The following is a 72,089-nucleotide window of genomic DNA, read 5'->3' as shown; positions in this document are numbered from 1 at the left end:
ATTGTTCAGTGTGATTTGTTTGTGCAAAGTGCAGGTTGAAGTGTTATTGTTGTTAAAGCGATGTTATTGTTTGAATTAGTGGCAATTGGAAGTAAAGAGTTCGGTCCTTTTGGTTTATTTTTGATGTTTTAATGCTTGATGTCCATGACCTTTTGGCACGTTTTGGAAGCAGCTAATTTTGTCGTAGGTGGTAAGGTGATTCAATCTAAGGATATAGTCATTCAGCTGGTCCAGCCATCGAATAATCTATCAAATCAAGTTGTAATTTTTGGTGCTATGTGGTCTTTCGTTTGAGTAATTTCTAGTGTAGTTTGGGTTTAATTGCCACGTACAATGGGGGAATTTTTGGTGCGATGACCAGATTTGCTTGAAGCGGTAGCAGCCAACTTAAGTGTCATTCGGTGCAGCCAACTAAAAATATTGAAGGAGCAGTGTGCGTGCTGAAAATTCAGTGCAGCAACTGCATTAAGTAGCAAGTGAAAATTGTGGTGCCACTTGAACTAAATTTTTGGCACGTTCCAGCTTATGTGTATGAAAGCAGTTTGGTGCAGGCGTGGGCCATTGACTGAATTTGATGAATTAGAAGTTGGAGACCTTGTATTTGTTTCAATGGCTGTTTGGGTCATGCGGTGCCAACCACAAGACCAGTTTTGAAGGGTGCACATAATTACAAATGCAATATTCCTTGATGCAGGAGTGGTGCACACCAACTTGCAATTTGAAGTTGATTCATTTGGTGGGTGATGAAATTGAAATTTTTTCTAACGTTAATACAGCAGGCACGTGATCCACATTGTTTGCTAAAATCATCCAAAGTTGCATGAAGTATTGCCATTGGTATGGGCAGTAGTAATCTTTTGTTTGGCGTCGTTTAATTTGAAGTGGTGCAGTAGTTTGGTGCATTCTTGGTTCCCTTTCGGTACGATTTTCTTGAGCAGCTGCTGGCTTGCATGAATTTGGTGCCTGTCTAAGTTTCAATGCTGCAACCGTGAAGAGGACTTGGCAATTGGAAGAGTTGAAATTTCATTGTAGGGTGTGGACTGTGGTATAGTAGGATGTGTCCAAATTTTGGTCTCGTTTGGATTGGATAGAATTTGCAAGTAGTAGCCACCTATATTTTGGAGTCACTCTTTTGGCACAATCTAGAAGAAGTTGATGGTGATTCCTCTTGTGTCTTAATTGGAGATTTTGATGCAGTTGCTACGTGAATCATTGTTTGGCAGCAACCTGTTCAAATCCCATTTGGTGCCAACCATTAAAAGAAGCAAGTGCGTGTTGTGAATTAAGTGCAAAATATGTTTGAAACGGTGAAAGCAGAGGTATTGGTGTGCAACATGGTGGAGAATTGGTGCTGAATTGCTGCCACGTTCATCCACTCAATCCTAGTGAAACATTCAATTGCCAAGTGGAGCTTGCGTTAGGGTGGGGATTCTTGGACAACAATTTTAGCACGTTGCAGTATCAAATATCAAATATCAAATTCTTTTGGTGGTACTATATTGGCACAATTTGAGAACGGTACATCTAGTGCAACATGTGGAACGTGAGAATAGGGCAACTTGAAGTGTTATTGTTTTCGTGGTGCACTCAACTTCTCTTTCCCTTCTAGTTTAGCGCTGTTTTCTTTGTTCACGAGAACCAAATAAGAGCTTGAGGTGTTGTTAATGTTAGTGGTTTTGAGTGGTTGTCCTAATTACTTTGGGGAGGTCTTGTTGACTAAAACGTGCATAGTTGGAGGACTGGACAACATAATTGTTGAGGGCTATTTGGAGTGGATTTTACTGATTGGACAACAGTCTTGAGTGTTTTTTGCTGCTGCCTCCCTCTGTTTTGGGCGTGAATTGAGTTGATTTTGGGTTGTTTTGGATGTTGTTATGATGGATATACATAGTGCCTATTGTGCTTATTTCTGGGTCAATATTCTTGTGAGTATAAGTCTCTTTTCTTGAATTTCTAACTTGCTTGAGTCCATTGTCTATCGCTTTTCTTTTTGAGTTTGATTTTCCTGGTATTCTTGTGTTGTGGGACAATGTACCTTGGACTAAATTGTTGGAAGTACTGCTTGTGGGAGTTTGAATTATTCATCATAGTTTAGCTTGAGTAATTTGTTTCACATTTCCACGAGTAATTCTAAATACACCGTTTAGATTACTAGGGTCTTTTAAAGTGTTTTTCTCGTTGTCAGGGTCTTAGTTTGTCACATATTCACTTTCTTTGATTTAACCCTTTCTTTCTTTTGGTGCTTTTTAGTTTGTCTTTAAATTTCCTTGATTTTGTCTTAGAGTTTTCCTTTCCTTGGCCTCTTGAGTTGAGCTTAGATCGTTACATCTTTCACTTTGATGTTGAATTTTGGATGGGTTGATTGGAGGTTCTTTGAAGAACTGAACAGGAACTTGAGAGCGAGTGAATATACTTTGAGAGTGAAACACGAGTGGAATTGAGTGTAAACAAGTAAGGAGTGGTGAAGTCCATTTGATAATTTTATCCACATTACTTGTGCTAACCATTTACTGTGTTTTGTGTTAGTTCTTGTTTCCTCTCTTTCATTGCAAGAATTAGCAATTTTGAGCACTCTACAATGTTTCATACACGTTCGACCTTGATAGAGGATATTAACTTCATTGTGTCCAGAATCATCATGCTGGATAGCAAACTTGGGAAACTTAGAAGGGAGCACAAACATGATATAAGATCATTTTCAAGTGACAAAACAAGTGCCATTAGGTGCACCAAGTGTGAAGGACATGGACATGAAAATTATCAATGTCCTAACTGTAACGTCCCATTTAAGTAATAAAATAATTAAATGAAAACATTACACAGAATAATATAAAAGGCCGAGTCAAGGAGTACAACATCACTCCTTATAAATATCCAAGGTACAAGAAATGAGGTACTGAGGCACACCACGATGTCAACCAACACAGAGTAAGAAGTTGAACAGTACGTAAAATAAATGGCCAAAGAACATGGCAGTACAGGGATACAACCCTTAATAAACTCAGAGAAGTAGGATTTGGTCCCAGATGAACTAGGCAGTGGAATCTCCATTACCATGTTTACCAAGATGAACTAGGCAGTGGAATGATCATCGCAAAAAGAGAAAACCACACACATAGAACATACAACAAGCAGAAAAGGTAAGCTAGAGTAGAAAATGATTTTATCATACAATCGCATACATTTTCATAGTCCAAGATACATACATCAACCACTCATGTGATGACTTACAACCAATACACTAAGACTCAAGACACGACTTATCCGGATACATATAATTAGTCGGATTCACTGGATGCTTGCACTCGTGGTGGCCTCTACTGCTCTACCGAGCTAATTGTCAATGGGTCTCATCCTACTACGCACAAGGTTAGCCTTAAAGTGTCACAGGTCTCCTACTACTCTCACCACTTGAGTCAGTATGCTCTACATGAGACTAATTGACTCTTTAGAGTGTCAGGATGCAATCCTTACCTTGAATCCTTACTAAATTATATAATGAAGCACCACCACGAAACTCCCACTAATAGAGCTCATGGAATTACGTCCTGACCAATGAGGCACCACCACGCAACCAACGTGGAATTATGTCCTGACCAATGAGGCACCACCATGAGATCTCACCTAGAGTTCCATGGAATTGCGCCCTGACTAATGAGGCACCACCATGCAACCAACGTGGAATTATGTCCTGACCAAACCAACATCATGTTCCATCAATTAATATAATATTATTGCTCATACCAAATCCATGTCACTTTTATAACCAACCTTCCCATACATATTACACGCCAAAATCATGCCAAACTAATTATTCACAACCCATAAGCCATTTTACTCATGCATATTCACTCATCTCATGCTTTAGCATAGCAATCCAACCAGGTTATGGCTCATTACATAACAACACATCCATTCCAGTCACATCCAAGCATACATAACAAACATGATCACATATATTGAGGAAGGAACAATAGAGAAACAACCATGGAACAAACAGTAGCCAACACAACACTTCTCGCCCGAGTCTCGCCCAAGCAAAAAAAGGGCTTTTCGCTTAAGCGAGCCCTTCTCGCCTAGGCGAGAGCTCGACAATGGTACTGCAAGGTTCTAGCGAGTTCTCGTTCAGGCGAAAGCGTCTCGCCTAAGCGAGACCCTTGGTTGCTCAAAATGCACTTAGTCGCCTAGGCGATAACTCGTGCTGGAACTAAGGGTGAGTTCCTGCTACTCTTGCTTAGGCAAAAGTCACCCGCATGGGCAAGACCAACAGGTTCTCACCTGTTAGCATGCAAATCCTCGTTCAACCAAACATACCCACGCACCAAACAATTTCATACGACCAACAACATCATTCAAACACCAAAGACACAAGAACAATCTAGAAATAAACGAAATACTTAAGAAAACGTAAACCCTAGCTTCCCTTACCTGGAAAAGCTACTGAGAGGGTTTTTGACCATGGTTCCTAGGGTAGTTTAGTGAGCTGAAATCAAGGACAGTTGAACAAGGACAGAGCACTACGGTTAGCCCTAGTTGGAACCACGAAACTCAACTCGAAAACAAAGAGTATGGGTTGGAATAACTTACGTGGAGTGGAAGAAGCTTGAGCTTGCTTGAAGACGAAGGAGGATTCAAAACCCTAGCAGAGCTCAGTTGAGAGAAATGAGAGAGGAGGGAGCTAGTTCGTTTCTGGAAAAATAGAAGAATGAGTGAGTTAGGCTGCTCTAGGGGTTTTGGACACCCTATGGGTTAGTCCTGGGCCCAACTGATTTGGGGTAGCCTTTACATTAGGGAAAAAATATAAGTGGGCCTTACACTAACTAGAACGCAAAGTACATGACTCTTCAGAAACTCCAAGATTACATTGTATACTTGAAAGAGGTGAAAAGGAGTGTTAGGAAAAAGCTTGAAGTCAAACAAGGACAACAAGAACAAAGGGAGAGAGAAAATGTGAAAAGAGTACTAAAGGAAATGTGGGAAAAGGCCAGACAAGAGAAAGAGCTAAAGAAGCGAGAAGAGAAAGAGCGAAGAGAAACAGAAGAAGACGAACAAAGAGATAAACACGAGAAGGATTCTCTTCTCACACCCCAAACATGCATGGTTGAGATGAAATCCTTAAAGGGAGATGATAATGCGTTAAATTATTGTTCCCATTCACATCATGATTTTGCTTTTTCATTGGGAACACTTGCTAACCCCTCTCTTTTTGTCTTAATGCCTAGGGAAGACTTATACATCAAGGAGCAATGGCATAAGCAATGGGGTGAAGAAAAGATGATAGAAAAGGAAGCAACAACATGGGTAAAAGATGAACCTGACTTTAATCATCTGCTTGTGTGTTTGTCCTATCATGAAAATCCTAAGGGATTTCAAGGGCACTCCTCTTCTGTTCCTATTACTATGGGTTGTTTTCCCTTTTGTTTCACTGTGGATAATATAGTTGTGTTGAAACTCTTTGATGTGTTCTGCAGGTTTATCTTTGATCTTGGAGGACAATCTCTAAGCACCTTGATAATAAGAGATTGACCTCTTCCATGATTCTAATCTCATTTTTTGATAGCATTTTATTTCTGTCTTTAGACTGCTTTGGTTTTGTGCTTTCAACACTTATGTTTGTGTGTTTGGTTGTAGGTAATAAAGCGCTTAAATTCGAGGTCGAATTTTTTCCAACCCGGAGGATATGATGGAGGCATGGTTTCGGATCGTCATAAGGATTTCAGAGCAGTTGATGGAATCATGCCCCAAGACCTTCAAAGAGATTTTGGATTAGCTTCAGATCGTATAATAGGAACTCTTTCATAATTTTGGCTTAATACCAAATTTGATCTTGTAATTTTATTCGAATTTTTAAAAATACCCCTAATTTTTCATTTGTTCAATTTAGTCCTCCAACTTCTTAAAAATTTTCAACTTAGTCCTTTCCGTTAAATTGATGTTAACGCCGTGTCTATACAATGCCACGTGTCATGTTATTGTCACATGACAATGTTTGTTTTCAATTTAGTCCCCTTATTTATAATTTTGATCCAATTTGGTCCTTTTTTTGAAAATGAAGCAATTTGGTCATTCTCCAATTTGAGACTAAATTAATAATTAAACTTAATTACAACTTATATATACATGTTAAAATATTTTTTAAACACTTATATATCAAATTTTCCACCTAAATATTCAAAATATGTTTTTTTACATTTTTACATAAAAAAATCGCTATTTAAACTTATAATTTTTTTAAAATATTAAAAATGTAGATGTAAAGTGACACTTGTAATATTTAAATATTCAATGTGACAAATATTTTTAACGTTACAAGTGTCACTTTATATTTACATTTTTAAATAGGGATTCTTTTTATGTAAAAATGTAAAAAGAAAATAATTTGAATATTTAGATAGAGTGATTAGATATATAAATTTAAAAAAAAAATTAACATGTATATATAAATGTATATATAAGTTGTAATTGTAAGACCCTAGAAAATGGCGTTTTAAAAGTGATAGTGGTTTAAAAATAGTGAGACTCGATTATTTTAATATTAAAAGGTTTTAGTATAAATATAATTGTTATAAACGAGTTTCATTATTTTAAAACACACCATCTCTTATTTGATTGAAGAACCGAGACCGTAGAATTGATCCTCTCAGCGAGCTCTTCAAATTGAACCGATCAGTTTCTCCGTTCGCGTAAGTTGAGTTTCCGCTCTCCTTTTTAGTCTTTTTCATTTTCTGTTGTATGCAAGCCCTTTTCTGCTTGCATGCGACGTTTTAATCATCAGTATGAGTCTCTGCTGATCAGTGATCATAATGGTATGTCCTGATCGTTCTTGTGATGTTTCTATGTGTAGATAGAGCATCCTGTGGAGTTAGATGTGTTGATGTTTTTAAGGCATTGACGTTTATAAAGCTGTCTAAACAAGATAACAGGTAAGGGAAGCTAATTGTTTTGCTTGAATTTCGTATAGAAATCATTTTGATGACTTTGAATTGCATGATTGGATTGTGCTAGATTTCTGGACTGTTGCATGTGAGAACATATTGCGAATCTGGTATTTTCGCCTAAGCGAGCAACTCTCGCCTGAGCGAAAACACCAGATACTCATCCCCTATCTCTGCGTGAGATCTCGCCTAGGCGAGCCAGTCTCGCTTGAGCGAGAGTCACTCTCGTCTAAGCGAGACAACTTAGCCTAAGCGAGAATTCGCCCAGAGTTTGGGTTGTTCTCTATTTAGAGCCTCGCTCAGGCGAGAATGACTCGCCTAAGCGAGAGAGCCCTTTCGCCTAGGCGAGACCTTCCAGCTTGGGTGAGAACCCCTGCAGCTGAGTGTTATTCCCTTGTTTCTAATGGATGAAGCTATGGTTAAATGTTAAAATGTGAACTTAGTTATGATATGCATGAATTGTTATGACTTGTAATATGTGTGGTGAAATTGCATGAAGTTGGAATATGAGAAGATGTGGTTGAATTAGGATTTCAAGGGAAATTCTAAGAGGAATGTTTTAGTGTATGTAAGGACATAAGGACTCGGTTTTGGTTGGTATCCTGACGCTCCAATAACCATTAAGGCTCATGTAGAGCATAATGGATTATGTTGGGAGGAGTAGTAGGAGGTCCTAGTTTGTGGACCCGATTCAGTCACAAACGCGAAGGGGACTTACCTTGGGAGTGGTTGGGTGATAACCCCTTGTGTCCAAACTCTGCAGAGTTTGGGAACCTTCACAGGTGCACGCCACCAAGAGATCCGATGTCGCTTACATAATCCGGATATTGAGTCTAGAGTAATATATCTGTACTATGTTTATGGTGGCCTATGTGATTCTGGTAAAAATGAGAAAGACTGCATGGTTTGTTTATAATTGAATTGCATGATTTTTCTTATCAGATTAGCTTACCCTTGCTTTCTATGTGTCTGTCTCGTGTTGTATGTTTTTCTTTTGCGATGATCACCTATTCGGTGGGAGCAAATGTGGTTGCAGTGTCAAAGGCACTTCTGGAGGATGAAGAACTATCGTTTTAGTGTTGAGGAGGAGGTTTCCAGTGGGAGCTTTAGCAGTGGTCAGTTTAAGTATAGAGTTTATTAGTTTAGTTTAAGTGTATAAGTGATATATTTTTATAGTCATATCTTTTGTAAGACTGTATTAATATATTGTGTACACTGGATTATCTATTTTGGAACTATGATGAAACTCCCTATTTTTATTAGTTTTAAGCTGCTGAAATTGGGATGTTACAGTAATTAAGTTTAATTAATAATTTGGTCTCAAATTTTAGAGGGACCAAATTGCTTTATTTTAAGAAAAAAGAGGACCAAATTGGATAAAATTTTAAATAAGGGGACAAAATTGAAAACAAGCACTGTCAAGTGACAATAACATGATACATGACACTGTACGGACACGACGTTAATGTCAATTTAACGGAAATTACTAAATTGAACATTTTTTAAAAATTGGAGGACTAAATTGAACAAATGAAAAATTAGGGGTCATTTTAAAAATTCGAATAAAATTAGAGGACCAAATTAGGTATTAAGCCTATAATTTTTTGTAATGTTTTTGTTTGGGCTCTATCAGACCTTTAGTTGTGTAAGGCCTTTTGGTGTTTCCGCCCGTAGTATATAAGCCTTTGTGAGACACATTTGTATTCAGATTTGAGTTATATGATAATTTGAGTTTTATCTCAAGTCTCGAGGTTCTCCTCAGAACCACCGATCCTTATCTTTGAATCTCCGATTCAAAGTGGCAGATCTTCCTCACTTATCTTGGAACCTCCTCCAAGTGGCGTGATTTCCTCCCGTTCCGCAAAAATCCCCAATCAACGTCCTCCATTTTCCCCCTTTTCGTTTTAGGGTTCATACCCAAATTCGTTCGAGATGTTTTTCACCCTAAATCCGAGACGATCCTTCATCACTATATGTATGACAATTTCTTCATAAATAAAGGGAGAAATATTCAACACTATTTTCTTTTGTTTGTTTTCTGTAGGAGGAAGCCTAACTTGTAAAATAGGCATTGCATTTTGTAACATCCCGACATGATATTACGAATTTAAATAAATAAAAGAAAATATTAATTACAAGTCAATTAATGAAAGCTCATTTGCCAAAAAAATGCGGGAAATTTTAAACTTTTACTACATCCACAATAATCCAAAATCCATAATTATAAACACTCTTATAATTATCAAAAGTTGAGTAACATAAATAATTACAAATTATTTAACTTTATAAAACATAAAAGATCTGATAAAACTCTTTATCCCAGTCTAGCCCTGCTCCGACTCTATGTCTCACCAGATCCACCTGCAAGATCATCTGCTCCCGTATACCACGTACACAATCATCGCCAAACACAAGCAGATAGGGTGAGCTAACAATAAATAATTATACATATATAAGCATACACATACATCACAATCACACCAAATGAAAGCCATCCTTTGATTCCATAACACATGGCCATTACCAGTCAACCGTGTTCTACGTCTTCTAGTGAGTATCTCAAGATGTCTTGTTGCCACCCCTATCCGCCACAACTGATAGAGCACATGCGGGAAACCATGCTACGGATCATACACCGTAACGCCAGGTGGAGTTCCTAAATACGAATAACATTCCTAAAGTCGCAAGACTTCCAAACTCGTCAACTTAATACCGAGGAGGGCAATCTACTAGACCCAATCCATACACACCACAACGTGCACACTCGCACCGTCAACACTTGCCAACCCGAGCCACAACTCAAGAGTTTCTCGTGTTCGTCCGCCATCCCGAGCCACAACTCAAGAAATACTATTCTGACCCACAACTTAAGGAATACCACGTGCGTAATCCCTAACCTGAGCCACAACTCAAGGGATATGTTCTGAGCCACGACTTAAGGAACACCAACAAGCTGACCTTTGAGATATCATAGAAGCCTTGTAGATCACGCACCACAAACAAGCAAAACACAATTCTGTTGCAGAAATATTACTTGGCGCTGCTCACGAGGCACCAGGCGTTGCCCGCTTCCAAATCGTCTGGCAGGGGACGCGTACTATCAAACGTGTAGCGCCTCTGAAAACACCTACGCTGTAGCCATCGCCTAGCGGGACTACCTTCACCACTCGGTGCACGGGTTCCACGAGCCCACTATTTTGGCAGCTATCGCCTGGCGGATCTCGTTCTGCCGCCAGGCGCTACACCAATACAACGATAAGTACTAGTTTAGGCACTCCAGGTTTGATGGCACACTCTTAATAGGTACCAACACCCACTGTGAACTTTACCAACTTCACCAAATCAACTTCTAGGTGATTAAATCTTAATACCAATCTTTTTTGCTATCACTTAGATTCATAACCCAAGATTCCCAATAAGGAAACTAACTCAAGTTCAACCTTGCCATGCCACAACATACCACTGTTAAGTTTATACCTCATACAATATATTATTTACTCCAATTGTGGTCTAAGTCTCTACCAACTTTCATATAGCATAACCATCATACCTCAACCATATTTGCACTACAATTCCCACCAAAGCAACTCCCCTTACTCTTAGAACTCTAACATTTCAGTTTACCTTCTTACTAAGCCAACCCCTGGTTTTATTAACCTGAATTTCTACTATTATAGTATCCAAACCTAGTTAAGACAAATCTTAGCTTAGTGATCATACATAACCTCATCTCACTCATTTCCTATACACTTGGTCCTCAGCCCGTATATCCAAAATTCTCATTTTGATACTTACATGCTCAAGTTTAACCCCTACCCTTCGCGGCACACTAAAACACATGAAACCCACAACTCTGCTATGGTGCTTGGCAGCAACCAACATACCGCCAGGTGGTTCCTACTGTTCTAGGAATCCCAACATTTTTCCTGCACCTGCGAACCTTACCCCCTTCATAACAACTCTAATTTCCATCAATTTATGACTCCATAGGATACGATCCTAGTTGTTAGGATTATGGTTCATCCCTACACTTCCCATTCATGAATTCATTCACATTTTCCCCTTAGATTACTGCCACTATAGAAATTCCAAATTCATCAATCGTAAGATAATATTCCTACTGTTCCATCCAATTTAGCCATCAATTTAAATGAATTTCAATGATGTTTGACATCCAATCAACCCTTAACCATTAAAATTGGCTTTCCCTCCGTTTAGAGTCATCCCAAAACACTCAGAACCTTAAAATCGAACCAAAATTGGTTCGCGTCGCCTGGCGGGTGTTCATCGCCGCCAGGCAGTTCAACAAAACCTAGAAAACTGGGTAACCCAGCATGCGTCGCCTGGCAGCCAGGGTTATGCCGCTAGGCGATTCTTTTGCGGGAACCCAAATTTGCACATAAATGGGATAGTTTTTGGAATTTTCCAGAAACCCAAGATATCAACATATATGCAAAACATTCAGACATTACATGCTATACATCACGCAATTCATGCTAAAACATCAAAATTTACTTGTAAAGCTCCCCTAACCTGGAATTCCTTGCTTAACTTGATTAAATCTTTCATTCTTTCTTGTCTCCAAAGGTTTGCCTTAGTTCTCTCTCCCAATTAGCTTCTATGCTCTTTCACAACACCAATTCACTCTGAATTCACTCTCTCTAATGTGCAGAACTATACCAGACTTCAAACTCTCCCCTTCTTTCTCAAATGGTCACTTAATTGTGTTAATTGAGCTTAATTACTCTAAAACGAAAATGCATTAAAAAGAGGTGTAATTGCCATTCAAGGTCCATAATTAGTTGTTTTTCTAGCCCCTTTGGTTGCTTTTGCGTGGCTGGTAGGGTTCCTAACCATTCTCATTTTTGCTAAAAATAAGTTTAACAAAAAAAACTTTAATTTATGTCTACAAAGATTCGAACCCTTAACCATGCCAATGTCAAACAAATGCATAACTGTTTAACCAGCTCATGTTTCATGATAATTCATATAATTCTATGATTATATTATCACTCAACATGATCACGCATATATTTAAAAATAAGAATAATTAAATAACACACAATTGGCATACATGGGATTTGAACCCAAGTCCTCTCATACAATAAAGTACTCTCAAGCACTTAAGCTAGTACTTTTCTACATCACATTAATCAATTATAAATGCCATAAAGGCTCCCATTACCCGCATTTATTAATTATTTATTTATTTAATTAATTAATTAATTTTCACGAGTCTTACACATTTGGTACTTTCATTGAGAGCTCATAGCATCATTAACGAGCGATGAAAATATGGACGACATTCTTCAACTGCTTGAGAGTAAAAAAATGTTCTAAAAAGCAATGAGTATTCATATGGCCAATCTGGAAGCACAAGTGGTGATTCATAATGCATCTGGAGGTCTCGTAACAAATGACTCTACTCTTTAACCCTTTACTCGAACCTCTCTGAAATTAAATATGCCCCGATTTGATGATTCTGAACCATTAGCTTGGGTCTTCAAAATCAAACAGTTTTTTACTATCATAGGACTCTAGAAGATCAAATGCTTCAAATGGTTACTTTTTCTATGGAAGGAAAACCCTTACATGGTTCCAATGGATGCATGATAATAAACTCATCTCAACTTGCAAAATTTTCTTCATGCTTTAGAAGTTCGATTTGCACTGTCACATTATGAAGACCTAAGAGGAGCCTTGTTCAAGCTTTGCCAAACTTCCACGGTTTGTGAATATCAAATTTAGTTTGAATCTCTAGCAAATTGTGGGGTTGCCTCTTCCATTTTTCCTCAGTTGCTTTGTTTTTGGACTAACACCTGAAATTGGACGAGAGGTGCAAGCTTTCCAACTGATTTCACTATGTCAAGCCATAAGTTTGGAAAAATTGCAAGTGGAAAAGTTCGTCGAAGCGTCAACCATAAAATGTTATTCCTGACCTTCCTCCTCCACCACGAAAACCAATTATCAACCCATTTTCTTACACCACCCAAAATGTGAGCTCTTCCCCTATCAAACCCAAACCAAACCCTAATTCAATTACCGTCAAACGACTCTCTCCTACGAAGCTCCAAAGCCGTCGTGAGAAGAACCTATGTTATTATTGCGATGAGTGGTATCGGCCTGGTCACAAATGTAAATGGGAGTTTATGTTATTGATTGTTGAAACAAACGACCCGGTAACTGATGAACTTTACTTGAGTCTCCTCCATATAGATGACCCAACTCCTAATAACCCATCCGAACCTCCGGATACAACAGTGGCCCAAATCAGCTTACACACATTGGTGGGCCACTTAATTCCCCAAACTCTCAAAGTGTTGGGACGTTAATGCATCTCCAATTGTAATACTGGTGGATAGTGGAAACATGCATAGCTTCATCCAAGCTTGCATAGCTAAATTTTTAGGCCTTCAAGTGGCTCCAACTCAAGGCTTTCACGTCTTGGTAGGAAATGGAGAGGAGCTTGCTTGTTCAACTGTTTGTAAACATGTATCATTAAAATTGGGCCCTCACCAATTTTTGGTTGATCTGTTTGTGTTACCCTTAAGTGGAGCTGAGATCGTGATGTGAAACCCATTTGCACAAGGGCCGACTTAGGATCTTTAAGGTTAAACCCTTGTAAGAAACTTGGAAAACTGTTGAAAAAGTAAATAGGAGAGTGGCTAAAATTTTAGTTTGGACAGTAACTTAGAATCGTTGATATCTCGTGGTATAAAACTCCAATTGAGATATTCTAAAACGTTGCGAAAGTTCACGTTCTGAACTATAGTTTAGGCTTAAGAATCGCTAATTTTGGATTAGTAGAAGGAGAATTATGACCACGTGATGATTTTGGGCAAAATTGGGTTTTCTTTATGAAAAGGGTGAAAGAAGATGTGAATATGAAAGGTGGAAGGAAAGAATCACTCTTTCCAGGAGAGGCAACACACAAAGGATCGATAAGTCCGTTGATAGAGCCAAGGATTCTTGAATCACTCAAGAACTTATGAGAATCACTCTAACTAATAGATAGAAAAGATAATTTCTAAACAAAACTCAACTTGTTTTGATTGATAAAAATGATTTAGCTTATATAGGAGCTTTAACCATCAAAATTACAAAAGACCCATTAATTGCAATTATATCCCACTTAAGCTAATAATAATCCACTCAAGATAATAGTAATCCACTACTTAATGGCTGATTGTAACTAAAATTGTGGCAGCCAAAAGTCATCCTAAAGTATTCAACAAAGGTCCTTTTGGTCTTCTAAAGGCTGGTTCTTAAGTTGTCAAAGGAGCCCTTATTACAACTTAAAAATAAAGCAAAACTAAAGCCCATTAATTGGTTAACCCAAAACATAATTTGGTCAGCCAATTTTGCAAAACATTGGGCCCTTATTTAAACAAACTAATAACTTAAAAGAAACTGTAACAAATTGGTATATTAGTCCTTCTCCATTTAGCCCATGATGCAATTCATAACCTTAGTCTTTTATCCTTGAAACTTGGGCTTGTATTCAAATAATATGGACAACACTTGTTGTAGAGCTTCTTTTGCTTCCCTTACTCTAGACCTTGTCATAGGTCCTTCAAGTTCTTCAAGTGGATCCTTGTCCTTGCTCATTGTCACATCTCCATCATTCTCTCCCTCTTGAGAAGGATTTGTCTTCAAATTAGATTCTCCGTCTACATAAAAAAGAGATAAGTCAGAGACATTGAAGGTGGAACTAACATTATACTCAGCATGCAGATTAATTTTGTAGGCATTATCATTGATTCTTTCAAGCACTTGGAATGGACCATTCCCCCTTAGTTGAAGCTTTGATTTCCTTTGTTCTGGAAACCATTCCTTTCTCATGTGCACCCAAACCCAATCTCCAGGTTGGAAGACAACCTTCCTTCTACCTTTGTTAGCTTGCCTTTCATAACTTTCATTTTTCTTTTCAAGTTGATCCCTTACTTGCTCATGTAACTTCTTCACATAGTCAGTTTTAGCTTGTGCTTCTTTAAAGATCTAACCAAAACATACAATTCCTTATCATAAGTAGAATAGTTAAGGGTAACCCCACTTAACTTTTCACTAAAATAAGCAATTGGATGTCCATCTTGCAGCAAAACAGCCTCAATACCCACATTTGATGCATCACACTCAATTTCAAAAGGTTTTGCAAAATTAGACATGGCAAGAACATGTCCATTAGTTAGCTTATTCTTAAGGCATGAAAGGCCTCCTTTTATTTCTCTCCCCATTTAAAACCCACATTCTTTTTAACAATTTGATTTAGAGGTGCAACCAAGGTACTAAAATCCTTAACAAATCTTCTGTAGAAACTTGTTAAACCATGAAAACCCCTTACCTCACTCACGATCTTAGGTGTAGGCCATTCTTGGATGGCCTTGACCATTTCCTCATCAACTTGTACACCTTTAGCACTCACAACAAAATCCTAAAACAATAAAAGATGCATTTTTCCAAATTGGCATACAATTTTTCTTTTCTAAGCCCATCCAAATAGATTTCAAATGCTCTACATACAACTCAAGACAGGTGCTATAGATCAGAATATTATCAAAGTACACCATAACAAATTTACCAATAAACTCTCTTAAAACATGGTTCATTAACCTCATAAAAGTACTAGGTGCGTTTGTCAAACCGAAGGGCATAACCAACCACTCAAACAATCCTTATTTAGTTTTAAAGGTAGTTTTCCATTCATCATCTTCTCTAATCCTAATAAGATTATAGTCTCTTTGTTAACATCCAATTTCGTTCAGGTGAATAAATTTATTTTCAAAAAAAAATAATAAAAAAATATTTTTTTAGATGATGGTAAATAAAAAAGGGAGAAATAAAATTTTCTTCCAACATTTTCAAACTTTAATTTGATAGAAAAAAGAAAAAAAGAACAAAAAAGAGAGAATGAAAAGAAAAAGAAAAAAGAAGAAGCAATATCTCTTCTAATTATTAGAATCAATATTATTGATGATGATTGATTTTGTGCTCTAATTTGCTACTATTTGATTCCCTTAATGTAGTGCTATCATGACCAATTCCTTCTTTATAGTATTCATTACAATTAAAGCTAGGATTGCATTAATATTGCAAATTGTATATAAATACTCTGTCTATTATATGAAAGAAGGGACCGAAAAAAATTTCTACACTTCTCTTATTCTTTCCCATCACTACTCCCACATACACACCACCTTTTTTATCTTTTTAAAAAAAAAATATTGAAGGAGGTAGAAAAAAGAGAGAAGAAAACATTCTCTACACTCTCTTTCTCTCATTACCACCCACATAGACACCTCTCATTTTTATCTTTATTGGAAAAACAAACACAAAAATATTAGAAAAGGTAAGGAGATATTGAAAATTTTTTAAGGTACGTTACTCTCAGTTCTTTCATCTTTTGATTTAGTTTTTCCAATTTTCATTTTTTTAATCATAAAAAAATATTTTCCCCATTCTTTAGTGTTTGTTCGGTCGCTCGCGTCGCATGACATCCAATTTAACTTTTGTTTTTTTTTCTAAAAAATATATATAGATGATCTAAAAATAAAAAATAGCTTTCTTTGTTTACTTTTCGATATCTATCTTGTTGCTCACATCGCAATGACATCCACACCCACTTTTAAATAACTTTTAAAAAATATTAAAAATTTATAAATGATTAAAAAATGAAAAAAATAAAAGATAAAAAAATTTATTTCAAATGTCTGTCCGGCCACTCGCATCGCGTGACAACAATTTTAAAATAATTTAAAATACGAAAAATTTAAATAAAAATGTTTTCAAAAATATCAAAAAATTCAAATCATTTTCCAAATAGTTTTTTTTTTTTTGTAAAAGAAGTAAGTAACCCTGATTCTCCATTCACATGGAGATATGTAGGAGCGAGAATTAATCCTCGTCGGTCCAAAAAACCAAAAAATTATTTTATTTATTTCATACATCCTTTTATTGTTACTTTTGTGGAAAATTAAATGTTTTGAAAACCACATTTTTTTGCATATTTAATTAAAGGTACCGTTTTAGGACGGACGTTGTGGGGTACTAATACCTTCCCCACGCGTGACTGACTCCTGGACCCAAAATCTGGTTTGTTAGCAGACATTATCTTATCTTTCTGGTTTTTCCATAGTTTTTCAGAATAAATTATGGTGGCGACACCAATATGTTTTTTTCAAATTCAATTTTTGGTTTGTTGTCCCATCACGATTTGGTTGCGACACACTTTTAAGATCGATTTTAGAAAACACACATGCACCGTAAAGTTCTTCAAGAAAATCACCTAACCTTGGAATTGGATGCCTATACTTGATGGTGACTTTGTTTATGGCTCTACAATCAGAACACATCCTCCATGAGCCATCCTTTTCGGGCACCAAAATCACAGGTACAACACATGGACTAATGTTATCCCTCACCCAACCTTTACTCATGAGTTCAGTAACTTGTTTTTCAATCTCTTTGGTCTCTTGTGGGTTGCTCCTATAAGCTGGCCTATTGGGCAAAGAAGCTCTCGGAATGAGATCAATGTGATGTTTGTAAGACCCGTGAAAATTAATTAATTAATAAATACGGCTAGTGGGAGCCTTTATGACATTTAATTCTGATATGCATGATGTGGAAAAGTACTAGCTCAAATTAAACTTTGGGTTCAAACCTTGGGAGATCAAAATTAAACTTTCTTTTTGCTAAAATTAGTTTTGGCATGAATGTAGAAGGGCAAAGGAAACCCTACCAGCCAAGAGGTGTCGGAAAACAACCATTAATGGACCTTCAATGACAATTAAACTCTAAGTTTAATGTCATTTTCGTTTTCCTTCATCATTGTCAATTAAGACAACAATTAGTGACCAATTAAGGGAGAGGGAAAATGTTTTTGGTGGCTGCCATTGTGCTTGGAGAGCAAAGAACGAAATTAGAGAGTGTGTTGTGAGGGTTGAGTGAATCAAGGAGCTAAAGGAAGATAATTGGTGATCAAGAACGAACTCACAACAAGTCCAAAATAAGCTAAGGAAACTAGGTTAGGGGAGCTTTACGCGTTAATCTTTACGTTTAAGCATGAATTGCATGATAAGTATATGATAATTATACATGAACGTCCTTCTGTTCTGTCAAATTTCGTGTTTCTGGAAATTCCTAGAAATTGCTTGGGGCGCTATTCATAGCTGGCAGACGACACATACGTTTTGGCCTAATTCTGGGTTCCTTAAGAGGAACCGCTTGGCGGTAATCTCTTGATTGTCAAGCGACATGTGTTTCATGCACCTAGTTTCTGGGTTTTTATTTGAATTGCCTGGCGGTGATGAATAACCGTCAGGCGACGCGAGCCATGTTGGCTCGATTTTGAGGTTTTGTGTGTTCTAGGATGATTTTGATCGGGAGGATAACAAGTGTTAATTGTTAAGGGATGATATTATGTTGTACTTCTTTGAATTTAGTATATTTGATGGTTAAATTAGATGGAACAGTGTGAATGAAATGTTAGGGTTTTGAAATTGGGGATTTTTCGAACAGTGAGGATTGATGCCCAAATCATGTTGAGCAGTTGTAAGTTCACTTGTCAATTGATAGTATATGTTATTGGATGAACATTGGCTAGATGAATTAGGGAATTGAACAAAGGAATGCATTCTGGAAAGGTTGGAGACTTAGAAAAATTAGATTCGCATAGTGTGAGGTGAAGTTCTGGAATCTCCAAAAATTGGTGCATTGCTTGGCGGCAAGCTACGTGCGGTGGAGTGCAGAGGGCATGTGATGTTTTGGTGCGGTGGAGTGCAGAGGGGTGTCGGGGATTTTGTGAATCCGATTAATGATGAACGAGTGATTGGCAAACCAATTGGACGGAGACCTAGGGGATGAGATACCTAAATTTGTAGTATGAAAATTATGTGAAAGCTAATAGGGGTTGAAGGATCATGACAGTAAGAACCATACTGTAAAGAATCTTATTAAGCCATAAGTAGTATTGAATTAAAGTGTTTGGTACAAGTAAGAGTACAGTTCCTAAGTAAAGATGTGATAGTGGACGTGAGACACACACCATTCCATCAGAGGGTTAGGTTGATAATATGATTTAAAATTAAGGATTAATTGGTGTGGTAATGATGTTATTGTAGAAGTACTAGGGGTTCCTTAATGAGCAAGGCCATAACATCTGAATTGGTGGAGCGTCACAGTCTTTGTGAGTAGTACAAGGGGTTGCATCCTTAAGAGAAATTGAAGTAAATCATAGTTGGTAAGTTGTGAATGGTGGGGGATATTGTATAGGGATATAAATATCCATTTAAACAATTATATAAAGGGCTCAGTAATATGGAGGTGAGAAATTACAGAACTAAGTGGAGAAACCTGGTTAAGAATGTGCCAAACTAGTAAACCATACAGTACTGGTGCAGCGCTTGGCGACAGGTTTGGAACCGCCACGCCGTAGCTGTAGTTCAAAGAGCAACAAAGAGGGGTGATGCCTGGCGATGGTAATCGATCTACCAGGTGATAGCCAACCAAAACAATGAGACCTAGAACGCGTGCGCCTGGCAGCAATGGTGGTTCCGCCAGGCGGTGTTTGCAACTTTTGTGGATTTGAGGCGCTTAGCGGTACGCGTCCCCCGCCAAGCAGTCTGGAAGCCTGATGCACCTGACACCTAGTGTGTTGTGCCAGGCGAAACCGAGAAGCAAAGGTGTTTTGCTTGCTTTGATGTGCGTGGTCCACAAAGCTTCTAGGATGTCTTAAAGGTCAGCTTGCTAGTGTTCCTTGAGTTATGGCTCGAAACATATCCCTTGAGTTGTGGCCTAGGATGGCGAATGAACACGAGAAACTCTTGAGTTGTGGCTCGGATTTTCGAGTGTTTTCGGTGTGAGTGTGCACGTTGTGGCGTGTACAAATTGGGTCTTGTAGGTTGCCCTCCTCAATAATAAGCTGATGAGTTTTGTAATCTTGGGACGTTACGAATATCGTTCATATTGAGAACTCCACCTGGCGTTACGGTGTATAATCTGTAGCATGGTTTCCTGCACGTGCTCTACCGGTTGTGGCCGATAGGTGTGGCAGCAAAACATCTTGAGATATTCATTAGAAGACGTAGAACATGAATAACATGGTGGTGGCCATGTGGTGTGAAATCAAAGGATAGAAATTCCTTTGGTGTACTTGTATGTTCTAGCTGGTATGAATATATGTATTTTTATATATTATGTTATTGTAAGCTCACCCTATCTGCTTGTGTTTAGCGATGATCGTGTACGCTGTACATGTGAGCAGATGATATTGTAGGTGGATCTGGTGAGGCATAGAACCAAAGCGTAGGCTAGTATGGGAGAAGGAAGTTTTAACGAAGTTTTGATGTTTTATGGTTTTGGAATAAATTTGTAAACATTATATGACTCTTATGTTTTATTCGAATTTATGTTTTGGATTTAGTCCGTTTGAATAGATAATAAAGTTTTAATTTTCCGTGTTTTTGGGAAATGTTATTTCATTAAAGGCATCTTATTTATTATTTATTTATTTTATTATTTAAAACCATAATATTCGGTCAGGATTTTACAATGCTCAATTCCTCTCAAAGGTAGCAAACCATTAGGGACACTTGCTAGAAACACATCTGTATAATCGTGCAAAAGAGACTTAATACTAGAGGGCAATTCAAATTTGCCAAATTGGTTAGCATTTAAAATCTGATTTTGACAAAATAATAAGTAAAGGGGTTGCCTTGTATAAAGCACCCTCCTTACCTCCTTTTTTCTTGCTAAATAAATATGTTTGCTCTCAAGTGTTTCATTTTCTCTCATTTTCCTCTCAAGCGTTTCACTCTTTTTCTTTTTCCTTTCAAGTGTTTCACTCTTTCTCTCATTTGCTAACTTTTTTCTCATTTTTATATGATCCTCACACACTTCTTTAGGAGACAAGGGTTTGAGAACCACTTTTTTATCCTGATACATGAAAGAAATTTTGTTAGTGAAGCTATCATGAATGACTTTTATGTCATACTGCTACGGTATTCCCAAAAGAATATGGCTGGCCTCCATGGGAACCACATCACATAAGATCTTATCTTGATATTTCCCAATGGAGAAAGAAACTTCAGCTTGTTGTTTCACTTGGGCTTCTTCTCCTTCACTAAGCCATTTAAGTTTTTATGGCCTAGGATGTGGTTTAGTGTCCATGTTCATCTTTGACACTAATCTTGAACTCACCACATTGGTACAACTTCCTCCATCAATGATTACCAAGCATACATTACCATTAACTGAACATCTTGTATGAAAAATATTCTCCCTTTGAGATGCATCCTCGGCCTTGACTTGACTTCCCAACATCCTCCTAATCATGTACAACTCTTATTCATTAGCTTTCAATTCTCCATCATTGTAAGATCCGGGAAAAATAAATAAATAAATATTTATTTAATAAATGCGAGGGCGATTATCCCTAAGTTAATAAATGTGGAGAGATAAGATATGGAGTAATGGTAGCTCAAGTGGTTAAGCGTGTGGGTGTTGAGAGGACTTGGGTTCAAGTCCTATGTATGCTAATTGTTAGAGTAGTATGAATTGACATGAAACACACGAATTGACTCTAAAAAGTTGATCACTACTATGATTATTTTTATTATTATTATTTTATTTTACTATTATTTTCTTATTATTGTTATTATTATCCTTTTTATTTTATTTATGATTTGATTATCCTTATTATTGTTTTATTATTATTGCTTTGTTTTATTATTATTATTGTTTCATTTTTATTGTTTTATTTTATTTTATTATTATTTTATTATTATTATTATTATTTTTATTGTTTTGTTTTATTAGTATTAGTATTATTATTATTATTATTGGTGTTGTTGTTATTTTTATTTTTATCATTATTATTGTTTTATTGCCCGTGCAATATTTTGGGACAATGGTTATGTCTTCTTCTTGGTTTTGTATATTGTTTGGTTGTTTAGGATTGTGTTGGACTGTGATCCAGTCATGTGATTATGACTGGATAAGCATATTTGATGTTATGGATTGTATGTTGAGTGCTTAGGGTTCTTTGGAACTTGCTCCAAAGTGCCAAAAACCAGTAGTAGTGATGCTACTAGTGTGGCGCTTGGCTGCTTGGGGTGTGCTGCCAGGTGATAAGGGAAAACCAAAGAAACTTGGAATGCATAGCGTCTGGCGAAAAGGGTGATTCAGCCAGGCAGAAAAGATCTAGCAGAGGCTTTGGAAAGCGCATGGCGCCTAGGTCGTGAGGTGTTTGCCAGGTGGTTTGGAACCAATTTCTGCTTAGCGACGTGAGTGATGCGGTAGGCAGTTTTGTGTACAGAGTTGGATTGCGAGGAGAATTCTACACAACTTTGGATGGAGGTCTTGATGCAATGCTTTACTAGGGGGCCAATTACGAGTGCAACTTGTATTGGGGTAACACGTGGCCACTTGAGGTTGTAGCCTAGTGGTTTTGGAAGTCTAATGGAGTGTGCAAGATCATGGCTCGTACGGATAGGTTCCGGAAGATTTCCCTCCTCAGTGTTAACTGACGAGTTGGTAGTCCTGGGACAAATACGGACTGCAGTTCATATTGGGGAACTCCATTAGGTGTCACTGATCGTGGTCGTGGCAAATTTATTCTCGCGTGTGGACTATTAGGTGGTGGCCTATAGTCGGAGGGACGAGTAGACACTCGTGACAACAAAGATCGATCAATGTAATCATCAATGGGTGTAGAATCAAGATGCGTCCAGGGTAAGTTTTGGAAGTCAAGGATTAAGGATTATGGCTTGTGAGTCTTAGGAAAAGCAACGCTCTTACCGGGTTTTGATGAACATGTAAGAGTTGTGCTCTTGTCAGATTTTGGTGAGCAGGCAAGGGCGATTGCTTGTAAGTCCTAAGGAAAGTAATGCTCTTACTAGGTTTTGGTGAACAGATAAGGGTTGTTGCTTGTTTTTCCCACAAGATGTTGGTACGCAAAAGGAGAAATTCTCGTCCAAGAGGCGTTGGGGCACAGGAAAGGAAACTGGTTGGTTATGAGGGAATGGTATATTTTGTGGTGAGACTTGGGAGTATTAGATGTGTTTGGAATAGTGAATGATTATTTTATTATATTGTGTAGTATATTTTTATTTTGTTAAGCTCACCTTATCTGCTTGTGTTTGGCGATGATCATGTAATGTGTTACACGGGAGCAGATGATGTTGCAGGTGTTGCTGGTGAAGCATAGATTCAAAGAGGGGCTAGCTTAGGGAAAAGCCTTTATGATGATTTCTTGTTTTATAGATGTTAAACATTTTGTAAACCTTTATCTTACCAGACTCGGAATTTGTAATCGACGATTTTAGTTTGTGAATTTTGGTTTATTGCGGTATAATAAATATTTTAAATTTTCCTGCATTTTAGGAGAAAGAATTATCATAAATACAATTTTATACTTATTTCCTATTTTAATTATTTAAATTAATAATATTCGACTATAATATTATAATCATCATCAAGACTAATAAGATCTTTCTTCATACTATACGGTATTTGTTATCATCAATATGCTACTTAGACCTTTTGTCAAAATGGTTAATTTGTATTATGTGGTCTCAACAATATCTCAAGATATTTTTCAAATGCTCGCAATGTTGCTTACTTGGTTTGCTAACATACCTATTCATTAGATTGAATATTTCGAAAAAGTTTAATCTAGTCCACATTTAGCATACAGTAGACTCCATTCTCAACTTACCACTAGATCAAACAAAAGTCTAACAGATATATGTTTGACTATCACAAATAAAATCTCATTATACCAACTCGTTCTTTCTGGTTAACAATGCTTTACCGCTAGATTAACAATTCCATTCATCTCATTATAGTTTCTTACACTAAAAAAATACGCGAATGGACTAGGTGTTATAGATTTCGTCATATTTAATAAAATAATCTTCGATAATATTTCTACATATTAAAAGATTATTGTTTTTTCCCGTGTAAATCATTCTTCAATCACTTCCAAATGCAAAGGTCGTCTTGTGGAGGTGGGTCCCTTAACTGTAGTGGAAGTTGCTGAGTGAAATGGATTAGGAGGCACAGCAATCTGGTTTTCCTCTTGAGTTTCTAGCATGTGTATCACAGATTTTATGGATGGACGGTTCCCTGGCTGCCACTGAATGCACCAAAGCCCAATAATTGCTAGTTTCTTTGCAATCTTAACATCATCTTCATCCTCAACATGGATATGCACATCTCCATCAACCAGGTTATGGATCCAATCTGGGTACAAAACATGGAAATCTTCTGGAGAAGACATGTCCACATTCTTCCTCCCACCGACCATTTCTAACAACAACATTCCATAACTGTAAATATCAGATTTGTAAGACACGTTCCCAAAGTTTCTGGAGAAGACTTCAGGTGCAATGTATCCCAAGGTTCCCCTAGCAGCTGTCATTGACACCACGCTGGGATTCTTGGAACACAATTTGGCTAAGCCAAAATCAGATATTTTTGGAGTGAAGTTGTCGTCAAGTAACACGTTGTGAGGATTGATGTCAAAGTGAATAATGGGATGGTTGCAACCTTGATGAAGATACTCAATCCCTTTAGCTATACCGAGAGAAATGTGTTGAAGCTTCTCCCAACCAAGGAAATGGTCCTTGTCTTCTGGTGGAAATATGAAGCTCTGTAAGGAACCGTTTGGAAAGAAATTGTAGACAAGAGCACGATGGAATCCTTCTGCACAGAAGCCGAGCAAACGCACCACGTTGATGTGATGGATTTTGCCCATAATTCCCACTTCATTGATGAACTCTTTCCCTTCAACATCTGTATTGTTGAGGATCTTCACAGCCACTTGAATCTCACTCGAAAGTTTTCCTCTGAAGACAGCCCCATGAGCTCCTTCTCCGAGGTTTTCCTTAAAGCCATTGGTGATTCTTTTAAGGTCAGCATAGGTGAATCTTGCAGGCTTTTCTGCTCTGTAATCCTCTAAGAACTTGTCCACCCTTTCTTGGTCTTCTTGCTTTTTCCTAAAATAGAGAATGCCCTTAAAGACAGCAATGACCAGCAGCCCCAAAAAGATGGAACCTAAAATAGCAGTTGGAGACTTCATTAAGAAAAGAAAGAAAGATTTATTTACTTATTTTAGTGTTTGTTTCAACTCTTACGCTTTTACTTTTTAATGCCATTCAATTGTTGACATCCGAAATTGTAGGAATAAGGAATTAAACTATATTAAAAAACGAACTTGTAAGAGTGTCTGATCTGACCTGTAGTAGCAAAAATAAAAGATTTAGGAACGTGAATTCCCTTCCGTTTGCATTCAAGACATTCAATGTCTCCTTGTGTGTCTTTATTGGTCTTCCATTTACATCTCTTGCCTTTTGCTTCGCACTCAGCACAATTTGGTTTAGTCCATCTCAAAATCAATAAATTCCAGTGGACGGCCGCGATTGGTGCAGTGATATTGAACATCTTGGTACAGGATGTTAGATCCAATCTGAGGACACTTTCAAAAGAATTAGCCATGTAAATAGGACAGGAGACCATATCTTGTCGCATGTAGTTGTTTCTGAGGTATGGAAGCCCCGCTGAAGTACAGTTGAAGAAGATCAAGTTGTTTTCTGGTCCATCATATGGTGATTCTAATTGGTAACTTCGAATAAAATTGATGACTTCCATAAACTTGTTGGTAAAGCAGTTTTCCGGGTCAGTTAACCTAATTTCCTGGTTTTGGTAGTCTATATCAGTGACTTGGAGTTTAATCGTAGAATGCACAAGATGGGTCACATTTTTTTCAGTACAAGAAAGACAAAGACGGGGATAAGTGCATGGTTCCTCCATCTCCTTCATCAGTTGGAAGGGAAATCTAATAAGGGGTTCGTCCGGTCCACAAGACAAATTCTCATGGCACTCGTTATGAGCACTGCCACTTCTGATAAGAATAAGCATTAGCAACAGCTTCATCAATACACAATCACGTTGGAGGAGAAGCACACTTGTCATTTCGTTTACTTAGCTGTTATTTTTAACAAACCAAGCTGGGTGCCTCTTTTAGTTTATGCTAACACTTCTAATTTCTATTGTTTATTTTTGAAATCAGATGCAAAACCACATAGAAAAGATAAAAAACTTATGGTTTCTCATAAGTAAAAGTCTGCACAATTTTGTTGAAGGAAAAATGAAGTCCGTTAATTAGGACTGCGTCATAAATACAGATAACTATTTAGTCCCGAGTGCCCAAACAATAATGCATTAGTCACACTCATATACAAGACCTTATCAAATTCTTCGAAATTTACGGCCACACAAGTCCATTTCTATGATGGAAGAGTTTGTGTATATGTGTGAGATTCCTTCTATCCACATTGTCCTATATCTTGTACTCGTAATAATGCAGAAAAGTCAAGCCAAAGACTAATGAATTGTCATGTGACAATAACAAAAGTTTGTTCCAAGAAATAACCGAAGTATTCCAAGAAATACATAAGACTAGTAAGTACTCTCTCTTTGGTCTCAAAATAATGGTGAACTTAATACATAATATAAGCTAATTTCAACATTCTAAACTATATCTATGTGAAAACAAGAAAAAACACAAGAAATGGAGGGTTGAATAATATTTTTTAAATTGTTTTGATACTTGCAAATATCGTCCTATTGATAGTGTTTAGACAATAATTTTATATTTGTCAAGAAATAGTTGATAGTGCTTTAGTATGATAAAACTTACACTACAATAAAAAGTATTTTAGACAACACCACAAAACTATGGCCTAAATCGTAAAAACCGTGGGCTAAAGTTTAGACAACAGTTTCTTAGCCATAGTCTAGGTGGCCGTTGCTATAGGCATTAGGCCACGGTTTTCAGTACGACAACATTGTTAAAACCGTGGCTTAATATCCTTATAATAGACAACACCCTTATAAATATTGTCTTTGAGTTTAAGCCACATTTATTAAAATGTGTTTTTATAGAAAAGTTCAATGTGAAAAAAGTGTACCTCTTCAAATCACAATATTATACAATTAGACACCACAATAATCAACACCTCAAACAATATTCGTACGCAAAATATTCATACCCTGGGCATGGAGAATACACACTATAGAATTTCCACAGCCAACAACAAGGAAATTTTTGCCATACATGTCCCTTCCATTGAGATACTTACTGCAATGCATGTATTCTCCTTCGAACCCTTCAAGCCATTCAACCCTGGGCACATACCCTTCACTATTCTCCCCAGACGCAACGACTAGAAACTGAGAGACATAAACCTCATCAGCATCTGATGCTATGTCCCTGACAACAAGCCTCCATTTGCCACTGTTATGATCAAGATGTGCAGATTTGACATTCCGGTTATGTTCAGCCTATGGCTTCGGTTCACTATGACCCGAGGCAGAAAATCAACCTTATGGCTTCGGTTTTTTTACAACCGAGGCCAAACTTTTGGTATCGTCCCAATATGCCTCGGTTCCAAACCCGAGGCAAAATGAGGAGAAGAACCGCTGTCAAATCTCCTTCCTGTACTGGTGAATATAGAAATGATCCTATTTGTTCTTGTACTTATATGAAAAGATCCAAAAATGAATTTGCCATAATTATTGTTTATGTAGATGACATAAACACCGTTGGAACTCCTAATGAGCTCACAAAGGCAATTGATTACTTAAAGAAATAATTTGAGATGAATGATCTTTGAAGGGCAAAGTCTTATTTGAAATTAGAAAATGAGTATTTAAATAAAGGTGTTTTAATACGTCAAGAGGCTTATATAATTAAGGTGCTTAAAATGTTCTAAATGGACTCTTCTTAGTTGTGAGGTCGTTAGATGTTGATAAACACCCTTCTTAGACCTTAAGAAAATGATGAAGATCTTCTTGGTTCAGAAGCACCATATCTTAGTGTCATAGAAACACTAATTTATCTTGCTAATTATACTCGATCTAATATTGCATTTACTGTAAATTTGTTAAGCAAGATATAGTTCTTTAACTACAAGAAGAAAATGGTTTGGAGTAAAACATATACTTCATTACTTTAAGGGTACTACGAATATGAGTTTATTCCATCCAAATGATTCAGATTCAAACCAATGGGTTATGTATATGCATGTTATTTTACATATTCTCACAATGTCACAATGGATGATCACAAACAAGATGTTTGTTCACATGTGGTAGCACAATGATTTTATGAAAGTATATGAAACAAACCATAGTAGCAACATCGTCTAATCATACAGAATTACGCGGAAAGTTGTGAATATGTTTGGTTAAGGTCAATAATTCAACATGTGCAAGAAACTTGTGATTATCACTGACAAAGATGGAATAAACAACCATATATGAAGACAATAGTGTATTGTTCAATTGAAAGGATGATATTGATATCCAAAAATTCATTCATTGAAAATATGGCAAGTCTATTTATGAAGTTTTTGCCAAGAAGAACTTTTGAGAAAATGATTCACAAGTTCGAACTCCATCACCTTAATGATGTAAGTTTACATGATGGAGAGAAATAGAATATGTGATGAACAATATTGTATTAAAGAATACAAAATGTTGTACTCTTGTTCCTTCACTAGGTTTTTATCCCAAAGGGTTTTTCCTAGTAAGGTTTTAACGAGACACATTCTTTTATCAATGGATACTCAAGGGGGAGTGTTATGAATTAATGATTGTCCATTGATTTGATACATTTTCTCATATGATTGATATACTCATATGATTCATTACTCTTTAAGTAAATATTTGTATTAACTAAGTTGATTTGTTTCCTGTATGGATTACATGTTGTGTCTATAAATATAACTCTTCCTCTCAATAATAATACACAGATGAATTGCTCTCCATTCTCTCATTCTCTATCCTCTATTGTTTTTTCTCTTTTCTGTTATCTACTATTTTCTCTGTTATTCGTTTTAGTTCATAATATATATATATATATATATATATGTATATATATATATATATATATATATATATATATATATATATATATATATATATGCAGTAATATTTAACTATAACTAATTAAACATAGTTAAATGATAGCTCATTACATGTTGAGAAAAGACGAAGAAACTTACACATAATCCTAACTCATTGAATATTCAAAGATGACAAATAAATTTACACGTAAACCTAACTCATTGTCCATTTTTATAAGACAACTTTTGATAATGAATAGAATTTGTGTACAATAAATAACGGATATTAATGAAAGTCTTTTCTTTGCCAGAAGCCTATGGGCGTGTAATGGACTTTTGGTTACATTATATGTAGGGGTGTCAAAACGGGCCAGCCCGGCCCGTTTTGGCCCGGCCCGTTTTTGGCCCGTTTAAAATGGGCTGGGCCGGGCTGGCCCGACAAGGCAAAACGGGCTGTTTTTTTGGGCCCGGCCCGTGGGGTGGCGGGCCGGCGGGCCGGCGGGCTGGCCCGCCATCCTTTTCCTGATATGTTCATTTTGTGGTCCAAAATCAGATTTTAAATCTTTTCATTTCAAATTTAGTTGACTACATACAAATATGCTTACATTAACATACTGCATATGCATTAATAAGAGGTGAGAAGCGACGCTGTGTGTGTGGCGCAGAGGTGAGAATCGGAAGGAAGAGTCGCGTTGTGGTTTGGTGGTGGGGTGGGGGGTGCGCGCAGTAGTGTGAGGGAGAGATAATTAAAAAATTTGGCACATTCGCCTTCTTCTCGCTCTTCTCCACAAAAACAAAAAAAAAGGCTCATTTTTTGGCTACTTTTTATAATAATAAAAATGGGTTTGATGTTTGCACGGGGAAAAACAAAAAGGGTGGCAAAGGAATAGGAAAAAATTAAGAAAAGAAGAAAAACGAATTGTGGGTTTGTGTGTTCGTAATTTCCATGAATGTGTGCAGTGTCCTCCACCTGTTTTTGTCTTACAGCCCGCGGGCTGGCCCGTTTTGGCCCGCGGGCTGGCCTGACGGGCCAGCGGGCTTGACGGGCCGGGCTGTCATGGGCTAACGGGCTGAAATTCGTGGCCCGGCCCATACTTTTTCAGTCGGGCTGGCGGGCCGGCCCATCGGGCCGGGCCCATTTTGCCATCCCTAATTATATGAACCAAATTGTAATATAAATTGTCTTCTGCGGGAAAAAAAAAAAAAAACAATACGTAGAGGAATATTCGATAACTAAAACAAAAATACTTCTGATAATATATAAGAAAATTTGTTCACCCAAGTTATCGGAAACCCTGTGGAATTGGGCTTTAAATATGAGCTTGGGTTCTGCTGACAATAGAATTGTTGAAACAGAAAAGAGATTAGGCGTGAGCATGTGGATGGAGAGAGCATTGATAGTGTTGGTGCTTCTACTCCACGTCCACCAAATTGACGGAGGAGATGGTTGCCTCGCCTCTTCCTGCGGCAAAATCAGAAACATATCTTATCCATTCCGATTGAAAGGAGATCCAGAAGGGTGCGGTCTCCGCGAGTACGAGCTATCTTGTGAAAACAATACAACGCTGTTATCTTTGCTCTCGGGAACGTTTCATGTGAAGGCCATCAACTACAATAATTTCACAATTCGAGTTGTGGATCCTGGACTTCAACAACCGAACTGCTCCTCTCTTCCTCGCTATTTCTTGTCTCAATCCAATTTCACTGATTCTTACGCCAACGTCTTGAATCCCTACCAAACAAGTTATGCGAAGTTTGTTAACGAGTATATAGTGTTTTTGAGTTGTAGCCATGGAGTGAGTGGGAAGCGAAAGTACGTGGATACTGGTGGATGCCTGAATTGGGACTCCAAAGGTTACACATACGCTATGGCTGGTGACCTATTAGCAGAGGACTTAGAAGTTGGTTGTGATGTAAAGCTGGTTGCTCCCACATCGTGGTGGGGTTTCGACACAAATAATTATTCCTACGCCATGATCCACACAGCGCTACTCTATGGATTTCAGCTTTCGTGGATTTCTCTCGTCTGTGAGGGTCGTTGTGCACGCACTGGCTTATGCTATTTCATTGACAGCAGCCAGACGGTTGAATGCTTCCCCGGTGAAGGTAGTTATTAAATATTTTCAATTCAGTCTGTATTAAAAAATATAAGTTTTTATCCATTAAAACCTGCTCTAAAAACTTGAGGTTTTCAAACACTAAGTTTCAAAAGTGTATAATTATAGTCATATAGATTTCCATTCCACATTATTATCGATAAAGCGTCATTCTATTAATTAAATGTTTTTTTAAAACAATAATTAATTTATTCGTTTTTTTTTATATTTTTACCTGCTTTATGCATGAATTAAAACATTTAGACAGCTATGAACATTACCAGTGTAAAATTATTTTGTCTTGCTTGTTGAGTTGTGATTATCTGATACTGATACTCTCTTTCTTTCTTTGATGAACAGTTAAACCTTCGGGACTGCTGTATTTTTTACAGAGTAAGAATTCTCTCTATTTGGATTACCTCTATCTGAATTGGTACGTAATACCAACAACTATCATATTACCTAATATATATTTTTTCTTGTTTAAATATATACGTTGGTCTTCTACATTAAAATTGTTTCCCCACCATTTCGAAAACGCTATTTCTCTCTCTGTAAAATACTTAATGATTTTTAAACAAAATTTTAAATTTGTATTGTAGTTATAAAATATTATTTGTGGAGATTTGTAATAGTCATTGTTCCTCCAGAGAACAAATAAGATAAGTTAGGCACGAGTGTCACCTTACCATGTAGTCCGCTATCTCCTCAGTTGGCCTCTTCCCATTCGATACATGTCGGCTTGAACCCAGGAGGGGTTACCTGCAGAAGGTTCTCCGAAGCTCAAGTAAGTCAAAGTTCTCAAGAGTCAAATCAGCAATTAATGAAAGCGTACCTTTAAATGATGGGGTCCACGTGTATTTATAGAGCATTAATGACGTTTGACCATTTCATGGGCTGGGCCTTGACTTGGGCCCCAACTTGGGCCATGAGTGGGCGTGGTCCTAACACAGGTCTTAGAGGCGTATTGGGGCATTGGTGTTGGTTAACTTTCAAGACAAGTAGTCGGCCGAGACCGACCACTTGTCTAGATGGCTTGTGTTGGTGGCGTCCGGGTACTAGGTGGTATATGGTTTTGGCATGTGTACTGTTTACTTGATTAAGTTTGGTTAGGTACGGTACACCAGTCCCCCAGCCTTGTCCGATATGGGTTGTCGGTCAAGGATGACATGTGTTGGTGAACTAGCAAAACCGGCTAGGTGTGATACACCAGTCCCCCAGCCTTTAAGTGTGGTGAACAGTGTTAAGGCTTGGAAGTGTCAGAAGGTAGGTGAAAGGGCGTCAGGTGGTCACATCGTTTTACTTTTGGCGCCGCCGTTTTTTATGTGTCATATATTTCATAATGATGGTGTCGCTTGGTCTGGGGTTTCATTTTGGCGGGAAGAGTTCGTGTCGTTTGAAATCGTGGACTATAAATACGGGCTTGAATGCAGTTGATGGTTTACTTGGTTCATTTGCGAGTTTTGAAATCAGAGATCTTGTGCGCATCATCTTGTCCGACTAGTTCCCAATTTCCGCCGACATCTTTCCGTAAAAAATCAAACAGGTATGTCTAGTAGCGATAGCTCATCGTTATCTACGTCTAGTAGTAGTCAGAGTACTGAGTCGGATAGGAGTAGAGATAACCGGCATCGTGGAGAGAGTGTGAGTGCTGGGGTTGGCACCAGCGAGGTGCCTATGGAGGTAGTGAGGGAGGTCCGAGAAGATCCTCCCGAGGAACTGGAGGAAAGCAACTGGCCGGTTAAAGGCGGTTATGCGTGGGTTGCATCAGATGTTCGTGACCAGTCATCTCTGTTCAGGTGGTCTCGTCTGCTGAATTCATGGTTAAACTGTACACCCATCATATCTAGGGGGGTCAGTGAAGATATTGTTTCACTGGAAAGAGTGAGCGCTATAGACCGGGTATGTCATGGTCAAGAGGGGGCTACCGAGAAGTTCTTTTACATGTACATGTGCCATTTTTCTCAACTGCATATACGTCTTCCTTTCGACGACTTTACCATGGGCGTGCTGCGGGCTTTGAATGTGGCGCCTACTCAACTACACCCCAATAGTTGGGCTTACTTACAGGCTTTCCGCATCCTGTGCGAATCGCTGTATTTGGAGCCTTCACCTTATGCGTTCTTATACTTTTATGATACTAGACCCCGAAGGCCGACTACCTGGCTGTCATTGATCAGTCGTCCTAGCATTAGTAGGTTGGATGCGTTTTCCCAATCTTTCAAGCACTTCAAGGACGGATACTTCAAGGTTGTGGTGAAGGAGGGAGGCGAGCAATACTTTTTGAATGCGGATGGGAGTACAAAATTTCCTTTTAGTTGGACCAATAACCCTTCACGGTATAAGGATATGGGAGTGGAGGAGTTGTCGGCCGGAGACAAGGAGGTGGTCGGGATGTTATTAAGATTTGTGGATAAATTGCCCACTAAGGGCTTAGTTAGGGTTTATAATTCGGTGCATCCGATTATAGATATTGAAGGTATCTGTTTATTACTTACGCTGCGTTAACGATGCTAAGTTGTTTTGATCCGAGTTTATGATATGTTATTGCAGGGCATATGGCGCAATCCGGTAAGAAGAACTTGGCGCTCTTTTAGGCACTGAGGAAAGAGATGGCCGCCAAGGCCAAGGACGCGGGGAAGGCTGGTGTCCCCAATCTGCAAGAATCTGTGGTTGAGGTTCATGTACAAGGCGGCATGAAGAGGAAAGCTGAACTTCCTGCTCGACCGGGGAGGGGTAAGGACGTGAAGAAGGTAAGGGCGGCTATTCTTGGGTCGGGCAGTGGGGCTGGGTCGGCTAGTGGGGAGAAGATGCCGGAGGCTGGGCTGATTGAGTTGCCCGAGATATCCGTGAGGAAGGATATCTCGATAAACTTGCCCGATACTATTGTGAACTCCATTGACAATATGGAAGTTGATCATATGGTGAGGACCATGGTTGAATTTGGGAGTAAGGCATTGGTGTTGGGTAGACGTGTGGGGTCTCTTTATAGAAGGGAAGTGAAGGAGGTGGGGGAGCTTCAGGGTAAGGTGGACAAGTTGGCGGAAGAGAAGGCGGCATTGGAGAAGGAGAAAGAAGGATGGGAAGCTGAGAGAAAAAGGTTGGTATCATGGAAGGTTCGTTGTTTAGACTCTGAGGAGAAGTTGAACAAGCGGATAGGGGAGATGGAGGAGGATTATGAGGATCTGAAGGAGAAATATGACGGGGCTGTCGGTGAGTTGGACGACCTGAAGAACAGCGTAATTCAAGAGCATATAAACGGCTTTGAAAAAGGGTTGCGGCAGGCGGCTTTCTTTTATAAGGATGTGGATGCATTGGATGCAAGGTTTGATGTAGACAAAGATGTGGTTGGTGGGAAGCTGGTGGGAGATGATGAAGAGGGTGAGGAGGGGGTTGGGGGTGAGGCGCTTGAAGCAGAGAAGAAAGCGGATGTGACCGTGGAGGGCGATGACACCCAAAAAGCTTAGGATGCAGTGTTCATATTATTTTATTTCTCAATGAATCCTAAGTTTGTAATAAGTCGTACAATATTTTGATTTGTTTTTAATATGATGCATTTTGTGGATACGTATATGTTGTGTGGTTGTTGATGATAGCATGTGGTAGGAATATGAGATATGTTGTGTTGTATATGTGGTTAACTGGAGGGTTGTTGTTGGCGTTTGTTAATTTAAACACAAGTAGAGGGTTTTCGACCCAGGCCGCTTACTTGTGGTAAGGGTGGGGAACTTAAACGATCTAAACACAAGTAGAGGGTGTTCGACCCAGGCCGCTTACTTGTGGTAAGGGTGGGGAACTTAAACGATTTAAACACAAGTAGAGGGTGTTCGACCCAGGCCGCTTACTTGTGGTAAGGGTGGGGAACTTAAACGATTTAAACACAAGTAGAGGGTGTTCGACCCAGGCCGCTTACTTGTGGTAAGGGTGGGGAACTTAAACGATTTAAACACAAGTAGAGGGTGTTTGACCCAGGCCGCTTACTTGTGGTAAGGGTGGGGAACTTAAACGATTTAAACACAAGTAGAGGGTGTTCGACCCAGGCCGCTTACTTGTGGTAAGGGTGGGGAACTTAAACGATTTAAACACAAGTAGAGGGTGTTCGACCCAGGCCGCTTACTTGTGGTAAGGGTGGGGAACTTAAACGATTTAAACACAAGTAGAGGGTGTTCGACCCAGGCCGCTTACTTGTGGTAAGGGTGGGGAACTTAAACGATTTAAACACAAGTAGAGGGTGTTCGACCCAGGCCGCTTACTTGTGGTAAGGGTGGGGAACTTAAACGATTTAAACACAAGTAGAGGGTGTTCGACCCAGGCCGCTTACTTGTGGTAAGGATGGGGAACTTAAACGATCTAAACACAAGCAGAGAAGAGTCGTAAAGTAGGGAACCACTTATTTATTTATTCGAATGTGGGTGCCTCGTTAAAACCTCCTTGGCCAAAACCCTCCTTAGGGAAAAAAGACCAAGTGAGGAAAAAGAGTACACCCGTGGTTACAAGCATGGATTTGTTTGATACATGTTCAACTGAAATAAAACTTGAGGTGGGAGACATTCCATGTGTTGGGAATTTCTTCCCCAGATAGTTGCTCTAGGCGATAAGCCCCACCACCTGTGTCTTCTCGTATGCGGTATGGGCCGTCCCAATTGGCGGAGAACTTGCCATCCTTCTTTCTAGCACTGCTGGCCATTCTCCATACTAAGTCTCCTATGACAAACGAACGCGGTTGCAGGTTTGCGTTGTATTTCCTGGCGGCTCGTTGTTTGGCAGCGAGGTTGCGTATTTGGGCTTTTTCTCTGAGTTCGGGAAGGAGGTCGAGATGCAAAGCCATGTTTTGGTGGTTGATAGCCGGGTTGTATAGTTCTCGGCGCAGAGATGGTTCGCCAATTTCTACCGGTATCATGGCGTCTGCGCCGTAGACCAAGCTGAAGGGGGATTCGTTGGTTGACGATTGCGGGGTGCATCTGTATGCCCAAAGTACTTCAATTAACTCTTCTGGCCACCGGCCTTTCGCGGTATCCAACCTTTTACGTAGTTCCACGAGGATAACTTTGTTCGCCGCTTCTGCCTGCCCATTGGTTTGTGGGTGCTCTACTGAACTGGTGATATGTTTGATGCCCAAACCGGTGTAGAATTTTGCTAACTCTTTGTCAATGAATTGTCGGCCGTTATCCGTTATGATGGTATGTGGTATACCATATCTGCATATGATGTCCTTTCACACAAACTGCTGGACTTGCTGGGCCGTGATAGTAGTTAATGGTTTGGCTTCAATCCACTTGGTGAAGTAGTCGACGGCCACGATTAGGAACTTAACCTGTCCCTTGCCGGGTGTAAACGGGCCTAGGATGTCCATTCCCCACTTAGCGAATGGCCAGGGGGATAATATGTGATGTAGCTGTTCCTGTTTTTGATGTATGAGGTTACCATGCTTCTGACATGGCTTGCACTTTTTGACGTAGTCGTGGCAGTCGGCCTCTATTGTGGGCCAGAAGTACCCGGCTCTGAGGATCCTTGTGGCCATGGTGCGCGCGCCTGAGTGATATCCGCAAATTCCTTCGTGTAGTTCCTTAATAATGTACTGAGCTTGTTCTGGTGTGACACATTTAAGCAAGGGCTGGCCGTATCCGCGTTTGTAGAGGTCGTCGCCTACCATAGTGTACCTGGCGGCTTTGGCTAGCCAGGATTTGTCCGCGTCGGCCGGGGGGTTGCCAGTTTTGAGGTACTGAATGTAGGGGGTGGTCCAATCTGGATTATCGGTAGGGGTGATATTGTCTGATGGGGTGTGAGTTATCGTTTGGCAGGTGTGTGTGACGGAGGGTGCGGATAATGTTTGCTGTAGCAAGGACCGGTTGCGGTTTTTGAGTTTAGTGCTGCCTAACTTGGAAAGGATGTCGGCTCTGACATTATCTGCTCTGGGGATGTGTTCGATGCGGACTAGTTCGAAGGCGGATTGGATGATTGCGCGGACCAAGTGATAATATTGTTGGAGGATGGGGTCCTTGATTTGGAACTCGTCATTTAAATGTCCCACTGTGAGTCTGGAGTCGGTTTTACACGTTAGCTTTTTGACGCCTACTTCACGGGCTAAAGAGAGACCGGCCAGGATAGCTTCGTACTCAGCTTGATTATTTGATGTTTTGAAGGCAAAATGAAGAGATTTTTCAATGAGGATGTCGTTGGGGCCTTCTAGTACAATGCCGGCACCTGCACCCCTTGGGTTCGAGGAGCCATCTACGTGAAGCGTCCATTGGTCCTCGATAGGTATCTGTTGTAGGTCGTTGATGAAATCCAAGAGGCATTGGGCTTTGATGGGGCCATGTGGTTCATAGCGAATGTTAAATTCGGAGAGCTCCACGGCCCATGACGACATGCGTCTTGCTAAGTCCGGTTTTTGCAATATTTTCTGGATTGGGTAGTCGGTTTTGACGGTTATGGTGTGGTTTTGGAAATATGGACGTAAGCGGCGTGCAGCGTGGACCAAGGACAGGGCTAGTTTTTCTACCATCTGGTACCTGGTTTCAGGGTCTTGGAGTGTCCTGCTTAGAAAGTAAACAGGGTGCTGGGTGCCTTCTGCTTCTTGGACGAGGGCAGCGCTGACGGTGTGATTGGTGGCCGTGATGTACACCAGCAGGGGTTGGCTGGTGTCAGGTTTGCGAAGGATAGGGGGTGAGGTTAGAGATGCTTTGAGCTTGAGGAAAATTTGTTCACAGTCCTCAGTCCACGTGAACCGGGCGGATTTCTTTAGGAGCTGAATTATGGGTTGAGTTTGTTCTGCCAGCTTAGGTAGGAAGCGGGATATGGCCGTGAGGCGGCCAATTAGGCGTTGTACTTCTTTGATGGTGGTGGGGCTACGCATCTCGATAATGGCCTTGCATTTTTCGGGGTTAACCTCTATGCCGCGTTGTGTCAACATGAAACCAAGGAATTTACCCCTGTCCACGCCGAATACGCACTTTTCTGGGTTCAAGCGGAGGTTGTACTGGCGTAATGCGGAGAATACGGCCTCTAAATCTATGGCGTGTTGATGATGGCTTGGGGATTTAACGACCATGTCATCAACGTAGACTTCGACGCAGTGCCCTGTGAGGTGGCTGAAGACTTTGTCCATTAGCCGCTGGTATGTTGCCCCAGCGTTCTTGAGGCCGAAAGGCATGACTTTGTAGAAGTAGTTGGCGTCATCTGTGATGAAGGCGGTCTTATGCATGTCTGCTGTGGCCATGGGTATTTGGTTGTAGCCTGAGTATGCGTCCAAGAAGCTGAGTACTTTATTTCCTGCCGCGCCGTCTACGAGGCGGTCGATGTTGGGTAGGGGGTAGGCGTCGCGAGGGCATGCCTTGTTTAGGTCTGTGTAGTCCACGCACATCCGCCATTTACCGTTGGCTTTCTTCACCAAGACCACATTAGAGAGCCAGGTGGTGTAATGCGCTTCATCTATGAATCCTACGCTTAGTAACTTATCGGCCTCTACCTTGGCTGCCTGCCTGCGTTCTTCACCAAGTTTGCGTTTTTTCTGGGATACGTAGCGGGCTTCCTTGTATACTGAGAGCTTGTGGGACGCGACGTTAGGGTCTACTCCTGGGAGGTCGGCGGCTGACCAAGCGAAGAGATCCGTGTTGTTTGTGAGGATGGGTGTAATTGTGGCACGCTCGTCAAGACTTAAACCAGTGCCCAAGTTGATGGAATGGCCGTTGGGGAGTTCCAGGGGGGTCGTGTCCTCGACTGGTTCGAGGCGGGCATCTCGGCCTATTCTGGGATCAAGGTCTTCGCCGGATAATGCTATGCGGGAATTAGGCGGTCGCGCGATGTGATTTGTCTGTTGGATTGGGAGCTGGGGCCTTAAGCTTGCCATGTAGCATTCGCGTGCCAAACGTTGGTCACAATGGATGGTTAAGATATCCCCGGATGGTGCTGGGAACTTCATGGCTAAATGCGGGGTGGAGACAACTGCTCCGAGGGTGTTGAGTGAGGGGCGGCCCAAGAGTATGTTATAGGATGTGGGCGCGTCGACTATTAGGAAGCGGATTGGGATTGTTTTTGTTTGGGTTCCCTCCCGAAAGACGGTATGGAGGTCTATGTAGCCGCGAGTAGATACTTGCTCGCCGGAAAAGCCGTATATGGGTTCGTCGTAGGGGATCATTGCGGTGTCAGGGAGTTGTAATTTTTGGTAGGTGGCCCAGTAGAGGATGTCAACGGAGCTGCCTTGATCAACTAGTACCTTTTTAACGGCATAATTTTTGATTTCGACTGTGATGACCATGGGGTCGTCTTGTTGGTGGTCAAGACCGTGAAAATCATCATCTGTGAACACGATAGGGGGCATACGGCGTCTGTGATGGGTTTGTGTGATGTGGTTGATAGATTGTATATGGCGGAGGTGCCTCTTTCTGGCTGATGAGGTGGAACCTCCACTTGCGAAGCCACCAGAGATGGTGTTAATAGTACCTCGCAGTGGGGGATCGGCAGGAGTGATGTTGGTGTGGGCAGATTGTGAGGGTTGGTCGTTGGGTTGGGCAGTTTGGTTATTGTGGGTGGCGGCGGTTGGTTGTCGTATGTGGTCGTGGCGTGGGGGATGGTGGGTTCGGGAGGAGGTGTGGTCATCTCTGCGGATGAAGCGGCGAAAGTGGCCGGCGCGTACCAGTTCTTCTATCTTATCCTGTAGCGCTTTGCACTCTTCTGTAGTATGACCGTGATTGCGGTGATATCGACAATACTTGGTCATATCAGCATTAGGGGGTGGTTGTTTTACGTGGTGGGGGGAGAAGGTCAGCCTGGAGGGCTTCGTCAAGGATGCGGGAGCGGGCTACTGTGAGTGGGGCGTATCTGGTGAAACGTGGTTGGCGGGGTTCACGTGGACGGGTATCGGGGCGCGGGTGAGGCTGTGGGGTGGGATTGGGTACGGGGTTGGTATTGGAGTTGGAGGTATTGGCAGCATAGTCGTTGCAAACTTTGGTGTGAAGGGTTTGCATTTCTTCCATGCGTACGTAGTCAGCGGCACGCAGCTTGAGTTCGTGCATGGAAGTGGGTGGGTGAAGGTAGACGTTGTTAGCGAAGGGTCCGGGTTGCAGGGTGAGGGTCATGCACTGGAGTATCATTTCCTGGTTAAGGTGTGGTGTGCGGAGGGCTGCTTTGCTAAAGCGGTCTATGAATGTTCTGAGTGGTTCATTGGGCTCCTGTCTGATGCCCAGTAGGGACATGGTGGTGGTTTGGTGAGGGCGGCTGCCGGCGAAATGTGTGGAGAACATGTGGGAAAGGGTGTCGAAATTATCGATGGAGTAGGGTGGGAGGGTGGTGAACCACTCTAGGGCGGGGCCTTTGAGTGTTGTGGGGAAAGCTTTACAGAAGACTGCGTCCTGGGACGTGTACAAGGCGACATGTGTGATGTAAACTTTCAGGTGTTCATCGGGATCAGTTTCGCCAGTGTAGCGATCGAGGTTGAATGGTTCCCACTGGGTTGGGAGAGGGGTGTTAGCGATAAAGTCCGTGAACGGGTGGCGGCGTCTGGGCTGGTGAGGGGTGGGAATGTGGGGTGGGGGTGGGTGGTTGATCATGGCAGGGAAGGTGGAGGTGATGTTGTGAGGAGGGATGTGGGCTGTGGGGAGATATGGGGGGTTGTAGGGTGGGGTATGCGGTGTGGAGAGTAGTGGGTAGGTTGTGGGGAATGTGGGTTGTTGAGGGTGCTGTAAGCCCTGGATGACCGGGTGGGAGGTGTTGGGGATGTGTGGTAGTGAGAGGGGTTTGTTGGGTGGAGGTGAAGGTGTGGGGGGTGGGGTTGTATTCGCTCTCTTCCTCTGTGGGTTGGAAAGCCGGAGACTTCACGGCTTCAGAGGTCTCTTTGGCTTTTCCCTTCAGGCCGGCATCTGCCTCGATTTTCCTCCTGAGGCGGGAGTTTTCTTGTTTGAGCGCTTCCATCTCTTCAGCGTTGCGCTTCTTCAGGTCTGCGATTTCTTGTTGCATCTTCATTTGGCCGTCTAGGATGGCGGCCAGGTCAGGGGTGACGCCAGGAGGTCCAGAGGGACCAACGTCAACTTGCTTGCTAGCTCCAGCTTTGCTGCGGGTAGAAACCATCTTCAGAGAAAAGCGGGTACTAAGGATGCTTGTTCGTGCCCCACGGTGGGCGCCAATTGTTCCTGCAGAGAACAAATAAGATAAGTTAGGCACGAGTGTCACCTTACCATGTAGTCCGCTATCTCCTCAGTTGGCCTCTTCCCATTCGATACATGTCGGCTTGAACCCAGGAGGGGTTACCTGCAGAAGGTTCTCCGAAGCTCAAGTAAGTCAAAGTTCTCAAGAGTCAAATCAACAATTAATGAAAGCGTACCTTTAAATGATGGGGTCCACGTGTATTTATAGAGCATTAATGACGTTTGACCATTTCATGGGCTGGGCCTTGACTTGGGCCCCAGCTTGGGCCCCAAATTGGGCCATGAGTGGGCATGGTCCTAACACAGGTCTTAGAGGCGTATTGGGGCATTGGTGTTGGTTAACTTTCAAGACAAGTAGTCGGCCGAGACCGACCACTTGTCTAGATGGCTTGTGTTGGTGGCGTCCGGGTACTAGGTGGTATATGGTTTTGGCATGTGTACTGTTTACTTGATTAAGTTTGGTTAGGTACGGTACAGTCATAATTGAGAAAAGCGTAATAGAATCTCTAGATAGGAAGTCTAGAGATAAAGACATAATAAAATTATAGATATACAAAATGATGATAATAGTATAAAACTAAATTATCTTTAATTAATATAACACTAATTATTTCCTTCCACTAATTTTAACACAACGTCCAATCCATATAACATCTATAAAGATGACACGAATATCAAGATTCAAGAAAAGTAATTCATTCACTTCAAATTCTACAACAATAATAAAATATCTCGAATACATAAGAGTTTACAAATCCCATAACTTAATGTGAATCAGACTTGGGCTTACATACCTATTAGGAATATAAACTTCACTAGGATTAAACATACATCATATTAAACTTAAATAGATATAAAGAAGCTATGACTATGTTGTTTCCCCAAGCGTCTAGTCCATTCCCTCTAGTGCACCAACTTTTGTATTAGTATCTGCTCTCGTTTTTATAGCAGGACAAAAGCAACAAAAGATATGGTAAGTTAATCATAAATAAATCATGTCATGTCATAAAACATACACCTAAATTAATGTATACAGATACATAACATCATTTTCAAATACATGAATCATGGATCTACTTTCGAAAGTTGAGTATGGATAAAATCAAATCAGCATAGAAGCTTGTACTTGTTGTAACACCTTTCAAGATGCCCATGTATAATTTGTAAATCCAAAATAATACCACAACACATCTTTGATACCATCCTAATTAAATAGAAACTTCTCTAATTTTTTATTTCAAAAACCTATGTGAAAATTCATTCAAATATAAACCTTACAAAATATTCAAAACAACCATAAGAGTTTCCATACAAGTCTTTAACTTAGTGAATTAAAAAATAATCATACTAAAAGAAATCTAAAATCTTTCCAAAACTCCCAAGTTTTCCCAGCACGACTTCTCACACCTAAAATCTTTCCAAAACTCCTAAGTTTTCCCAGCACGACTTCTCACACATATGCATCACTAACAACATCTATATCAACATTTGTTTCCATATAACACAAATTATACGATCATCGCACAAACACAAACACAACAAAGCAAGGGTGAACTAACTAGATAAAACATCATATAACAATATTTATAAAACATAATCACCCATAACATCCAAGCCAAACAAATCCATCACATGTTCCAAGACCATAACATAAAAAATAAACCAGTCCTATTGCCACAAAGCAATAACCACCTCACATGTTCCAAGACCACAACATGAAAAATATACCAATCATATTGCCACAAAGCAATAACCACCGGAAATGTCATTCTCACGTGACCAATCGATTACCTTTCCTACGCATCAATACGTCTTGGAAAGGGTCTCTCCCCTACTTTCCATAAGAGTTACAAGCAACAACTTTATGCGCTCACCAAAGCCTTAGGAAAGAACACTCTTGCCAAGCTCATGCCAACCAGATACAACGAATTTGTCATTTACCTTCCCGAACACCACTAATCAAGGTTTGAACTCATAACCACCAAATTCCAAACAACACTACAAAACAAATAGGTTATCACATTTATCTTGTCATTTACCTACACAACAAACATTACAAGATTTTTTACACACACATGTCACGTCCAAAACAATTATAAAAAAAATTAAACATATCAAATGCATACAACAACAATCAAACACATGACCTCCCAATCTTCACAGAAAGCTCTAACCAATTATGCTACACTTCACTTCTATATAATTTGCTACATATTAATGTAAATAGTGCCAATAATGTCCAACCCACCATTCTTTAAATATAAATATTTTTCCTAGGTCTTACACTTATCATACCAAGGGTAGATTTAAGAATATGACTAGTTTCTCTATTAACCATAAAAAAGGTACCCATGGTAGATTTTGGTCATAATCCAATTGCCCTACCAACCCACGTTCAACATAAAGAATCAATTCCTCAATGTATGACAAGGTCAATCCCTCGCGATCTAGCCATGGTTCCATTTCACACCATGGCAACCCCATAGAGACCTCCATCAGCTCTTATCACCTGTTTATGTTCCTCTATGTTAGTCTAGTAACTAGTAGAGCTTGGATAACTTCATTATAGCAGACTCCTAGTCAAAGCTCATCCTATGCATACACACAAGGTGGCATAACGAGAGTCACTAACACACCATTCATGTCTTTTGGCAAGATTCTGATAGATTTTTCCTGTTTTTAGTCTAGGTTTCACTCAACAAAACCACATTGAATCCTCTTGCCGTATATGACATAATATGCATGCATCACCAGTATAAATAAATATTCATTTTACTAGTCATCCATAGATGTAAAAATACATATTAACATGAACAACAACACATTACAAAATTATTAACACAAAAATAAGAACAACAAACAAGGTTAGCTTCCCTTACTTGAACAAAACTTCTTAGGAAAACTAGATCTCTTAAGGATGGATGCTCTACTTTCGAAAGGTTTCCTCGAACTCTCACTTCAAACTATTATTTTTAGAACGAAAGGAGAACAAAATGAGAGAGTGACTGAAGAAAATGTAGTGACATGACACCTTATATTTGACTTAATGTGGTTCGACCTCTGTTCTCTGAATGAGACAAAGCTTTCAATCCTCTACACCTTTGTCCCAATAGAAAGCAACATTATACCATAATGTAGGTTCATGCCTGACCTTGTCCCTTAGAAAAGGGTGACAATGTATCAAAAATGAAGGTTTCATGTTCTACCAAATATGTTCTCTCCCTTCCACGTGTCTCTTTATGGTCAACTACATTCATCCTCAGCATAAAAGAGAACTTAAACACTCTAACTCAACCAACATAACCTTGCAACGTCTAAGACATGCAAGGTATAAAACCTCATCTAGCTAACACAACCTTGTAGAGTCTAACGCAACGTCAAATGTTCTTGAGCATTTATTGCTCTCACAAGGCTAGTCATCTAATAAACCAATCGTCTAATATACCACAATGTCTAGTAGACCAGTTGTCTAATAAATCACAATCTCTAATAGATCACTCTACCTTTTGTAACGTCCCTACTGGAAATTACTTAATTAATTTAAATAAATAACCAATTTATTTAGTAAACTCATATTTTCATAATTCCCAAACGTGGGAAATTCAAACCAATTACCGAAGTGCCATAATTCAAACCAATATTAATGTAATAACTTATTACAAATTCCAATAAAATATTCTGAGAAGGTAAAAGAAAGACATAATAATTTTCCTAGCTCTAACCCAAGCTATCCCCTCTCTCTGTCTCATGCATTAGCAGCATCACCTGTATCATCAATTGCTCCCGTGTAAAGAATTACACGATCATCGCCAAGCAAAAACAGAAAGGGTGAGCTCAGTAATATAAGAAATCGCATGTTATATTATCATAATTAGACCTTGGCCAGGACATTTAACCCCAAGGCCTTTCAACCTTCACAACACACAACATAAGTAGCCATGAACTCAGGATTCATGATGCTCACACGAACTTGCCCGCTCGTGGTCCTGCCTCTACGAACCTCTCCATTCGTAGTCCTGCTCTATGGACTTGCCCGCCCGTAGTCCAACACATGTGATCCACCAGCCATGTACCTCCCCGTACGCAGCATCTCTCAAATGTGAGCACGGAACATATGAACCTACCTCGCTCGTATCCTCACATGAGAGTAATTGGGTATGAACCTCCCCGCTCATACCATCACATGTCATCCACCATCCATGAACCTACCCGCTCATGGCATAACATCTCCTGATCCACGTTCATTTCCATGCATACCACACATACAAACTGCACTAAACTCGCCTGGGCTAGAAGACTTCGCTTGAGCGATCAGGCCTGTCTTACTTAAGCCAATTCTTCCCGCTTGAGCGAGCGTGCTACAACAACTCACTTGCGAAGTCTCACTTAGGCGAGCCTATCTCGCTTGGGCGAGCTATTCCTTCGCCTAAAGCATCACTCTCGCCTAGGCGGTGAGTTAAACATCACACAAAACAATCACGAGTTCTCGCTTAAGCGAGATGCCCCAAACCCAAGTCTCACAACCCTCGATTTCTCGCTTAAGCGAGATACACTCGCCTAAGCGAGATAACATGTCGCTTAAAACTCTGGGCCTCCGCCTGAGTGAGTGGCTCGAGCAGAATTAGGGTCACCACTCTGCAACTCTTGCCTGAGCGAGCCTAACTCGCCTGAGCGAAATTAGTAGATAGGTTCCCTGTTTACGCACACCCAACCACGAAAAACAATGCCCAAAATCACATTCAACATTACTTAAACAATTCCTCACATAACACCAGCATTAGGAACCTGATTCAGACTCCAACTTGATCCTATAATTGAATTTTTAACCATAATCACACATACAATATTGCAAACCTCATTATTTGCATATATTCGCATAAAGGATTACCCATACAACATCAAAACCATAAAGAACCCAATTCCACATTATATTGACTACGAAAATCTCATGGCAATTATACAATTTATTCATGCCCAACACAGAATGCACAAGATTGTCACTAAAATACATATAGATATGAAAAAGAGCTCCCCTAACCTGGAATTCCTTGCTCCAATTGGGTCTTCTAACCTTAGCTTTGCAATACCCCCAATAACTCCTTCTTGCTCTTCAAAACTCGGATTTCTTGATTCTCTCTAACTCCCCTTGTCACCCCAAACTCGTGCTCCCCTTTCACTCTAGGTTTCAGACTTCACAAACCCTTCTAATTACCCAAATTTCCCCTTTTATATGGTCATTTAATTATGGTAAATGGTAAAAGCGAAAATTTGATTTTAAGTGTCTATAAATGCATTTTAAGGACCATTATAGGTTGTTTTTCCCAACTCCCTTGGCTGCCCAAGGCCCCTAGGGTTTTTCCACCCTTTCACATTCAAACCACTATTATAATAGCAAAAAAATAAAGAGATCAATTTCGCTCCGATTAGGATTTGAACACACACACCCTTGCAATTCCAAGGTCAAGGCACAACCAATTCAACCAAGTCATGTTTGTGTTAATTCCTCTAATTCTATAATTATGTTATCACCCAACATAATCACGCATATTATTAAAATTAATAATAAATCAAATAACACATACATGGCATACATAGGACTTGAACCCAAGTCCTTTCACTCAAACAAAGTACTCTCAACCCCTTGAGCTAGTACTTTTCCACATCACAACAATTAACATTAAATGTCATAAAGGCTTCTACTACCCCTATTTATTAAATAATTATTTATTTAATTATTTAATTTTCCTGAGTCTTACACCTTCTACTAGACATGTCTAATTGAGACTCATCTAACATGTTCAAGGGGTCGTATAATGAATCTTTCTCATTTTTAACCCTTCTTTCTAACTTAAGACTCGTCTAAGGTCTTGATCTCAAAGCTCACGGCGTCTATTCTAAGGCATACACATTTTCTAGGTCTCCCAATATCCATATAACTTTTGAAAGTGAAACACACCTGAGATAATAGAAGATGGAATTTGATTATTAACTTGAACAACAATAAGAACAACTTCACTCTATATTTCACAGAGAATTTAAGCATACAATAGAAGAGAATGAGTATATTCAAGATTATATCGATGTATTCTTTTAGCAACTCCATTCTATTGGGGAGTATGAGTACAAAAACTCTTATGAAGAGTACCATTGGTGATAAGTAATTCACAAATTTATTACAAATGTACTTACCACCCAAATCACATAAAAAAAATTAATAGCAACATTATGTTTAGTTTTAAGAATAGTATGAAATATAAGATATACAAAATAACTCATAACAATGCTTCGTAAAAGAAACCCAATAATAACAAGTATTGTAATAAATAAAAGAGATATAGGATCCACCTTTGGTAGGAACCAGTGAGGAATCCTATACATAATAATGAACCAAGTCAAAAAAGTGTATGGGAGGTAGAAACACTATCGGTTAAAGGTAAAACCACAAATTTGACAAGTTTATAAACACAACATCAAAATATATCATTGGTTTGTAACTTGCCTAAAAGTCTAGGGGAGACTAAGTAATTTAACCAGAATAAAAAAAAACATGTCTAAGGTAAGAATGTTATAAATAGAAGCTAGATGATGCAAAATTCAAATGAAAATGCGATAAATCAATAGTGGAGGTTGTAAGAGTTGGATTCTTCATTCCATCTAACATATAAAGTCCCCATATATGTGACTTGTCCCAACTAGGCTCCCGAATATCCTACACATAACAATTAGTGAAAACAAGATTGAGTAACCAAAGTCACATAATTGATCAACGAAGACAATATTTAAAGTGAGATCAATAATATAGTAAGCATTTGAAAAAGGTAAAGTATATGTCGAGACACATCCACACCAACAAATGGCATTGAGGAGACATCAATGGTCATAAAAGAAATAGGTAGAAAGAAATTTGAGGACATAAAAGACTTAGGATCATATGACATGTGATGTGAGGCACCAAAATCAAGATCTATAAAGAAGGAGACATACCTAATGAAATAAAAGAAGACGAACCTTCTAAGGATAATGTCATTTGACTGAGTAGTAAGAAAATTTAGAAATTATTTTGCAATATGCTAAAGGGATGTAGAGAGTCCTCATATTCACTGACCATATTTAATTACACAACACAATAGCAAAGAACAATGAAACTAAAAATAGCAAAACAAAAAAGATCATGAAAAAATAAATAGAGTATACGACCTAAACCAAACTAGAGGAAAAGACATAAAGGAATAAGAAAGGGTTACACTCAATAGAACATAAGTCATGATAACCGAGATGACGTAAAAAAGGCATAATCTAGGTTGGATTGCAAATAAGATTCCAAACCCCATTTGCAGTGCATTACAATAACTCTCAATGTGGAAAAGAGGCGTTGGAAAGTCTTACATCGCCTATAGATTCAGGAAAGCCTACTAATAATCCTAAATGATCTATAAACTCTGATACCATAATACTAATTAACCAAAAAATAATGACACATGAAAAAGAAGGGAAATAAAACTTGTAATATCAGTCTTAATAGAAAGCTTAAAGATGTAAAACGCAATAAATATATAAATATGATAATAATACAAAGATTAAATTATCTTTAAGTAATTAATAGTTAACAAGAAAATTGGGGTAAATACGCATATTGAGATATGAAGCCTGTTTCGAATTGTACCTTAATTATTATTGTTGAGTAATCAAGGTGGATAATTGATCAATAAAGACAATATTTAAAGTGAGATAAGAAATATACTAAACACTTGAAAGAGATAAAGTAGATATGGAGACACATCCAATACCTACTAAAAGCATTGAGGAGACATCAATGATAATAAAAGAAATAGGTAGGACGGAATTTGAGGACAAAAAAGACTTAAGATCACATAGCATGTGATGTGAGGCATCAAAACCATGATCCATAAGGAAGGAGACACACCTAATGAATTAGATGAAAGCAAATCTTTTAAGGATAATTGCATTTGACTGGGTAGTAAGAAATTTTTTATATTATTTTACAATATCAAATATGCTAATGAGATACAGAGAGTCCTTATTTTCATTAACCACATTTAATTACACAACAAAATAACAAAGAACAATAAAACTAAAAAAACAAAACAAAGAAGATCTTGAAAAAATAGAATATACAATCTAAACCAAACTAGAGCATAAACACAAAGGAATGAGAAATGTTACACATGATGTAACACGAGTCTGATTAAATAAAATATTAATTCTTAATAACATTATAATCGTTAGCCATAAATAACATTTACACATAAAATTAAAAGTCCATAAAAATATAAGTAATCGTAGGATAATATTTTAATTATATATTTTGTAAATTATATTAAATATTTCCAACAATTTTCCACATAATTTAAAAAAAATAAAAAAAATATCATCTTTTAAAACAAAATATTGCAGTTCAACATAATGATTCTTCTAGGTGTGAGCCTTACATCTAGTGCTTATAAACTTCCACCCTATAGAGACTTAATTTTTTTGGGCTATATCCCCTATGATCAGGTTTTTGTAAATAACACATACAATATTGATGTTCATTTTAAGTTCTAATCAGTGGTTGGATGTTACGACCTTGTGCATGTATATTGTTTCATGAGTGTCACTGAAAGATTTGTCAGGTCTCACAATGGGGGCCATACTATCACACTCACTAAGTAAACCCTCAAATGGTGATTTGTGATTGGGTTTATGCTATAAATTGTCATTGGGTTTATTAAGATGTATTTAAAAAACAATTTACAAGCATAATAATGTACATACCTCAACCTAATTATTGCCATTATTTATAGTACACCTCGTCATAGAAATGAGATGAGACAACATTTATTGAAACAAATTGATATACTTTAGTTAAAAACAACTTTGTTATTACCATTGAACTCCAATCCATGGGATCAACATTCATGTGAACATGAATGTCCATTTTGCAACTAATTTATGGACTTTAGTCTCAATCTCATTCCCCTCGATGACTCAAATACTTGTTGATATATCAACCCTTTGATAAGCATATTTGCAATATTTCTTTCTGACCTAACAAAGTCAAGACAGTTAATACCATGAGTAATTAAGTTTATAATAAATTTGTCTCCCATTCTCATATGCCTTTTTTATTGAAATTTTTACTAGAAACTTTAAATATAGCAATTTGATTGTCACAATGCATTGAAAATAGAAATAATTTATGCTTGCATGGTATATCATGATAGAATAACAGTTTTTAACATATTTTCGTGATAGTGCACCTCCATCCAAGGTTAAAACATAACCATAACTAGTAGTTGATTTTTGTGTCACCAAAATCAATATCCAATTTGCATTAATATATCATCCAAAAATTTCAATAAATTGGACATATTGAATGCCATAATTAGAAGAAACAAAAATAATATTCTCACTAGATGGAAAAATAATATTAGAGCTATATTTTCACTCACTTTAGAATATATTTTCACTCACTTTAGAATAATTGCAAGACACCCTCCCACACTTTGAAATATTTTAAATGTGGTTGTCCTTTTTTTTTCTGTAACTCTCAAGAATTTTATCACAACCTGTGTAAGGAATTCTATTTGAAGATATGACAAACAGAATATAAATTTTCACCCTATATAATTTTAGGCAAGCTAGAACTTATAGAATAACATTACCATATCAAAGCATTTTTTTTTTCTTTTGCTGCACCATTAAATTAACACTATATGAAGATGTTACTTAATGAATAATACCATGAGTTCCACACAAAAACACTCATTTATGAAGACATGTATTCTCATTTCTAAAGACATAAAATTCATCACTTCCCCTTTTAATTAATTTTATACCTCAAAATTTTATAATTTGAATGGGGTAACCAAACTTCTCAACAATTGTAATAATAGCATGTCATATATCACAACCTATGTTTATAATGATCAAAGAAAAATTACTAAATATTTTATTACAAGATAAAGGTACTTAACTGAAATAAACCATCACAAATTTATCATTTACCAACTGAAACACATGTCTAGAAATAATAACCTTATTGTACTCAAAAACCACTTCATAACTTTGTTGAGCAGCAAGGAAGTTTCTAATTCAGAAACATTAAAAAATCCGTTTTAAAAATAAGATAATTTCTAGAAGATAAGTTTAATTTTACTTGACCATCTTCTCAATGTTTGATATGAAGATTTTTTTTTATCAGCACACACATGATTAGAGTAGCAATATGGGCCAGTTCGACCCGTTTAAACCCAGCCTGCAAAATGCGGGTCAGAAAGGTAAAGCAAAAGAAAAAAGAAAAAATTGAACGCACTCAAAATTTTGAAACCCCAAACCCCAAGATCATTTCCAAACCAATCGTCCTTGAAACCTAAAAATACTCATCAACCAATTAACTATTCTATTTACTAGGAATTCAAAACTCCAAATCATGCTTTAGTTCTTGCTAGTTTAAAATGTCGAATTTGTTTTTAAAAATCTAAATTTAGACAGATAAAAAATTTCAGTAAATTGGAAAACCAAAATCACTTTTTTTGATGTATTGAATAAAAAAAGGTAGTTAGATTTGAGGGAAAACATATTTAATTTTTTTTTATTATATGTAAAATATTAGGTAAATTCATATTCATCAGTCATGTAGTAAAACAGCTCTACTACAAGTGATTAAAGTTAATATTTTTTCGACCAGCAACATCATGCATATATGTTCCTCCTTAAATATATGTATAAGTGCATGTATTACTCATGTAACAAATTTAAGCAAAGATTTTACTGTAGGATAACATAATTAAAAAAAATGAGTAAAACACCAAATCGTTTCCTAGATTATTACCGTTTATTTTGACCCTTGATATAAAAGAATATTTTCCTTTTGATATTGTCATACTGTTTATTAACTCAAAGTTTTTTTTTTCAGTGACTATTGTTAATATCATACAAGGTAAGTTCCTCCATTTCTATATTATTATTTTTAAGTAAAAATGAAAAGAATACTTTATTGTCTTTATACAATACAAGAAAAAAATTTTGGTGACAAAAAATAATCGGTCAGTGACAAATTTAGATATTAATCTATAAAATAAAAATTATTGGTAACTAAAATAGTTTCTAAGTTGTCACTAGTGAAATGATCTCTAAATTGATCAGTAATATCAACTAAAAAAAAATGGTGTTTGAATTTATATCTAAATTAGTCATTAATAAAGCAAATTAGAAACCAATTTTTTTAGTAGCTAAAATCTGGTAACTAATGTTATTGACCCATTCACGACAGAGACCAATTTAAAAACTATTTTAGTTATTAATAAATTTTAGTTTATAAATTTGTATCTAAATTGGACATTATAGTGACTAATTATATTTTTATCTCTAAAACTGGTCACCAACAAAAGATTTTTTGTAGTGATAACATGTTTCGTTCCTTTATTACTAATTGTTATAATAAGTATGATGGACAAGTTTCTTTACAATATATTATTTGAAGAAATATGTAAAAAAAAAATTACTTAATAGTTAAAACTAGTTTATATATAAACTAAATTTTAGACCTTCTTTTATATAACTTTCTAAAACTTTATTTCTAATTTATAGATAATATGATTTCAATTTTTGTCTTTCTATTTCTATTTTTTAAGAATACTTATAAATAAATTTGTCCAAATATAACTAATATTATCTATATACAAACTATTGTTGTCAAAAATTGTTCTATAATAGTTTCACATTATTATTATTTTTTATTATGATGACATCTATGATTTTTTATTCCTGAAACTTATTAAAATAGCATACTTTTAAAAATAGCAATATGTGTATACGTGGTAAGAGAGTAGCTCTTTTTTTTTCTTTTTTTTTATTGAGTGATTATACGTGAACAACTTTTTTTTTCTTTTTTGAAACAGATTTAAAAACTTTTTTGTTAATATAAAAACAATAATAAACCTAAATAAATATAAAAATTGAATGATTTTATTATTATTATTATTATTATTTATACTTATATATAAACTTTTTTTTATATATGTCATAATTTCAATTTTACCTAATAATCTTGTTAACTGACTTTCTAGCTATATGGATTTTTTTAAACTACCATCGTTTTCGTTTCTTTTACTTTTTTTTCTTTATCATAATTGTAGTTCTATCTATACTAATATTCAGATACTTCTTACTATTACTTTCGATACTTTTTTATTTATTTTTTAAAATTTTAAAAATGCGGCAACACTTATATTTTTGGTAGTATTAAATAAAAATGTTGATAAGTGGTAATTTTTTAGTTTAATGAAGGTATTGCGATATTCTTTTCTTATTTTATTGTTACATCCTAATGACATTAATTATATTAATTCACAGGATTACTTATAGCAATACACAGACCAAACGAATATGTACCAATTCAATTCACTATATATCCACCTGAGGATATATATGGATTAATTATGTTGGGACAATATGGTATACCATACTCCATAGCTAGATATGTTATTGGCACGATCTTGTTTATTGTTCTATTGATATACAAGTGGAAAAGAAGACATTCCTCCGCATATGAAAATATTGAAAATTATTTAGAGCAAAATAGTTTGATGCCTATTCGATACTCATATAAGCAAATTGAGAAGATGACCAAAAGTTTCAGTGAAAAATTGGGTGAAGGAGGCTATGGCTCTGTATTTAAGGGAAAGTTACGTAGTGGACCTTGTGTTGCCATAAAAGTGTTACAAAAATCAAAAGGTAATGGACAAGACTTTATCAATGAAGTTGCAACAATTGGAAGAATACATCATCAAAATATAGTGAATTTAATAGGATATTGTGTTGAGGGCTCAAAACGTGCTCTTATTTATGAGTTCATGCCAAATGGATCTCTTGAAAAATTTATATTTTCCAGAGAAGGAAATCAACATTTATCCTATGACACAATATATAATATAGCAATTGGAGTAGCTCGTGGAATTTCTTATCTACATCATGGATGTGAGATGCATATTTTGCATTTTGACATTAAACCTCAGAACATCCTCCTTGATGAAAAATTCACCCCAAAGATCTCTGACTTCGGATTGGCAAAATTATATCCAACAGACAAAAGTGTTGTGACTATGACAGCAGCAAGAGGGACAATTGGGTACATGGCTCCAGAATTGTTTTATAGAAATGTTGGAAGAATATCAGATAAGTCTGATGTTTATAGCTTTGGAATGCTTCTAATGGAGATAGCAAGCAATAGAAAAAACCTAAACCCTCATGCAGAGCATTCAAGTCAACTTTACTTTCCCTTTTGGGTTTATGATCAACTTGATAAAGGTAAAGATATAGAAATGGAAGATGTCATAGAGAATGAGAACAAAATTACTAAAAAGATGATCATAGTTTCACTTTGGTGTATACAATTGAAACCAAATAATCGTCCTTCTATGAATAAAGTAATCGAAATGCTTGAAGGAGACATTGAAAACCTACAAATACCTCCAAAACCTTCTTTGTATCCACATGAAACATTCAAAGATAGTCAAAGAATCTGCTCCGACTTCATTAGTTCTTCAAGTTTTTCCATGGAGATGGCTACTAATGCTCCACTAAATGAAAGTATTTGATAATGTAGATTAATTATATGTTTTATCCAACTTCAATGACTTAAACATTTTCATCTTTGATGTTTACACTATTTGAATTATTTCCTATATTTAATACTTCATAGATTAAAATATAATGGTTTACCTCAACCTAACTTGATCAAATACAATAACATGTGCGAAACTAAATTTAGTTAAAATAAAGAAATTAAATAGGTACATTTTTTTGGTAAGTGTCTCTATTAAATTCTATAATAACTAAGATTGTTATGTAAGCTAGGTAATAGTGAAGGATTGGATGGAAAACTAATAAAACAATATAGGAATTCATCAAATAAATTATAGTTACTTACTTTAATTAACTTCACCTTATGTTTGAATGAGATGTTTCAACAATTTCAAGAATTTGAAATACGTGATATTTGAATTACTTACAATTGAATTATCTTAATTTCTTAAATAGTTTGTTTGGATGAGGTAGTTTAAATATCTTAGACTTCAATTTCCTATTTGGATAAAGTAATTTAATTTCTCTTTCAAGGAAAATTTATATTTCAAAAATATTTGGATAACTTGCCTCCACCCTTAACCATAAGTTCAGTGAGTTTGACTTTTAACCTAGGATGACTCGTCACAACTTTTGGCCCATGCCTACTTGTCTTGACCTTTTAACTTGCCTCTACCTCCTACCCAGTCTTCTTTAACCCAGGATGACTCGTCTTGAGCATCGATCTGGACTTACTCGTCTTGATCTTTAGTCAGGGTTGACCATATCGACCCTTGGTTCGGGTTGACTCGTCCTAACTCTCAGCCCGACCGACTCATCTCGACCTTTGACTCGATCAACTTGTCTTTACCTTCAACCCAAGTCTAACCATATTGACCTTCAACATAGTTGACTCATCTCAACCTTTGGCCACGACCAATTTGGCTCGTCATTTATATTGGGATAAATCAAATCAACCTCTGGCCTATGCAATGACTTTACCTTCGACCTATGAAAAATTGGCTTTACCTTCGACCTATGTCAACTCTTCTCAACTTTCTAATCAAACATGTTGCCATGACCTATGCGTTGGTTTGACCTCGAGCCGACTCATCTCGACCTTTAGTCTGAGCAGACTTAGCCTAACCTTTGGCTTATGTCAAATCGACTTGACCTTTAGCCATGACCAACTTAGATTGTCCTTCATCCCTCAGTCGAATCAACTTGACATTTGGCCCATTTTGAATCTGCTCGACCTTCAGCCTGTGCTGAATCGGCTTAACCTCTTTCCTGCACCGACTCGTGTTAACCTTTGCCCCTATCGATCTGTCTCGACCTCTGCCTCAACTAATCGATCTTGACCTTCGGCTCAAGCCATTTCATCTCAAACTTCGGTCTAGGTCAAATCAATTCGATTTTCACCCTAGGCTAACTCGATTGAGCCTTTAGTCTAAGCTGACTCAATTGAACCTTCAGCTCAAGAGAACTCGACTTAGCCTTCAGCCTGAGTAGACTCAACTCAACCTTTCTGAGTGTAATGAAAAGGAGTATTTGAAATTCTTATATTTTTTTCATTTGAAATACCTTCCAAAATTTCTTCAATTTAATTTCTTTCTAATTAGAGTAAAAAGTTGTAAATTCTTCAAATAAATGAAGTATATTTCTAAATTATCTCATCCAAACACAACATTGCTTTAATTTGATTCTAAAAATGTATTTTAAGGTTTTGATGAAAGTTAATAAAATGAGTTTTTCTACTCTATTTCATCCCAAATGACTACATTAACTTATATTTTGGCGAGTAATTTTTTTAGCTAAATTTTTCCATTAAGTACAACCATGTCTGCAATGTTACCAACTTCCATAATAGAAGGAAAATCCACTCCCAAAACTCGTATGGTGGATTAATATTAGTATCTTTATAATGAAGATGTGTTATTCCTCACCAAATTTTTTTAAGTAATAATCTCAATGTTTCAACACACACAAAAATTTATGATTTTAATGTTTTGTTTTTTTAGGAATTTAAACCCCTTAAATGTATTATTCACAAAGATGGCAACAGGGTGAGGCAGGACAAGTTTCATTATCCCATACACTAGTGAAGTTTGTTGTTTGTTAGGTTTATTATTTCACAAGGTATCAGGCTACTATCAAACCACCATTAATTAAAGTCCACATTCGAGATGTATATGCCTTGAGTAGAAGTAGACGAGCCCCAATAACCAATAAGATTTTGATGATAACAAAACACTTTAGCAGATTAATAAGTCTATAGTTAGAAGTGAAGTTGTGTTAGACTATTTGATGGAATGGAAGCTCCATAGGCAGCATACATGGAGTGGAAACAAGTGTTTAAGGCTCTTGTAGCAATGGTATTTGGAGTGGTGAAAGGAGAACTAGACTAGAAACTAGGCTAGTGGAAGGTGGCTAGAGGATATGTTGTAAACCTATAGCTTAGGTGCTATCAAAATAATAGATTAGTGGAGTGATCTCAACAAAAATATTCTATTAGAAATTTCAAGAGTAAACTCTATAAAGTGCAATAGGACTCTCTTTTATAGAAGAGAAGGTCACTAATGCACATGCACATGAAATGCGTTTGGAAATGAAATGTAAGTCTTGGAGAAGAATTCTCTCTCTTGACCCTTGGATGCGCATGATGGCTTGGATGCGTGACAAGTGGCCTGACACTCCTTTGCAAGTCAAAGTTGCACCTCCCTTGTGGTGAATGGGGTGTCTCGGCCAAAGCTCCTTATTAGGCTTAGAGTAGTCCAATTAAAATCCAATGAATAAGTTTATTTAGCCTACTATTTATGAAAGCAAGGCCTAAATAATGGCCTAATTTCAAAGACTACTCTAATGCTCAATCATGCAATCTCTTCATATCTTCACATCTTCTTTAGTCCATGAAAAGAGTAATTGAAGCCCATGATAAGTGTGGCCATTTTGAGGAAAGCCCATTTGGATCTTCTTTAGAATGCTCCTTGTTATTGGGCCTCTTGGTGGACTTTGGGCTCGAGATGCATGTGGGTCTTGGAGTGAGCCTTGAGCATGATGTGGGCCTAGAGGGTCTTCATCATTATTAAGACAAAACATTTAATAAAGTAGTAAGTTTAAGAAATTGATAGATATGGTTTGAAGATCAAAATATGTGAAATGTATTTTTGTTTGCATATGTTTAAATGATTGATAATCTTACATTGTTTATGTTAACGAAAGCAAGAAGTTTGGTAAATGCAAAACTCAAGTTTTAGCATTAGACGGGTCTAAGGACTAGGCGATTCAAAGTGTTGGACGAGTCTAACAGTAGAAATCATTAGGTTTAAAGCATTGGACGACTTAAGACTCTAGACAACCTAAGTCAGTGTGTTAGAGACTAAGGTGTTAGACAACTAAAGTATTATATGACCCAAGGCAGCTTAAACCATTATACGGCCTTTATGTTTTATTCTCTAAATGCACCTTTATATTTCATTCTCTAATTTATCATATGAATTTATACAGTGATCTAAATGTTCGAACAAAGATTAATTGATATGAATTGCAACGTTCAAGAAAATTATCCTATGATAATTACATTCTATAAGAATAAAGTTTTCAAAATCATTCAGTCAAACAATATGAACATTAAGGAAATATTCTTTGTGGTTGATCAATTAATTGTTTGATTGATTAAATAGTATTATTGCTCTAATGATTCAAATGCAAAATCAACTTGTACAAAGTTTCCTTAATACGACCATTGTGAACATTGTAGAGAGCAGAATTTAAAACAAGTCTAACCTTAATGATAAAAGGGGAAAATATACCCTGAATAGCATCAACTGATTCAGAACTGAAGTATTGTAGAACGATGTTCAAGATTCAAAGTAAGGAATCAAATTAATGAATTGATCAATTCATTCCATATTAAGAAGATCGCAATGGAGAGCTACAATTAAAAGTCTTAACGACTAGTTGAAAATACATATAAAAATGGATGTTAAGCCATATGAAAAAATATACGAACAAGAGAAAAGAGAAAGAACAAAGTGTTGGGAATTTTTCATATCAATAATGTTATATAGAAATTGGGTTAAGAGCTTCAATATTGTAATATCCTTCATTGAGTGAAGTTGTAATATGTGAGCTATGTTGTACAATTTTGCCGAGAGGGACTCATTTGCTTATTGTTGTAATTGAGAGTTCTTGATCTCAGAGGGGAGATTCATAAGGATATGTAGAGGGGTTGATACTTTGTGTATCCTGGAGAGGTTTGTACTCGTGTACCTAGAGAGGTTGAAACTCATGTAATCTAGAGAGGATGATACTCGTTACTGATAAAAGGTGTTGATTAGTGGAATTTCTTAAGTAGATTGCTTAAGAGATTGGATCTACCCTTAGCTGGAGGTTGTTGGTGCTAAGTGGCTCTAAAAGAAGGGTTGAATGAGCCTATATACCTTTGACATTCTTTTTCACTAGTGCAAAATTAGTTTTTTATACCTGTATATTATATCTGTTCAAATTTATTAGGTATAAAAAAGAGAGACAATAATAATTTTACTCCCCACTATGGGTCTCATTTCGTCCGTCCAGTGTTCGTATGATGCTACTGAGGTCTATTCACGTTGTCGTTTGGTTCGTTGTTTGTCGTTCATCGTTCACCATTCACCGTTCATCATTCGCTGTTCGCATTCGCCGTTCGCATTCACGTTTTGTCATCATCTTCTCCATTCTCCTTTCCTTCATCATTTGCATTCGCTTCTCCATGGGAGTTGATCTCATCTGTTCACGTTCGTGTTTCGCACCTCCATTGCTGTCACGTTCAGGCAATATCACTATTCTCCTATTGTTTGTTGGTTTGCTGCTTTTGCTATGTTTGATGATCCCGTTTTTCCTATTTTTGCTAGGTTAGGTTATTTCTGCAAAGATTTTAGGGTAGGTTAATCATTACCAATAAGTATTTGGTGCTCTGCAATATTTATTTCAGGTTTATACAATAATTCATATTGAAATCAATAATTTATACAAACCTAAGCCAACTCTTCTAATAAATAACTTGGTTTTTGTCTCTTCAAAATATTTAAAAGTCATGGTTGTATAAATGCATGTTGTTATTCCATATATGTTCTAGAGAGTGGCCATGGTTTTGTTATTCTTGATGAACTTGTAAATGGAGATATCTAAAGGAATGGGATTCTTTTCATTTCTCAGCCATGCCCGAGTTGCAAAATTTATAGGAAAGTCTATATTAGAAGGAATCATATAATAACATTTAGGAATTTCAACACAAGCAACCTCTTATTTAGTAAAACAAGGTCCAGTAAAAAACTTGAAATGAAACATATAACTTGTTGACTGATATTTTTTGCAGTTGTCCATTTTATTTTAGTTTGGGTTATTAGATAAGAATTGCCAATTTACACTGATGTGAAAGCATTGTCGAGATATGGCTATGTAGGTAATATTTCAAAACTTATAATGCTTTTCATGTTGGGTAAAATTATAGTGTCGAGTGCCAAATTGTTTAGCCACATATTAATTTTCCAGCAACTGATTGATTGAGCTAATATTTTATTTCATATTTCTATCATTTTACACTTCTGCAAGCCAATTATGTGTAATGATCATAGAGATATTATTTTCCAGGTATGTTTTAAATTCTCAGACCATTGCTCCGCTCATTCTTTCTATGCTTGAGGTGACGCATAAATAAAAGACTTTTTCTCTGTTATGCTATGCTATCTATAATATTTTCAGGAACTAATGTACTTGAAATTCAATTTTCAGGAGATGCTTAGTTCTTATAATACAACATGCAGGGTTCGTGCTTTTGATTTAATTCTAAACCTTGGGGTTCATGCACATCTCCTAGAACCGATAGTTGCTAATGATGCTTCTACTATAGAAGAAGAATATTCTCAAGAATCCTATTATGATAGTGACAATACAGTTAGGATGCGACATTTTTTTAGTGAATTGAAAATATAAGAATATAAGGCAAGTTTACATCGTTTTCTTGCCATTATTGAGATTGGGAATTTGTTTTTCTTTAGTTTATGTTTTAAGAGTTAGATAGCTATTCTAGATGGATTTGTTGTGATATTAATATGTGCTAGGAATTGCATAGAGCACCAGTTGGACTTTCAGGTGCTGTGTTATAAAATATTTTGTATGGTAAGAAATACAACTTTTTTTTATCACATTTGTCAAATGTTTCTAGATGATTTTTCCATCTGAATAATTAAGTTCTACTTCTAAATTCAATGATGACATTATATTACATTCAAAGGTATACTTTTCAAGTATGATAGATACATTCATAACCACGTGCAGATAGATGCACATCAAGAAAACTGTTTTTGTTCAATATTGTGAAGAAGTATATGTCAAAGCTTATATGATCTTGTACTCTAGTGTCTTATAACATAAATTAGGATTTGGATGCTTACATTCCTAATACTTTTAAGATGTAGACAGAAGACATTGTACATAGGGATTCACTATTGTGTACATGTCCCTTTAGACTACTAAATTGTCAGGATAACTGCATTAACTAAAAATATGAACATTTAAATTCTTTGAACGTACATGTGCCATTGGTTAGTTCTTCCATCTTGTACACATTATAACTAAATAATATCACCTGAAGATGTTCTAGTTAGTATATTCTTTTAAATTTGTAGAGTAGAACTTGGGGGCTAATTGTTGTAGTCATTGGTGGTACCTAATGCTTGATATACTTGTAAGGTAGTGGAGTACTGTTGAAATAATCATTGTCTTTAATAACTAGAAAATTCTGTTTTGGAGGTAGTGTTCACGTATTGGAGTGGGTTTGCATTTGTTTTAGACTGGTTGGTTTAGCTTAGGAGGATAAAGAAAACGTTTTTATCATCTATTTCATATGAATGTTCTTAAGATAATTATGTTATTTGTCTATCTGCTTTTTCCATTTTTCAAGCATAATGGCTTAATCATGCTGTTGTCATAAATTATCATTTATGCTGATGAATTGCTTTATACAGTCTAAAGAAAAGGATGCATCTATTTGGGCATCTGCTCTCAACTGTTTGCTGTATTTTGTTTGTGATAGAGGAAAGATCTAGAGAAACCGTTTAGTAGGGCTTGATATAAGGGTGAGAAATTTCATTTGATTCTATTTGTATTTCGTGGAAATTTCATTTTTACTTCATAGCACATTCTACTGGCTAAATATTTTTCTTCTTTTTTGGGAGGTTGGACAGGGTGTCAGGGGAGAGGATTCCTACTAATTATTGAACTTTGGAATTTAATGTAGATCTATAGAAGTTAAGTCTTCTATTTAAGGGAGTGAAAGAATAGTGATAAGAGATGTTTTATTAAGCAAAAAAACAAGTAAAAGTTTAATAATTAATATTTTTCAGACTAAACTAGATAAAATTAAAAATTGTGTCACAGAAGGAAGTTGAGGTTGTTTCAAACATCTTTTTAAACCAAAAGGTCATGTCGTTGCTTCTAGAATTGAAAACTGACGTTTTCTGTGGTTGTATTGCAAGGAGAGCAATTCAGTAATGCTATTCTTATAAATGTCAACTTTCTTCTCTAAGTCTCTTCTTTGTCACCTGTCCTTTTTACTTTCATATTCTCATGCTACCTTATTTCTTTCATTCCCTTTATTCCTTGTTATGAGCCATAGCCATCTATTAGGAACAAGTGATTGGTGCTAGTTTTCTCATAGTTGCTATCCTAGAATATGCGTCTTCATTGTCTCACTTTGATTTTCACCATTATAATCAGTGGTTATAGATTTCTAGGAAATCAACCATTACATAATCTCAGAAATTAGGATGATTGATTCCTAATTATTACGTGTCGCAATTGATTATGTTCAATAGCATAAATACATATTGTGTGGTCTACATTAAACACATAATACATTCAAAACATATACAATTCTATATATAATCAATTTTTGGTGTCTCGGTATTAGTCACTCTATCATCTCCTTGGTTGAACAATTGTTGTATATTTTTTAACCCCCATGAATGATTTTGTAAGGTTGAACGCTTGAAAAACTTTCAGTGTTTAGATTTAGGTGAACGTACCTAACTAGCATCAGCTCTGTTTTTCTGGAATTGTTGAGTAGCTTGCAACTTAATGCTATTGGATTATGTTTTAGAATTTCTATGAGGAGCTAAAACAAACAAACTATAAGGTTGTAGTACTTTGGTTTCTGTAATCTAGATGTTCTTTAATTATTCAATACTTTTTTGTCTTCCATTAAGACAGTTTGTTTCCCATTTGGGCACTTAAGTCTGTGTGCAAGCTATATGGTTTTAAGCATGTCAGCTATAAAATAATTCTTGATACAAGAATTTGTAAACCCTAGGTGTTGTATCTTGAGTTATTAATGCATAGCTATTTGCTTACTACTTTATGTCATTATGATATAACTGTCTAATTTAGTTACTTCCAATCTACTGAAGTTCTAAAGGCACTTGTAAGAATCAGTAGGGAGAACTCTTGGGCAGAATTAGTTCACTATAAGCTTATTTCCATGTTGACCAATATGTTTTATGAAGTTCCTGAAATTGTTGCATCTGTACACGACAAACCAAAGTTTCGTGTGGATCAACTTGATCTTATAGGTGGAGTTCAATTTATTTTTATTAAGGTGTGTTTATATCTTTTTTCCAGTTGAGTTTATTATCACTGATACTTTTTCCCCTTTTTACCAACAATATTATTTTGTATCATTATTGTATCCTTACTCCACAAATAAGGCCTAACATGTTATGGGTTGGCCACTTAAATTAATTCTCTTTTCAATCTATTGAGAAACAAGTATATTATGGGTGATCTATGATGTTCATTATTTTGCAATATTCAACACATCCATTATCTTGAAATAACAAAACTAGTATTGGAAATGGTGTAGTTGCCTACTCCAGATAATGTAATTGGTTTTAGGAGTATGAAAGAGTATCGGAGAGTTATAAGTAAAATGATTGAGAAAAAACTAGAGATAAAGATTGTGAGGTTGGTTGACATGATGGGTTAATGGCACAGAAAGATGTGATTGTGAAAACGCAGATGCAAGGTAATCACCACTATAAAGTTTATTGCTTAAGAAATCTGATTTTTGGTACAACTTATAAATGATAATGAACCAAGACATAATTTGCAGGACAAGACCTCTACGCAAAAAGGAAATTATTTTCTGTGAAAATTGGTCTATCATGCACAAAAACTTAATGGTAAATGGTTTTTCTAGGATCTGGAGTTGATGTTTACACATCCTCTGGTGGTTGTGGACTTTAGCCAATGATTGCAATGGGCTAGATTCATTTAGTCATTGTCGTGTTGCTTGATTTGGGGACTTTTAAGCTTTCATCAATTTGTAATTAGGGTTGTGATTGGTTGATCCTACACAACCTATCTGGATACACACTTAGAAATGAGCATCTCAACTAGAAAAAAAAACTATATTATACCATGAGGCACATGCATAGAATCATATACGTAAACATTGTTGACTCATGGGATATGGTAATATGTACAATTTATAAATCACATCTTAAGTATTTATCACTAAAAGATTGTCAACTATTCATAGTGTAGATTTTCAATGACACATCTCCAATGGATCAAGGAGTCTTGAAGGAAGTTCGTGAGCAATGAGATTCGTTTCTTTTAAGTGTTTATATAAGATGATGTTAAGTGTTTTATGACTTATATAGTATTTCAGATTGCAGTAGTATTATATTTTATATAAACATTAGATTCTATTTCATGTAAATATTAGATTAAATGAGATTTGTTTTATGGATGTTTTTGGTAATTATATACAGGTTTGGTATGTGGTAGGAAGCATAAGTGATTTTTCATAAAAAAAATAAAAAAATCACTTTTTATACCGGTTGAGGTCATACTTGGTGTAAAATGTGTAATTTTTTATACCGGTTGGAACCATAATCGGGTATAGTAAGTCATTTCTTCTTACATAACTTTCCTTTTCCAAGAGGACTTTCTATACCGGTTTTAGAAATGGTATAAAAAATAATTTTTTTATACCTGTCATGTAACCGATATAGAAAGATCAAACCTTCTATACCACCTGCATTTATACCGATGCTAGAACCGATATAAAAGGCCTTTTTTAACCGGTATAAAAAACCTATTTTACATTAGTGTTTGCATAGAGATAAGGAACAAGGAAGAGAAGAATGCTCACATAGATTTATATTGGTTAACCTTCACCTAAGGCTACGTCTAGTTTCTTAAGCCACCACTTAAGAATTTCACTAATAATCACCTTTGACTAGCACAGGTATCCACCTTTCTAGGTTATAACTAGTTTAACCTTTCTAGGTATTACGAGTCACTCCTCTCTAGGTACAAGTTTAACCTCTCTAGGTATCATGAGTACAGACCTCTTCAGGTTACAACAAGTTCCAACCTCTCATAGAGTCACATCTCAATGTGCCCTTAAGACCAAGAACTCTCAATTATAATCAAATGATAATATCTCAGGCAAGAGAGTCACAATAGCGCTCATAGGGTTCACTTCACATAGTAAAGGATATACACAGATTTTGTTCAACCCAATATCACTCTCTAACAAAGTTGGATATGACAATAAAATCTGAGAGTGTTTCTCTCAATCTCATCTCTCTTTTCTCTTCAAGAATGATTTTGAAAATATTTCAACTCTTCATCTTTTTCACTTTTCTCTCTTATTCTCTCGTATCTTCATCTATGTCTTGATATCTATAGATGTGTACTTGTATCATTTCACTGTTGATGTAGAGTTAATTTTGTATATCTTCATTTCTTCATTAATCTTCAAATATTCTTTATCATTCTTCACTTTGGAATCTTCAATCTATAGAGCCCTTTTCCTATCTCGTGATTGGTTGATATTCATATGTGATAATGTTAACTTTTACCATTATCTAAGTTACATTTTATTAGAAAAATCAACTCCTCTTAAGCTTTTTACCCACTTAATCCTCAATTTTACTTTTTTTTTGTGAATAAATACATTTTGGGTTACATTGATTTAATTATACCATTAATCCCCATTTTTATGTATAATTCAGTGATAGGAAACTTTTGCTTCAAACAAAAGAAGTTGTCAACCACGTAACAAAGAATAAAAACCATTTTTGAAGATTCAAAGCGTCCGAAAGCCAGTGTTAAGTGTTATTCTTCTCGCAATTTTGGGCGCGGAGTGCAAGAACCACTGCTAAGCATTATTCTTCTTGCATTTTTTGGTGTTGAGTGCTAGTGCCGGCGCTAAGCGGTATTTGGTTCGCATTTTTTTGGTGCTAAGCGTCAATTGTTCAGCATTGAGTGTTGATTGGCTCATAAACTGGACGCTAAACGGCGTAGGGATGGCCCTGAGCGACGCCTGTGGTGATGTGTGGGAGCTTAGCGCTGGATCGCACACCAGATCTAATGTGTTTGGGCCAGTGTTCACAATGTTTTGGGCCTTTTAAAAATTTCACTCCCTTTTCTCTCAAGCCTTCCTTCCAAATCCCCATTCTCTCTCAATTTCAAACCCTAACCCCGTCTAACAATCCCAATTCTCTCAACCCTAACTCAAATCTCTTTCATTTTCCAACCCTAATCTAGTTTTTTCCCGAATTCTACCACTCACCATCAACCACCACTACTTAGCCTCACCTACTCGAACTCAAACTCTATACATTCACGAACCAGCACCGCTCACCATGCTCAGCTTTGCCTCTCGTCAACACTCACCCATGTTCGAACCTTCCCTTACTATTTGAACTCACTCACGACGACACTTGCCAACCCAAACTCGCGCATGCTGCTCGTGACCACCGTGGCCACTGCTCACACTATCGCACATTCCCTTGCAACCACCATTCTCGCGGCCTAAACTACATTCCAGGAGCAAACTTCATTCTTTATCAGTCCCACAAGCCTAGGCACTCCTGTCTCGTGCATTCATTCAAGTAATTATTCATGTGATTTTTCTCCTTCAAATTGTAGGTGTTGTTCATGTATGGCATTCTCTCTTTGTGCTTTGTGGATTTTATGAGTTGGGTGGATATTGTTTGGGCCAGATTATTTGGGCCATTTTAGTTTCTTTGAGCTGCAATTGTGTTGTTTTTTGTTTAAAGTTCTGTTTTAGGTGTAGTTTAGGATTTTGCCAACTTAGCTATCGTGTTCATCCTATTATGTTATGTGAATATTTGTGGCTGGGTCAATTTTGGACCAAATTAGTGTGTGTCTGTAGTGTTGGCCAATGGTATTCTGTTAGGGCCATGATTTTGGTTGTCGTTTAGTGCTAGTGGTTCAGTTTATGCTAACCCTAGTTGGTTTTGCTAAGTCTTGTTTAGTGGGGCTCCGATATACCCCTGTTTTATGCTATTGTTAAGATCTTTCTCACACTTTTTGCTATTAGCTTTCGGCTTACTATAATGTTTTTGCTGGTCATTCTCTAACTCAATTGTTGACTTTGGGACATTACCACTTTTTGACTATGTGATTTGTAGGATGGCATCTTCCTCCGCTCTTAAGTGCTACAAAGCAATTGTTGGCCAATCTTCTAGAGGCCAAAAGAGGAATGAGGAATTATATTCCAACCGCTTCCTTACCAAGGAGCATGAAAAGAACTTTGCTTGGGTTCAGAACCGAAGGCTTTTGATGGAGAAGCCACTTGGCCTTTTACCTAAAGAAGTTCCCGAGTTCTTGAAAGAATATCTACGGAAAGGGTGGAATAATTTGGGGTTGTATCCAGCTCCTGCGAACATAGCTATAGTGAAGGAGTTCTATGCTAATGCAAAGAAAATACATGATGAAGAACCTTACCTAAGCTACGTTCGAGGAAGACGCCTCCCGTTTGATGTAGAAATTATCAACTCATTCTTGGGAACAAAATGGGAAATGGGCGACACACCATGTCAGTATGCCCAATTAGTGAAGGACAATGTTGATTACAGGGAGATAGACCAGGCCTGTGCATCTCGTGGGGGGGGGGGGACTTTTACATTGAATAACCAACAACGGCCCACCAAAATCCTTAGGCCCAACACCCCATGCTCACATCCTTCTAACATCAATATGAACTGATCTATCATCCTATATACCATTGTCACTAGCAGATCCTTGAATGTAGGCTGGCTCATTACAAATGAAATCCACCAGTGCGCTCATGTCGCCAAGCCTAAGGCTCCTCTTGGGCACCCTTCTTTAATCACCCATCTGTGTCAATTGGCTAGGGTTGATACTTCTACTCCACCATTCGAGATGCCTCGTTTTCCGACTGACTTGGGCTAGTACACACAGTTTTTCCTACTAGGCGAGGGAGCCCCCGTTCCACCACCCAAACCACCACACGATCGTCGTCAGCAGCCACCGACCCCTTCCCTTGATGTATGGCGGATGATGGAGTTACAAATGCAGTCTTTGGACGTCAAGCTAGATGCATTCCATCAGCTAGGAGTGGCACATACTGAGATGATCAAAGAGGTGTCCTTAGCCATGCCCAAGTTGCATGTTTTGTCTGCTGAACAAGTTGAAGCCACAGTAGCGTGGCCTAAGGACCAGGCCAACCCTTTTAGAGGAGGCGGAGTGACTGCCGCTGCGAATGAAGAAGAAGTTGATGATGAGGAGGAGCTTGATGATGAAGAGGAGTCCGAGATGATTCCTCTGCTACGAGCGAGGATAACATCTCATGAGATGCACTTAGAGGTTGAGAGATAAACTCACCTTTTGCAGTACTTATTTTGTGGATAGTCCTGATTTGATTTATGTTTTTAGATTTCAGTTGTAGTTAGGAAATTCTATGACTTGTCATATTTGACTAAGATGATGCTTGTGAATCCATGAATTGAAACACGTTGCATGTTGATAATGATGATTTGTGTTGCTCATTTTGTTTAAAAATTTGTTTTGAAAATTTTTTGTTGTTGAGTAGAGGCTCGTGGTTGTCCACATTTTGGTAAAATTGTGATTGCGCTCTTTGTATAAAGTTATTGATATTGGTGTAGTGTTTAACAACTCCTAGAACCCATGAGCCAAACCATGTGAGATGTTGTGCTTGAAATTGTTTGACAGAGTGCTATCACTTTTAATGCACTTTTAATTTTGCATGAGTTCCTTGTTGATTCATCACTTGCATGTAAACATGTGATCAAGGTCAATTTTTGTGACTTAATTATTTTGTCTGAGCCAAACAGCCAATATGCTTTAAATTTGAACTCTTGTGCAATCCTTTGAACTTAATTTAAATTTCCTTCATCCCTGAAGCCTTATGTTGTAAGAGAAACCCTTGACCACACCACCTCACTTTGAGTTAAAAGAGAAAGAACTTTATGTCATGGGTGTGACTCAAGTAGGAACATGGTTCAAGTTTGGGGGAGATTACTAAGAGGAAACATTAAGAACAATCTTGAAATGTTGGCGGTTCATGAATGGATGTACATTCCATTAAAAAAATTGTGAATAAAGTAACTGATGAATATCACTTAAAGAGCTTTTCAGCTTGGGCCAATGGCCTGGCCCATTTCTTTTAAATTTCTTTTTTTAAAATAAATAACTGTTTTGGACCTTATAGCTTTATTGGGTCATTCTTTTGTGCTATCTTTAATTGTCTTGATTCTTTATGTGGCTAGGAATATTTTTCATCCAACAGCCTTGATATGGGAGGCATGCGTGGACCATGACTTCTTCATTTACCAACATGTTGGGTCGAGAAGCTCAACTCTTTACACACTAATTCTTCAAATATCAGCGTGCATATTGTGGGCTGAGAAGCCAATCTTTCGAAAGCAAGGAAATCTGCTTTAGTTTATTGTGCACGGACCACCAACATAAAGTTAGGCCTGAAACATATCAGCCCAAATCTTTCAGCCAACGCAGCCAAACTTTCAGTGTGCTTCACAAATTGGCCATCCAATTGCTGCAGCCCAATGCGTGTTGAAGATCCAGCGCTCCATCAAACCTTTGCTTTCATGAGAGTTGTCACTCTATTAGGGTATCCACGCCTCAGCATCATCACATATTTTTAATTGGGCCAAGGTTTCTGATACAGCAACCCAATAGAACATCATTCCAAGCCTTTGTGGTTCTTGTCACTGTTAGTTTTGAAATGGTTGAAAAGCCAAGAAGGGGGGTTGAATTGACTAGTTAAAAATTTAGACTATCTTTGCAAGCTAAAAACCACCTTTAATTGAATCAAATAGATCACCAAGTTAGGATGCAAATAGTACTGAACTATACACTTTCAATTGATCAAAAATAGAGTTAACAGATTGATTTAACTAAACAGATTCTGTTCTCGTATAATCAATCGATTGAAACTGAAAAATAGTCGACTGAAATACTGGAAAAAATGCATAAATGCGAATTTGAATTTTAAACCAGAAACAATGCTCAAGAATGATCAAGATCAGTTCCAAATGATTATACACACATGCTCAATGCTTCAGATGCTATGAAAACATGCAAGAACATGAAAAAGATTATTAAAACACAAGTTCTTGAAACTTTAAAATGAAAATGCAAGAGAGAAAGGTTAGAGAAGAGAGGACACCACGAATTTTTATACTGGTTCACTCAAACCTGAGCTACATCCAGTTTGTCAAGGCAACCTTAGCTTCACTTTGCAATATTTCAAAAGTTTTACAAAGTATCCACCCTTACACTTCCAAAATATGCAAAAACACCACAAAAGACTCTTGAATCACATAAGAATCACACCAGCACAGCAAGAACCCTCTTGCAGACCTGGAAAACCACCAAGCACACACACAAAGCTTGAGAAAGATCAAACCTTAGTGGTAGCACAACCTTGCCTACCACAAACCACTTTCTCCAAACTTCAAACCAAGCCAAAAGCTTCAAGAATTGATCCAAGATCAATCTTCAACAGCTGCAACACCTATGATCACGAAGGTGAGAGTTTCCATAAGTTTCCAGAACTAAATTGTACTCTAAAATGATTAACAGTCCTCTCTTTCGAAAATCACAGCTTTTATAGTCAAACTGTTACGAAATTCAACAGGTTGATTTTCAAATCAATCGGTTGATTTCACTTGACTTAAGTGAAATCAGTTGATTAAATACTAAATCAACTGATTGAATTTGTTGCAGTTTAAGACTACTGCAGCCAACCTTTTAACCTGTTAAAAAGTCATTCAACAGATTAAAAGAGACATTTTAACCTGTTGAAAAACCATTCAACAGATTAAAAACACACCAAAGACCAAACTACATCTAATTAATGCTTTAACGTATACAACATGAATTACAAACTACAAGTACACTTTCTTAATGATGTAACTACATGGAGAGCACACATTCCAGCCTTGATCACCATGGATATCATCAAATCTCCTTTCTTTCATCAATGTAGGCTTCATTCCAATGTTTATGGCTTCAAGATAGTTCAAAAGAGCTTCATTCAATCTTCATCAAATCTTCAAGAAGCAAAACACCTTGGCTTATCATGTCAACAATCTCCCCCTGATTTGATGAAGCCAACCTCTATTCCATCTATCTTCTTTTATCTTCCATTGCAAAATGCTTCTTCCATTTGTTGGAAACCAATTGATGAAGCAACACCTTAGCTTGAAGCTTGTGAACCTAAAAAACCATTTTACAGCAGCAATACACACAAGCTAGCAAGTATACAATTGTGATCATGCTCTCCCCCTATCAATAATATGGGTTCAAATTCATATTTGATTATTGATTCCAATTTTAATGCTTAGTTTAATGTGATCAATTATCCATTTTCCAATTTTTCAATTTTTCTCCCCCTTTGGATTCATCAAACAAAACAAATGCATAAAGATAACAAGCATTGCATTTCATTTCATTAATACTGGAAGGGGATACAACCAACAGAAACTGAAAACCGAAAACAGATGCATAAAGCTGATACAATCAGCCGACTGAAATGAAAAAAACCAACTGAAATAGACAGAACTCAAACTGAAAAATCACAAACACATGGATGCAATACATGATCCTAAACAAGCACCACACTCAGTCATCCTGAGGGTCATTTCTAGTCTGGAATAAGTGGAGCATATCATGGATATCATGGATTTGGCCATCCAATGCATTGAACCTCTCATTGCAATAGTTGTGATGTTCATGTTGAGACACATTAAGCTCATGCAGCTAGTTCAGCACCATCCTCTCAAAATCTGAGTACACAGGGCCTCTATCCTCTGGAGGATTGTAGGGAATCAAGTCCATGAGTCCAGCAGTTGGTTCTTCCTCTTGATTTGCACCACTTGGACCGACTTCATGGTCATGTGCACCACCAACAACAGCTCCAACAATTGTCCATCCATTTCCCACCTTGATAAAGCCCATTTTGTGCAGATTTTGGTTGGAGGTATGGTTCAATAGTCCAGTTGACTCCTCTAGCTCATCCTCTACATCAATACCAAAGTATTCAATGAATTTAGACACCAAAACCACATATGGAAACCTAAA

At 37.5% G+C, this 72,089-nt stretch overlaps 3 protein-coding genes across 3 annotated transcripts; 2 read left to right on the top strand and 1 right to left on the bottom strand.

The window, feature by feature from the left end:
- Nucleotides 1-23,807: 23,807 nt before the first annotated feature.
- LOC114194431 (rust resistance kinase Lr10-like) lies at nt 23,808-26,054 on the bottom strand. The gene is made up of 2 exons (XM_028084628.1): nt 25,169-26,054; nt 23,808-24,986 (listed from the first exon to the last, which is right to left on the bottom strand). The coding sequence occupies exons 1-2, from the start codon at nt 25,902-25,904 to the stop codon at nt 23,896-23,898; spliced, it is 1,827 nt and encodes a 608-aa protein (XP_027940429.1). The 5' UTR covers nt 25,905-26,054; the 3' UTR covers nt 23,808-23,895.
- Nucleotides 26,055-30,126: 4,072 nt separating this feature from the next.
- On the top strand, nt 30,127-54,701 carry LOC114193744 (LEAF RUST 10 DISEASE-RESISTANCE LOCUS RECEPTOR-LIKE PROTEIN KINASE-like 2.1). Its single transcript, XM_028083660.1, has 4 exons — nt 30,127-30,946; nt 31,297-31,329; nt 51,997-52,020; nt 53,436-54,701. Exons 1-4 carry the CDS (start codon nt 30,157-30,159, stop codon nt 54,677-54,679), a joined length of 2,091 nt encoding a protein of 696 aa, XP_027939461.1. The 5' UTR covers nt 30,127-30,156; the 3' UTR covers nt 54,680-54,701.
- An 11,590-nt stretch (nt 54,702-66,291) lies between these two features.
- Nucleotides 66,292-68,507, top strand: LOC114193773. The gene is made up of 2 exons (XM_028083705.1): nt 66,292-66,589; nt 67,133-68,507. The coding sequence occupies exon 2, from the start codon at nt 67,134-67,136 to the stop codon at nt 67,707-67,709; it is 576 nt and encodes a 191-aa protein (XP_027939506.1). The 5' UTR covers nt 66,292-66,589; nt 67,133; the 3' UTR covers nt 67,710-68,507.
- Nucleotides 68,508-72,089: the final 3,582 nt, after the last annotated feature.

This window comes from Vigna unguiculata, chromosome 8, assembly GCF_004118075.2.
Source record: "Vigna unguiculata cultivar IT97K-499-35 chromosome 8, ASM411807v1, whole genome shotgun sequence".
In the NCBI taxonomy this organism is placed as follows: Eukaryota; Viridiplantae; Streptophyta; class Magnoliopsida; order Fabales; family Fabaceae; genus Vigna; species Vigna unguiculata.
Note: the sequence above shows the minus strand (reverse complement) of the source record. Positions and strands in the feature narration are given on the sequence as shown.

Excerpts from the sequence above, each read along its gene's own strand:
- LOC114194431 (XM_028084628.1), bottom strand. The coding sequence starts at position 25,904 with ATGACAAGTGTGCTTCTCCTCCAACGTGATTGTGTATTGATGAAGCTG. Across the intron at positions 24,987-25,168 it reads TTTTATTTTTGCTACTACAG|GTTCCATCTTTTTGGGGCTG; the intron begins GTCAGATCAGAC and ends CTGCTATTTTAG.
- LOC114193744 (XM_028083660.1), top strand. The coding sequence starts at position 30,157 with ATGAGCTTGGGTTCTGCTGACAATAGAATTGTTGAAACAGAAAAGAGA. Across the intron at positions 30,947-31,296 it reads TGAATGCTTCCCCGGTGAAG|TTAAACCTTCGGGACTGCTG; the intron begins GTAGTTATTAAA and ends TTTGATGAACAG. Across the intron at positions 31,330-51,996 it reads ACTGCTGTATTTTTTACAGA|TGACTATTGTTAATATCATA; the intron begins GTAAGAATTCTC and ends TTTTTTTTTCAG.
- LOC114193773 (XM_028083705.1), top strand. The coding sequence starts at position 67,134 with ATGGCATCTTCCTCCGCTCTTAAGTGCTACAAAGCAATTGTTGGCCAA.